Raw genomic sequence first — 60,948 nt, 5'->3', positions numbered from 1 at the left:
ATTGATGACACTCTCCCATGTACAGAGGAACCATTGATGACACTCTCCCATGTACAGAGGAACCATTGATGACACTCTCCCATGTACAGAGGAACCATTGATGACACTCTCCCATGTACAGAGGAACCATTGATGACACTCTCCCATGTACAGAGGAACCATTGATGACACTCTCCCATGTACAGAGGAACCATTGATGACACTCTCCCATGTACAGAGGAACCATTGATGACACTCTCCCGTGTACATATGAACCATTGATGACACTCTCCCATGTACAGAGGAACCATTGATGACACTCTCCATGTACAGAGGAACCATTGATGACACTCTCCCATGTACAGAGGAACCATTGATGACACTCTCCCATGTACAGAGGAACCATTGATGACACTCTCCCATGTACAGATGAACCATTGATGACACTCTCCCATGTACAGAGGAACCATTGATGACACTCTCCCATGTACAGAGGAACCATTGATGACACTCTCCCATGTACAGAGGAACCATTGATGACACTCTCCCATGTACAGAGGAACCATTGATGACACTCCCCCATGTACAGAGGAACCATTGATGACACTCTCCCATGTACAGAGGAACCATTGATGACACTCTCCCATGTACAGAGGAACCATTGATGACACTCTCCCATGTACAGAGGAACCATTGATGACACTCTCCCATGTACAGAGGAACCATTGATGACACTCTCCCATGTACAGAGGAACCATTGATGACACTCTCCCATGTACAGAGGAACCATTGATGACACTCTCCCATGTACAGAGGAACCATTGATGACACTCTCCCATGTACAGAGGAACCATTGATGACACTCTCCCATGTACAGAGGAACCATTGATGACACTCTCCCATGTACAGATGAACCATTGATGACACTCTCCCATGTACAGAGGAACCATTGATGACACTCTCCCATGTACAGAGGAACCATTGATGACACTCTCCCATGTACAGATGAACCATTGATGACACTCTCCCATGTACAGAGGAACCATTGATGACACTCTCCCATGTACAGAGGAACCATTGATGACACTCTCCCATGTACAGAGGAACCATTGATGACACTCTCCCATGTACAGAGGAACCATTGATGACACTCTCCATGTACAGAGGAACCATTGATGACACTCTCCCATGTACAGAGGAACCATTGATGACACTCTTCCATGTACAGAGGAACCATTGATGACACTCTCCCATGTACAGAGGAACCATTGATGACACTCTCCCATGCACAGATGAACCATTGATGACACTCTCCCATGTACAGAGGAACCATTGATGACACTCTCCCGTGTACATATGAACCATTGATGACACTCTCCCATGTACAGAGGAACCATTGATGACACTCTCCCATGTACAGAGGAACCATTGATGACACTCTCCCATGTACAGAGGAACCATTGATGACACTCTCCCATGTACAGAGGAACCATTGATGACACTCTCCCATGTACAGAGGAACCATTGATGACATTCTCCCATGTACAGATGAACCATTGATGACACTCTCCCATGTACAGAGGAACCATTGATGACACTCTCCCATGTACAGATGAACCATTGATGACACTCTCCCATGTACAGAGGAACCATTGATGACACTCTCCCATGTACATCAGGTAAAATACAACGGAATTCTAGATATCACGAACAGGAACAGAAGAATCATTGCAGTGAAGACAACGAACAATACAATTAATAAAAATGTAAAATTTGAGAAAGAACATGGCTAGCAGGATACAGGCACACTCCGATCACCAAAAGTCCACAAGCAGGGCTTATCAGCCATAAAACCTTAAAATGATTTCAATAAATAACTACATAGAACGAAAAATAGATAAATAAATAAATATGGTAGGGAATGAAGTGTTCAATTCTTCAAGCAAAAGAAGTGTACATGCATATACATACACCTCCTTTTGACAATCCAATGCCTTAAAACTGTATGTATATTGATTTTTTGGACTGATTAAAATTGTAAAATTAAGAGCAATACCAAAGCTTTACTGAGATTGTATAACTAGACTTGATATCAGGCATCGACAGCCTTCCTCCTAATTTAAGAGGGTTATAACACAATACAGCACATCACAACTCAATACAACGCACCACAACACAACTCATTAGAATACAGCACATCACAGCACAATACAACGCAACACAACACAACTTAACACAATACAAAATAACACAGCACAACGCAAGACAGCACAACGCAATACAACACAACAGAACGCAACACAACGCAACACAACACAACACAACGCATCACAGCACAGCACAACGCAACACAACACAACACAACACAACGCAACACAGCACAACGCAACACAACACAACACAACGCATCACAGCACAACGCAACACAACGCAACACAGCACAGCACAACACAACACAACGCAACACAGCACAACACAACACAACACAACGCAACACAGCACAACGCAACACAACACAATGCAACACAGCACAACACAACACAACACAACGCAATGCAACACAACACAGCATAACGCTACGCAACACAATACACCACACCATAAATCAATACAACGCAACACAACACAAAACAACACAGCACAACACAGTACAACACAACACAACGCAACACAATACACCACACCATAAATCAATACAACACAGCACAACACAACACAACACAACACAACGCAATGCAACGCAACACAATACAAAACAACACAACACAATACAATACGATGAACTTTATTTCACGTCTGATATTTAAAACATTGAACATGAGCTATTAAAAGGTTGATATAACTTGATAAGTATTCATATATAGTCGCCTCCGGTTCTATGGGCTCTCATTAGTCTCTCCGGTTCTATGGGCTCTCATTAGTCGCCTCCGGTTCTATGGGTTATCATTACTCGCCTCCGGTTCTATGGGTTCTCATTAGTCGCCTCCGGTTCTATGGGCTTTCATTAGTCGCCTCCGGTTCTATGGGCTCTCATTAGTCGCCTCCGGTTCTATGGGTTATCATTACTCGCCTCCGGTTCTATGGGTTATCATTACTCGCCTCCGGTTCTATGGGTTATCATTACTCGCCTCCGGTTATATGGGTTCTCATTAGTCGCCTCCGGTTCTATGGGTTATCATTACTCGCCTCCGGTTATATGGGTTCTCATTAGTCACCTCAAACCAGTCGCTCCATTACTAATATATACAAAATAGTGTAGTTGGGTGGGAGTCGCTTCCAGACTATTACAATGTTGCTTCCTAAAACGAATATCCGCCCGTATGTAATATACAGTGTCACACAATCTGATAAAAATGCATTTTGTAGGTATATATACAGCTGATAAAGTCTGACCCCGAATCTGTAGAAATCACCGTGAACTTTACCTTGATCAAGGTCCATCCCAGTGGTGCAAGGACACTTTTATACCTACCTGACTACCTCTAACTAAAATAACCAGGGACATTTATAATGTTATTTGTGGCAATAGCATGTGTATTAATTCTGAAATGTATTGTTGTATTTATTTTTATTAAATAAATGAGGAACTTAAACATAAATTAAACAATATGAGATGATTTGATCTTTAAATGTTCCTTTATCAATAAAAGACGGAAAGTTGACAGCACTTATAAAACAAAGCTGAGCGACTCAGATAGTGGGTCCCTTAATATGATAGCGACACACACTGATTTACAGCCGGATCACAGGACTAATACTATCACATGCATGCACATGTTTCATCCAACACAAGCACACATACATCTATATACAGATTTTAAAACTTCACGGATTCAAACTGAAGCTATTACATCTTAGGTGACGGGATACTATCATCACGTCGTCATGGGAAATGGAGCAAATTAAATCAAAATACACGTGAAAAGGTGAGTTTTTTTTAATCAAAGCTGTTATGATATAAGTCTACAATTATCAAAGCTGTTATGAGTCTACAATTATCAAAACTGTTATAAGTCTACAATTATCAAAACTGTTATGATATTAGCATACAATTATCAAAACTATTATGATAAAAATTGACAATTATCAAAACTCACAGAAGCGAGAACAATACATTTAGTATGACAATTGTGCCTTATTGAATAGATAGTAATATAGTTAACAGTTATATACATACTCACGTGATGAATATTACCGGGAAGTCAGATAAGATAAGTGTGTCATTGTAATGCTGAATAACACATTTCTTTTGTTTAAAAACAGAGAATGTCGATATGTAAACGAAACAGTTATTTAAAGTTAAAAACGATAAAAATAGAGCAAACTACATTTTGGCATTACATCGAGACCCCTGACAACGTTTTAGGGAGTATAACATACATCGAGACCCATGACAACGTTTTAGGGAGTATAAAATACATCGAGACCCCTGACAACGTTTTAGGGAGTATAAAATACATCGAGACCCATGACAACGTTTTAGGGAGTATAAAATACATCGAGACCCATGACAACGTTTTAGGGAGTATAAAATACATCGAGACCCCTGACAACGTTTTAGGGAGTATAAAATACATCGAGACCCCTGACAACGTTTTAGTGAGTATAAAATACATCGAGACCCCTGACAACGTTTTAGAGAGTATAAAATACATCGAGACCCCTGACAACGTTTTAGTGAGTATAAAATACATCGAGACCCCTGACAACGTTTTAGTGAGTATAAAATACATCGAGACCCCTGACAACGTTTTAGGGAGTATAAAATACATCGAGACCCCTGACAACGTTTTAGGGAGTATAAAATACATCGAGACCCCTGACAACGTTTTAGTGAGTATAAAATACATCGAGACCCCTGACAACGTTTTAGTGAGTATAAAATACATCGAGACCCATGACAACGTTTTAGGGAGTATAAAATACATCGAGACCCCTGAAAACGTTTCAGGGAGTATAAAATACATGTACATCGAGACCCCTAACAACGTTTTAGGGAGTATAAAATACATCGAGACCCCTGACAACGTTTTAGGGAGTATAAAATACATCGGGACCCTTGACAACGTTTTAGTGAGTATAAAATACATCGAGACCCCTGACAACGTTTTAGTGAGTATAAAATACATCGAGACCCCTGAAAACGTTTTAGGGAGTATAAAATACATCGAGACCCCTGAAAACGTTTTAGGGAGTATAAAATACATCGAGACCCCTGACAACGTTTTAGGGAGTATAAAATACATCGAGACCCCTGACAACGTTTCAGGGAGTATAAAATACATCGAGACCCCTGACAACGTTTTAGTTAGTATAAAATACATCGAGACCCCTGACAACGTTTTAGTGAGTATAAAATACATCGAGACCCCTGACAACGTTTTAGTGAGTATAAAATACATCGAGACCCATGACAACGTTTTAGTGAGTATAAAATACATCGAGACCCCTGACAACGTTTTAGGGAGTATAAAATACATCGAGACCCCTGACAACGTTTTAGGGAGTATAAAATACATCGAGACCCCTCACAACGTTTTAGTGAGTATAAAATACATCGAGACCCATGACAACGTTTTAGTGAGTATAAAATACATCGAGACCCCTGACAACGTTTTAGTGAGTATAAAATACATCGAGACCCCTGACAACGTTTTAGGGAGTATAAAATCATCGAGACCCCTGACAACGTTTTAGGGAGTATAAAATACATCGAGACCCCTGACAACGTTTTAGGGAGTATAAAATACATCGATACCCTTGTCTACGTTCACGGAGTATAAAATACATCGGGACCCTTGACAACGTTTTAGGGAGTATAAAATACATCGGGACCCCTGACAACGTTTTAGGGAGTATAAAATACATCGAGACCCCTGACAACGTTTTAGGGAGTATACAATACATCGAGACCCCTGACAACGTTTTAGAGAGTATAAAATACATCGAGACCCATGACAACGTTTTAGTGAGTATAAAATACATCGAGACCCATGACAACGTTTTAGGGAGTATAAAATACATCGAGACCCCTGACAACGTTTTAGGGAGTATAAAATACATCGAGACCCCTGACAACGTTTTAGGGAGTATAAAATACATCGATACCCTTGTCTACGTTCACGGAGTATAAAATACATCGGGACCCTTGACAACGTTTTAGGGAGTATAAAATACATCGGGACCCTTGACAACGTTTTAGGGAGTATAAAATACATCGGGACCCTTGACAACGTTCACGGAGTATAAAATACATCGATCTAATTTAAATCAATGAATAAATCTGTTCTATATTCAGTTGTGTCAATATCACACAATTTCGATTCGTGAGAATAAGTAAAGTTTTTTTTTTTTTTATTTTTTTTTTTAACCTTGTCTATGTAAGACAGGCGTTTTCACCGGTGTATTTTACGATACCAGGAAATTTGTGTTTGTTTGCTGGAGTTTTCGCCCCGTGAACAGCTAGTGTCATTTTGAGGCAGGAATTTTTTATTGTAGTAGTTGGTGACTACCTCACTGAGAAACGGACGGAAATCCCGTCGCGTGTCATTCAGTGCAACTGGGTTAAATGTCTCGCCTAAGAACACAACCAAAACAGCACAGGGAAAAGTGCTAGGAAAAGACAATGCATTGAATTGTGACGTCACTTACATATTGTATATATGACGAATATCATTATGCCATTATACTCGCACTTTTGGTCTAACACACGTGTTATCTTGGATTAACAGGTGGGTAATGTGACATGGCATTATAACAAGGTCGCTGATATGAACCTGGTAAAATTACCTCGGTCTAATCAGCGTATCTTAATCACTACACGTCCCCTGGATTAGATAGAATAAGTTACAACACCCATCATAGTGGTACAATGACTAGAGGTTATAACACCCATCATAGTGGTACAATGACTATAGGTTATAACACCCATCATAGTGGTACAATGACTATAGGTTATAACACCCATCATAGTGGTACAATGACTAGAGGTTTACACCACTAGTGAGTTATAACACCCATCATAGTGGTACAATGACTATAGGTTATAACACCCATCATAGTGGTACAATGACTAGAGGTTATAACACCCATCATAGTGGTACAATGACTAGAGGTTTACACCACTAGTGAGTTATAACACCCATCATAGTGGTACAATGACTATAGGTTATAACACCCATCATAGTGGTACAATGACTATAGGTTATAACACCCATCATAGTGGTACAATGACTAGAGGTTATAACACCCGTCATAGTGGTACAATGACTATAGGTTATAACACCCATCATAGTGGTACAATGACTAGAGGTTATAACACCCATCATAGTGGTACAATGACTAGAGGTTTACACCACTCGTGAGTTATAACACCCATCATAGTGGTACAATGACTAGAGGTTATAACACCCATCATAGTGGTACAATGACTATAGGTTATAACACCCATCATAGTGGTACAATGACTAGAGGTTATAACACCCATCATAGTGGTACAATGACTAGAGGTTTACACCACTCGTGAGTTATAACACCCATCATAGTGGTACAATGACTATAGGTTATAACACCCATCATAGTGGTACAATGACTATAGGTTATAACACCCATCATAGTGGTACAATGACTAGAGGTTATAACACCCATCATAGTGGTACAATGACTATAGGTTATAACACCCATCATAGTGGTACAATGACTAGAGGTTATAACACCCGTCATAGTGGTACAATGACTAGAGGTTATAACACCCATCATAGTGGTACAATGACTATAGGTTATAACACCCATCATAGTGGTACAATGACTAAAGGTTATAACACCCATCATAGTGGTACAATGACTATAGGTTATAACACCCATCATAGTGGTACAATGACTATAGGTTATAACACCCATCATAGTGGTACAATGACTATAGGTTATAACACCCATCATAGTGGTACAATGACTATAGGTTATAACACCCATCATAGTGGTACAATGACTAGAGGTTTACACCACTAGAGGTTATAACACCCATCATAGTGGTACAATGACTATAGGTTTACACCACTAGAGGTTATAACACCCATCATAGTGGTACAATGACTAGAGGTTATAACACCCATCATAGTGGTACAATGACTAGAGGTTATAACACCCATCATAGTGGTACAATGACTATAGGTTATAACACCCATCATAGTGGTACAATGACTAGAGGTTATAACACCCATCATAGTGGTACAATGACTATAGGTTATAACACCCATCATAGTGGTACAATGACTATAGGGTTATAACACCCATCATAGGGTACAATGACTATAGGTTATAACACCCATCATAGTGGTTACAATGACTAGAGGGTTATAACCCCATCATGTGTACAATGACTAGAGGTTATAACACCCATCATAGTGTACAATGACTAAAGGTTATAACACCCATCATAGTGGTACAATGACTAGAGGTTATAACACCAATCATAGTGGTACAATGACTAGAGGTTATAACACCCATCATAGTGGTACAATGACTAGAGGTTATAACACCCATCATAGTGGTACAATGACATAAGGTTATAACACCCATCATAGTGGTACAATGACTATAGGTTATAACACCCATCATAGTGGTACAATGACTATAGGTTTACACTACTAGAGGTTATAACACCCATCATAGTGGTACAATGACTAGAGGTTATAACACCCATCATAGTGGTACAATGACTAGAGGTTATAACACCCATCATAGTGGTACAATGACATGAGGTTATAACACCCATCATAGTGGTACAATGATGACTAGAGGTTATAACACCCATCATAGTGGTACCGTGACTAGAGGTTATAACACCCATTATAGTGGTACAATGACTAGAGGTTATAACACCCATCATAGTGGTACAATGACTAGAGGTTATAACACCCATCATAGTGGTACAATGACTAGAGGTTATAACACCCATCATAGTGGTACAATGACTAGAGGTTATAACACCCATCATAGTGGTACCGTGACTAGAGGTTATAACACCCATCATAGTGGTACAATGACTAGAGGTTATAACACCCATCATAGTGGTACCGTGACTAGAGGTTATAACACCCATCATAGTGGTACAATGACTATAGGTTTACACGCGAAATTCAAATTATCTACGCTTAGGGTAAGAACAGTTACTATCAGTTCAAAGGTCAATTTCAAAATCCAATCAACCTTTTCGTACGTGAAACGAAACCGGATACAACTGGTAGTTCGTGTCTAATAGTTTGCATCATCTCCCACACAACGTAATGTTTTTCTGTCGTGATTATTAAAAGCGACGTCCTCTGGTGTTTTAGGTAAGTAAGCTTTATTGGATAAAAATCAGTCGAAGTCTCATGAGAGGAACTTAAAAAAATAATACATTCAAATGCCCAGCATTGCCGACTTCCTTACGACATTTAGGATGATCACCATGATATCGATACACGATTTTAAAATATAATAATACAATCCACAGAAAGTCAACATCTTTTGGAAAGGTTTATAAAACTAAGATACATGTATAACAATACAGAGCATAAAAATTGATATTTTTTGGAAAGTTTGTATATCTAAAGTCGACGAATCATAATATATCCTTCTTTTTATAAGTGGTTATATCCTGTTTTAACATTCACATGGGGACTGGGAAACGTTGTATACGAGAATTATAAAGTATCTAAAATACATATAGACACCGGTTCAGAGTATGTACGTTTATTTTTCCTTCCTTTATCATCAGCAAAATTCTAAATCTTCCAAATTGTTCAAATTACGGGGCTAATGTCAGGTTGTACATACAGCAGAACCAAAATAAACTGACCATACAGCTATTTTGTTCTTCTAGGACTCGTCAGTGGTGTTAGGGACATCATACAGCTATTTCGTCCTTCTAGGACTCGTCAGTGGTGTTAGGGACATCATACAGCTATTTCGTCCTTCTAGGACTCGTCAGTGGTGTTAGGGACATCATACAGCTATTTCGTCCTTCTAGGACTCGTCAGTGGTGTTAGGGACATCATACAGCTATTTCGTCCTTCTAGGACTCGTCAGTGGTGTTAGGGACATCATACAGCTGTTTGGTCCTTCTAGGACTCGTCAGTGGTGTTAGGGACATCATACAGCTGTTTGGTCCTTCTAGGACTCGTCAGTGATGTTAGGGACATCATACAGCTGTTTGGTCCTTATAGGACTCGTCAGTGGAGTTAGGGACATCATACAGCTGTTTGGTCCTTCTAGGACTCGTCAGTGGTGCTAGGGACATCATACAGCTGTTTGGTCCTTCTAGGACTCGTCAGTGGAGTAAGGGACATCATACAGCTGTTTGGTCCTTCTAGGACTCGCCAGTGGAGCTAGGGACATCATACAGCTGTTTGGTCCTTCTAGGACTCGTCAGTGGAGTTAGGGACATCATACAGCTGTTTGGTCATTCTAGGACTTGTCAGTGATGTTAGGGACATCATACAGCTGTTTGGTACTTATAGGACTCGTCAGTAAAGTTAGGGACATCATACATCTGTTTGGTCCTTCAAGGACTCGTCAGTGGTGCTAGGGACATCATACAGTTGTTTCGTCCTTCTTGGACTCGTCAGTGATGTTAGGGACATCATACAGCTGTTTGGTCCTTCTAGGACTCGTCAGTGGTGTTAGGGACATCACACAGCTGTTTGGTCCTTCTAGGACTCGTCAGTGATGTTAGGGATATCATACAGCTGTTTGGTCCTTCTAGGACTCGTCAGTGGTGTTAGGGACATCATACAGCTGTTTGGTCCTTCTAGGACTCGTCAGTGTTGTTAGGGACATCATACAGCTGTTTGATCCTTCTAGGACTCGTCAGTGATGTTAGGGACATCATACACCTGTTTGATCCTTCTAGTACTCGTCAGTGATGCCAGGGACATCATACATTTGTTTTGTCCTTCTAGTACTCGTCAGTGTTGTTAGGGACATCATACAGCTGTTTGGTCCTTCTAGGACTCGTCAGTGGTGTTAGGGACATCATACAACTGTTTGGTCCTTCTAGTACCCGTCAGTGATGTTAGGGACATCATCAAGCTGTTTGGTCCTTCTAGTACCCGTCAGTGATGTTAGGGACATCATACAGCTGTTTGGTCCTTCTAGTACCCGTCAGTGATGTTAGGGACATCATACAGCTGTTTGGTCCTTCTAGTACCCGTCAGTGATGTTAGGGACATCATACAGCTGTTTGGTCCTTCTAGTACCCGTCAGTGATGTTAGGGACATCATACAGCTGTTTGGTCCTTCTAGTACTCGTCAGTGATGTTAGGGACATCATACAGCTATTTGGTCCTTCTAGTACCCGTCAGTGATGTTAGGGACATCATACAGCTGTTTGGTCCTTCTAGTACCCGTCAGTGATGTTAGGGACATCATACAGCTATTTGGTCCTTCTAGTACCCGTCAGTGATGTTAGGGACATCATACAGCTGTTTGGTCCTTCTAGTACCCGTCAGTGATGTTAGGGACATCACACAGCTGTTTGGTCCTTCTAGTACTCGTCAGTCTTGTTAGGGACATCATACAGCTGTTTGGTCCTTCTAAGACTCGTCAGTAGTGTTAGGGACATCATACAGCTGTTTAGTCCTTCTAGTACTCGTCAGTGTTGTTAGGGACATCATACAGCTGTTTGGTCCTTCTAGTACCCGTCAGTGATGTTAGGGACATCATACAGCTATTTGGTCCTTCTAGTACCCGTCAGTGTTGTTAGGGACATCATACAGCTGTTTGGTCCTTCTAGTACCCGTCAGTGATGTGAGGGACATCATACAGCTGTTTGGTCCTTCTAGTACCCGTCAGTGATGTGAGGGACATCATACAGCTGTTTGGTCCTTCTAGTACCCGTCAGTGATGTTAGGGACATCATACAGCTGTTTGGTCCCACTACGACTCGTCAGTGATGTTAGGGACAGCATACAGCTGTTTGGTCCTTCTAGTACCCGTCAGTGATGTTAGGGACATCATACAGCTGTTTGGTCCTTCTAGTACCCGTCAGTGATGTTAGGGACATCATACAGCTGTTTGGTCCCACTACGACTCGTCAGTGATGTTAGGGACATCATACAGCTGTTTCGTCCTTCTTGTACCCGTCAGTGATGTGAGGGACATCATACAGCTGTTTGGTCCTTCTAGTACCCGTCAGTGATGTGAGGGACATCATACAGCTGTTTGGTCCTTCTAGTACCCGTCAGTGATGTTAGGGACATCATACAGCTGTTTGGTCCCACTACGACTCGTCAGTGATGTTAGGGACATCATACAGTTGTTTCGTCCTTCTTGTACCCGTCAGTGATGTTAGGGACATCATACAGCTGTTTGGTCCTTCTAGGACTCGTCAGTGATGTTAGGGACAGCATACAGCTGTTTGGTCCTTCTAGTACCCGTCAGTGATGTTAGGGACATCATACAGCTGTTTGGTCCTTCTAGTACCCGTCAGTGATGTTAGGGACATCATACAGCTGTTTGGTCCTTCTAGGACTCGTCAGTGATGTTAGGGACATCATACAGCTGTTTGGTCCCACTACGACTCGTCAGTGATGTTAGGGACATCATACAGCTGTTTCGTCCTTCTAGTACCCGTCAGTGATGTTAGGGACATCATACAGCTGTTTGGTCCTTCTAGGACTCGTCAGTGATGTTAGGGACATCATACAGCTGTTTCGTCCTTCTAGTACCCGTCAGTGATGTTAGGGACAAAGACCCTGACTCGTATCAATATAATACTTTCCAATATTGGATTTTTAAAGAACGTTTAGTGCATAGTACATTGTAATTACAGTTGTACATTATAATTATAGTAGTACATTGTAGTTATAGTAGTACATTGTAATTACAGTAATACATTGTAACTACAGTTGTACATTATAATTATAGTAGTACATTGTAATTATAGTAGTACATTGTAATTACAGTAATACATTGTAACTACAGTTGTACATTATAATTACAGTAATACATTGTAATTACAGTAATACATTGTAATTACAGTAGTAAATTGTAATTACAGAAATACATTGTAATTACGGTAGTATATTGTAATTATAGTAGAACATTGTAATAACAGTAGTACATTGTAATTACGGTAGTACATTGTAATTACGGTAGTACATTGTAATTATAGTAGTACATTGTAATTATAGTAGTACATTGTAATTATAGTAGTAGATTGTAATTACAGTAATACATTGTAATTATAGTAGTACATTGTAATTATAGTAGTACATTGTAGTTATTGTAGTAGATTGTAATTACAGTAGTACATTGTAATTACAGTAATACAATGTAGTTATAGTAGTACATTGTAATTACAGTAGTACATTGTAATTGCAATTGTACATTGTAATTACAGTAATACATTTCAATTACAGTAGTACATTGTAATTACGGTAGTACATTGTAATTACGGTAGTACATTGCAATTACAATAGTGCATTATAACTACAGTAATACATTTCAATTACAGTAATACATTATAATTATAATAGTACATTGTAATAATAGTAGTACATTGTAATTACAGTAGTACATTGTAATTACAGTAGTACATTGTAATTGCAATTGTACATTGTAATTACAGTAATACATTTCAATTACAGTAGTACATTGTAATTATAGTAGTACATTGTAATTACAGTAGTACATTGTAATTACAGTAATACATTATAATTATAATAGTACATTGTAATAATAGTAATACATTGTAATTACAGTAGTACATTGTAATTATAGTAGTACATTGTAATTACAGTAGTACATTGTAATTACAGTAGTACATTGTAATTACAGTAATAAATTGAAATTATAGTTGTACATTATAATTACAGTAGTACATTGTAATTACAGTAGTACATTGTAATTACAGTAATACATTCTTAATAAAGTAGTGCATTGCAGTTATAGTAGTGCATTGGATTTATAGTAGTACATTGTAGTTATAGTAGTGCATTGTAATTACAGTAGTACATTGCAATTACAATAGTACATTATAATTACAGTAATATATTTCAATTACAGTAATACATTATAGTTATAGTAGTACATTATAATTAAAGTAGTACATTGTAATTAAAGTAGTACATTGTAATTACAGTAGTACATTGTAATTACAGTAATACATTATACTTACCATAGTACATTGTACAGTAGTATATTACATGACCTCGCGCTAGGTCCTCTATTTAGGAAATACCGATTGAGGCCTTGATTTCTCTCTCATTGATAAAACATAATATATTACCATAGCGACCATGTGATATAAAACAACGCCAGTCCAAATCACACGTTTGATATTTCAAGAGATATTCCCTATTTCAGTTAAGATTGTATAACGGATGTTCTTGTTTCTATATATTTCAGACTTCATTATCGAGTGACTAGACCCAGATAAGACAGAAAAAGAATCAGAATGCTTTCTCGACGGATAGGAAGATGTTTAGTCGTGCTTCTAACAGTGTATTTAACAGTAACAGTATACATCGCCTGTACCATGCTCACCTCTACATCAACAAGCGTAGCAGACTTAGATTACGGTTCCTCGGAGTTAGACGACAAATATATGTCTAAACATAAGAAAAATCTAGTTGACAAGAAATATCAACTTTTCAGAATTCGGAATCCTAAATTTAGCCCAAATGATTACGGCAATGTAAAACAACAAGAAATTCCTACCACGAAATGGACATCCGTTATACATAGAATTACACCGGAAGTGGTCAGCTATTTATCAGTTACAAAGAACGTAAACGTCTACAGCAATCTGGAAGAATGGAAAGAGAAAATGGATTCACTACGTCATAAACACGTCGGAAATGGCAACAGCACAAATTTACATCATTTCCAAAAGTTCAAACAATTAATGGTTAATTTTAAAGATGACAACACCAAGAAACTGCTCAATAAAAGCAACACAGAGATAGATTTGCGTAGAGGATCACGTGATTCTAATGCAATACTTCCGACATATCACGTCAACCTAGTGTCACTTCCGGGGGAAATACGCGTCTACTCGGCATATTTAGACGAAAGAAAACCTACTAGATTCATCAGAATAGTTTTGATAGGTAAAAGAGCAGAAACTAACAAAGACATAGTTTGTAAATTTTTACTTCGAGACCTGTCCAATAACACGGTAGTGTCTCGCGTGACTTTGTACGAGACTTGTGAAAGCCACATGAAATATTTTTCCTCGTTTATTGGTTCATGCGAAGTTCCCAGTATTGATGTTTTGCTTGACCAAGTCGTGTTATCTGTGAGTAATACAGATATTTTTATGAACGTCATTGACAACGATAAAAAAGGCAAAATAGAACCGCAAGATCTCGCTATCTGTGTCCCCCCGCTATTTGGTGACGTGGATATCTTGAGATTAACAGAATTTATAGAACTATCAAGAATACTTGGAGCTCAACATTTTGTGTTTTATCCCAAATTTATTTCCTCTGAGGTATCTACACTGCTGGATTATTACCGGAGATTGGGTTTAGCGACCGTCATGGTATGGAATCTGACGGCACCTGTTAATGCTATATGGTACCATGGTCAGTCAGCCTCGGTCTGGGATTGTCTTTATAGAACAATGTTCACATTTAAACATGTAGCTTTCTTGGACTTTGATGAGTTTATTGTACCGAGAAATCAAAATACTATTCCAGATTTTTTATCTTATTTACACGAAGAGCAGGGCGTAGATGATGAAACAATATCTGCTTATAAATTCAAAAGTGCATTCTTTGATTCAAAGTTCAACAGTGATGATGTAGTCGAGTTGTCAGAACTCCGACAACTAACGACATTAAATAATACCGTGAGGACCCGGAAGTTCAGTAACATTAGAACCAAACTAATCGTGAACCCGGTCAATGTGTTTGAACTGGGAATCCACCATGTCAGTAAACCAAACGAGGAACATTATCAGTGTCACAATGTCAGCCCCAAACTGGCATTCATCCACCATTATCGTCATTGTAAATCAGACTATGGGATGAACTGTAAATTAACGGTGAAAGACACTTCCGTAACAACGTACAAGACTTCTCTTGTTCGTCGTGTGAAACAGCGTCTTTTTGATGTTAGTCTATACAACTCAACTGATGTTACACTACACAAATAAAATGATGTTAGGTTACAACTGATGTTAGGGTACACATCAACTGATGTTAGGTTATGTATCAACTGATGTTAGGTTACATATCAACTGATGTTAGGTTACAACTGATGTTAGGTTACATATCAACTGATGTTAGGTTATATATCAACTGATGTTAGGTTATATATCAACTGATGTTAGGTTACATATCAACTGATGTTAGGTTACATATCAACTGATGTTAGGTTATATATCAACTGATGTTAGGTTACACATCAACTGATGTTAGGTTACATATCAACTGATGTTAGGTTACAACTGATGTTAGGTTACATATCAACTGATGTTAGGTTACAACTGATGTTAGGTTATATATCAACTGATGTTAGGTTATATATCAACTGATGTTAGGTTATATATCAACTGATGTTAGGTTACATATCAACTGATGTTAGGTTACAACTGATGTTAGGTTATATATCAACTGATGTTAGGTTATATATCAACTGATGTTAGGTTACATATCAACTCATGTTAGGTTATATATCAACTGATGTTAGGGTACACATCAACTGATGTTAGGTTATATATCAACTGATGTTAGGTTACAACTGATGTTAGGTTACAACTGATGTTAGGTTATATATCAACTGATGTTAGGTTATATATCAACTGATGTTAGGTTATATATCAACTGATGTTAGGTTACATATCAACTGATGTTAGGTTATATATCAACTGATGTTAGGTTATATATCAACTGATGTTAGGTTACATATCAACTGATGTTAGGTTATATATCAACTGATGTTAGGTTATATATCAACTGATGTTAGGTTACATATCAACTGATGTTAGGTTACATATCAACTGATGTTAGGTTATATATCAACTGATGTTAGGTTATATATTAACTGATGTTAGGTTATATATCAACTGATGTTAGGTTACAACTGATGTTAGGTTACAACTGATGTTAGGTTACACATCAACTGATGTTAGGTTATATATCAACTGATGTTAGGTTATATATCAACTGATGTTAGGTTATATATCAACTGATGTTAGGTTACATATCAACTGATGTTAGGTTACAACTGATGTTAGGTTATATATCAACTGATGTTAGGTTGTATATCAACTGATGTTAGGTTACAACTGATGTTAGGTTACATATCAACTGATGTTAGGTTACAACTGATGTTAGGTTACATATCAACTGATGTTAGGTTATATATCAACTGATGTTAGGTTGTATATCAACTGATGTTAGGTTGTATATCAACTGATGTTAGGTTATATATCAACTGATGTTAGGTTACATATCAACTGATGTTAGGTTACATATCAACTGATGTTAGGTTATATATCAACTGATGTTAGGTTATATATCAACTGATGTTAGGTTATATATCAACTGATGTTAGGTTACAACTGATGTTAGGTTATATATCAACTGATGTTAGGTTATATATCAACTGATGTTAGGTTACACATCAACTGATGTTAGGTTATATATCAACTGATGTTAGGTTATATATCAACTGATGTTAGGTTATATATCAACTGATGTTAGGTTATATATCAACTGATGTTAGGTTACATATCAACTGATGTTAGGTTATATATCAACTGATGTTAGGTTATATATCAACTGATGTTAGGTTACAACTGATGTTAGGTTATATATCAACTGATGTTAGGTTATATATCAACTGATGTTAGGTTACAACTGATGTTAGGTTATATATCAACTGATGTTAGGTTACAACTGATGTTAGGTTACACATCAACTGATGTTAGGTTACAACTGATGTTAGGTTACATATCAACTGATGTTAGGTTATATATCAACTGATGTTAGGTTACATATCAACTGATGTTAGGTTATATATCAACTGATGTTAGGTTATATATCAACTGATGTTAGGTTATATATCAACTGATGTTAGGTTACATATCAACTGATGTTAGGTTATATATCAACTGATGTTAGGTTACAACTGATGTTAGGTTATATATCAACTGATGTTAGGTTATATATCAACTGATGTTAGGTTACATATCAACTGATGTTAGGTTATATATCAACTGATGTTAGGTTACACATCAACTGATGTTAGGTTATATATCAACTGATGTTAGGTTATATATCAACTGATGTTAGGTTATATATCAACTGATGTTAGGTTATATATCAACTGATGTTAGGTTATATATCAACTGATGTTAGGTTACATATCAACTGATGTTAGGTTATATATCAACTGATGTTAGGTTACAACTGATGTTAGGTTATATATCAACTGATGTTAGGTTGTATATCAACTGATGTTAGGTTATATATCAACTGATGTTAGGTTATATATCAACTGATGTTAGGTTACAACTGATGTTAGGTTATATATCAACTGATGTTAGGTTGTATATCAACTGATGTTAGGTTACAACTGATGTTAGGTTATATATCAACTGATGTTAGGTTGTATATCAACTGATGTTAGGTTACAACTGATGTTAGGTTATATATCAACTGATGTTAGGTTACACATCAACTGATGTTAGGTTATATATCAACTGATGTTAGGTTATATATCAACTGATGTTAGGTTATATATCAACTGATGTTAGGTTATATATCAACTGATGTTAGGTTATATATCAACTGATGTTAGGTTACACATCAACTGATGTTAGGTTATATATCAACTGATGTTAGGTTATATATCAACTGATGTTAGGTTATATATCAACTGATGTTAGGTTACAACTGATGTTAGGTTATATATCAACTGATGTTAGGTTATATATCAACTGATGTTAGGTTACAACTGATGTTAGGTTATATATCAACTGATGTTAGGTTACACATCAACTGATGTTAGGTTATATATCAACTGATGTTAGGTTATATATCAACTGATGTTAGGTTACAACTGATGTTAGGTTATATATCAACTGATGTTAGGTTATATATCAACTGATGTTAGGTTACAACTGATGTTAGGTTACAACTGATGTTAGGTTACATATCAACTGATGTTAGGTTACACATCAACTGATGTTAGGTTACAACTGATGTTAGGTTACAACTGATGTTAGGTTACATATCAACTGATGTTAGGTTATATATCAACTGATGTTAGGTTACAACTGATGTTAGGTTATATATCAACTGATGTTAGGTTATATATCAACTGATGTTAGGTTACAACTGATGTTAGGTTATATATCAACTGATGTTAGGTTACACATCAACTGATGTTAGGTTATATATCAACTGATGTTAGGTTATATATCAACTGATGTTAGGTTACATATCAACTGATGTTAGGTTATATATCAACTGATGTTAGGTTACAACTGATGTTAGGTTACACATCAACTGATGTTAGGTTACAACTGATGTTAGGTTACAACTGATGTTAGGTTATATATCAACTGATGTTAGGTTATATATCAACTGATGTTAGGTTACAACTGATGTTAGGTTACATATCAACTGATGTTAGGTTACATATCAACTGATGTTAGGTTATATATCAACTGATGTTAGGTTACAACTGATGTTAGGTTATATATCAACTGATGTTAGGTTATATATCAACTGATGTTAGGTTACATATCAACTGATGTTAGGTTATATATCAACTGATGTTAGGTTATATATCAACTGATGTTAGGTTATATATCAACTGATGTTAGGTTATATATCAACTGATGTTAGGTTATACATCAACTGATGTTAGGTTACACATCAACTGATGTTAGGTTACATATCAACTGATGTTAGGTTATATATCAACTGATGTTAGGTTATATATCAACTGATGTTAGGTTATATATCAACTGATGTTAGGTTACAACTGATGTTAGGTTACATATCAACTGATGTTAGGTTATATATCAACTGATGTTAGGTTATATATCAACTGATGTTAGGTTATATATCAACTGATGTTAGGTTATATATCAACTGATGTTAGGTTATATATCAACTGATGTTAGGTTACAACTGATGTTAGGTTATATATCAACTGATGTTAGGTTATATATCAACTGATGTTAGGTTATATATGAACTGATGTTAGGTTATATATCAACTGATGTTAGGTTACAACTGATGTTAGGTTACACATCAACTGATGTTAGGTTATATATCAACTGATGTTAGGTTATATATCAACTGATGTTAGGTTATATATCAACTGATGTTAGGTTACAACTGATGTTAGGTTATATATCAACTGATGTTAGGTTATATATCAACTGATGTTAGGTTACATATCAACTGATGTTAGGTTATATATCAACTGATGTTAGGTTATATATCAACTGATGTTAGGTTATATATCAACTGATGTTAGGTTATATATCAACTGATGTTAGGTTATACATCAACTGATGTTAGGTTACACATCAACTGATGTTAGGTTACATATCAACTGATGTTAGGTTATATATCAACTGATGTTAGGTTATATATCAACTGATGTTAGGTTATATATCAACTGATGTTAGGTTACAACTGATGTTAGGTTACATATCAACTGATGTTAGGTTATATATCAACTGATGTTAGGTTATATATCAACTGATGTTAGGTTATATATCAACTGATGTTAGGTTATATATCAACTGATGTTAGGTTATATATCAACTGATGTTAGGTTACAACTGATGTTAGGTTATATATCAACTGATGTTAGGTTATATATCAACTGATGTTAGGTTATATATGAACTGATGTTAGGTTATATATCAACTGATGTTAGGTTACAACTGATGTTAGGTTACACATCAACTGATGTTAGGTTATATATCAACTGATGTTAGGTTATATATCAACTGATGTTAGGTTACAACTGATGTTAGGTTACATATCAACTGATGTTAGGTTATATATCAACTGATGTTAGGTTATATATCAACTGATGTTAGGTTATATATCAACTGATGTTAGGTTACAACTGATGTTAGGTTATATATCAACTGATGTTAGGTTACACATCAACTGATGTTAGGTTACAACTGATGTTAGGTTATATATCAACTGATGTTAGGGTACACATCAACTGATGTTAGGTTATATATCAACTGATGTTAGGTTATATATCAACTGATGTTAGGTTATATATCAACTGATGTTAGGTTATATATCAACTGATGTTAGGTTATATATCAACTGATGTTAGGGTACACATCAACTGATGTTAGGTTATATATCAACTGATGTTAGGTTATATATCAACTGATGTTAGGTTATATATCAACTGATGTTAGGTTATATATCAACTGATGTTAGGTTATATATCAACTGATGTTAGGTTATATATCAACTGATGTTAGGTTATATATCAACTGATGTTAGGTTATATATCAACTGATGTTAGGTTACACATCAACTGATGTTAGGTTATATATCAACTGATGTTAGGTTACAACTGATGTTAGGTTATATATCAACTGATGTTAGGTTGTATATCAACTGATGTTAGGTTGTATATCAACTGATGTTAGGTTACATATCAACTGATGTTAGGTTATATATCAACTGATGTTAGGTTACAACTGATGTTAGGTTACATATCAACTGATGTTAGGTTATATATCAACTGATGTTAGGTTGTATATCAACTGATGTTAGGTTGTATATCAACTGATGTTAGGTTATATATCAACTGATGTTAGGTTACATATCAACTGATGTTAGGTTACATATCAACTGATGTTAGGTTATATATCAACTGATGTTAGGTTATATATCAACTGATGTTAGGTTATATATCAACTGATGTTAGGTTACATATCAACTGATGTTAGGTTACAACTGATGTTAGGTTATATATCAACTGATGTTAGGTTATATATCAACTGATGTTAGGTTACAACTGATGTTAGGTTATATATCAACTGATGTTAGGTTACAACTGATGTTAGGTTATATATCAACTGATGTTAGGTTACACATCAACTGATGCTAGGTTACACAACTCAACTGTTTACTGAATGCAATCCATTATTAATGTTATGTTATATGCAAATGAAATTTGAAATTTCGACCGTCATTTAATTAAATATTTTTTTGTTTAATATATGTAATAGTTATTACTTTGAGTGTAAAAGCCAGAATTCAAAACTCACCCATTACTTACGTGGTACTTCAATGTAAAATCAAAACAAGAAGTTAATTGGGTCATTAACACGTGCTGTAAATCAGTGTCACCATTAAGTCTACTTTGGATTCAGTAGCTCATCGTCTAAGAAAACCTCGACGCGGCGTCTCTCGCATTTCTTGCTGACGATTTTCCAAAGATACAGATATTCTATCAAAGTCTTACTTCACTGGAACATGAAATTTCTTCTGCGATTTAAAATATCACACAGGGCTTTAGCCAGAGACTTGTATATCAGGTACGTCTCTGGCTTTAGCACAGAATTTAGCACAGTGTCTTTCTGAAAGAACATAATGCAGCTTCTGAACATTACTAAAATGATTAAATCAGCATCAATATTTAATGCTTTACCAAAAAACAGTCTCGCGTATATCCTCATAGATTGGACATAATGTCACTACATTTACCTCATCCTCGATATTATCACTACAAAAACGATTCTTTAATCCAAGGGGAGGTTTTCATATCTACAAGTTCTCAATCGTAAAGGAGCGACTCCAAAGCGAGATTTAGCGAGGGCACTACGGTGTGACCTGGGAAGGCTCACTTTTAAGATATTCTTCACAAGCAAATGAGACTTTAGTTTGACTATGAGTCCGGAGTTTGTTACTTCCCGTCCCATGCTGTGCACGAGGGTTGCGCAATACCTGCGCAGTCAATGGTCTTTATTTACTGGGCCATCAGTGCGGCACTAATTTGAAGGCACTGTTTTTTCAATATCTTCCGACATCGAGGATGCCATTCAGGTTAAGGAGATGTACTTTCTCTGTAACACGGAATGTCATTCAGGTTAAGGAGATGTACTTTCTCTGTAACACGGAATGTCATTCAGGTTAAGGAGATGTACTTTCTCTGTAACACGGAATGTCATTCAGGTTAAGGAGATGTACTTTCTCTGTAACACGGAATGTCATTCATGTTAAGGAGATGTACTTTCTCTGTAACACGGAATGTCATTCAGGTTAAGGAGATGTACTTTCTCTGTAACACGGAATGTCATTCAGGTTAAGGAGATGTACTTTCTCTGTAACACGGAATGTCATTCAGGTTAAGGAGATGTACTTTCTCTGTAACACGGAATGTCATTCAGGTTAAGGAGATGTACTTTCCCTGTAACACGGAATGTCATTCAGGTTAAGGAGATGTACTTTCTCTGTAACACGGAATGTCATTCAGGTTAAGGAGATGTACTTTCTCTGTAACACGGAATGTCATTCAGGTTAAGGAGATGTACTTTCCCTGTAACACGGAATGTCATTCAGGTTAAGGAGATGTACTTTCCCTGTAACACGGAATGTCATTCAGGTTAAGGAGATGTACTTTCTCTGTAACACGGAATGTCATTCATGTTAAGGAGATGTACTTTCTCTGTAACACGGAATGTCATTCAGGTTAAGGAGATGTACTTTCTCTGTAACACGGAATGTCATTCAGGTTAAGGAGATGTACTTCTCCTGTAACACGGAATGTCATTCATGTTAAGGAGATGTACTTTCTCTGTAACACGGAATGTCATTCATGTTAAGGAGATGTACTTTCTCTGTAACACGGAATGTCATTCAGGTTAAGGAGATGTACTTTCCCTGTAACACGGAATGTCATTCATGTTAAGGAGATGTACTTTCTCTGTAACACGGAATGTCATTCAGGTTAAGGAGATGTACTTTCTCTGTAACACGGAATGTCATTCAGGTTAAGGAGATGTACTTTCTCTGTAACACGGAATGTCATTCAGGTTAAGGAGATGTACTTTCTCTGTAACACGGAATGTCATTCAGGTTAAGGAGATGTACTTTCTCTGTAACACGGAATGTCATTCAGGTTAAGGAGATGTACTTTCTCTGTAACACGGAATGTCATTCATGTTAAGGAGATGTACTTTCTCTGTAACACGGAATGTCATTCATGTTAAGGAGATGTACTTTCTCTGTAACACGGAATGTCATTCAGGTTAAGGAGATGTACTTTCCTTGTAACACGGAATGTCATTCAGGTTAAGGAGATGTACTTTCCCTGTAACACGGAATGTCATTCAGGTTAAGGAGATGTACTTTCCTGTAACACGGAATGTCATTCAGGTTAAGGAGATGTACTTTCCCTGTAACACGGAATGTCATTCAGGTTAAGGAGATGTACTTTCTCTGTAACACGGAATGTCATTCAGGTTAAGGAGATGTACTTTCTCTGTAACACGGAATGTCATTCATGTTAAGGAGATGTACTTTCCCTGTAACACGGAATGTCATTCAGGTTAAGGAGATGTACTTTCTCTGTAACACGGAATGTCATTCAGTTTAAGGAGATGTACTTTCCTTGTAACACGGAATGTCATTCATGTTAAGGAGATGTACTTTCTCTGTAACACGGAATGTCATTCAGGTTAAGGAGATGTACTTTCTCTGTAACACGGAATGTCATTCAGGTTAAGGAGATGTACTTTCTCTGTAACACGGAATGTCATTCAGTTTAAGGAGATGTACTTTCCCTGTAACACAGAATGTCATTCAGGTTAAGGAGATGTACTTTCTCTGTAACACGGAATGTCATTCAGGTTAAGGAGATGTACTTTCTCTGTAACCCGGAATGTCATTCAGTTTAAGGAGATGTACTTTCCCTGTAACACGGAATGTCATTCAGGTTAAGGAGATGTACTTTCTCTGTAACACGGAATGTCATTCATGTTAAGGAGATGTACTTTCTCTGTAACCCGGAATGTCATTCAGGTTAAGGAGATGTACTTTCCCTGTAACACGGAATGTCATTCAGGATAAGGAGATGTACTTTCTCTGTAACACGGAATGTCATTCAGGTTAAGGAGATGTACTTTCTCTGTAACACGGAATGTCATTCATGTTAAGGAGATGTACTTTCCCTGTAACACGGAATGTCATTCATGTTAAGGAGATGTACTTTCTCTGTAACACGGAATGTCATTCAGGTTAAGGAGATGTACTTTCTCTGTAACACGGAATGTCATTCAGGTTAAGGAGATGTACTTTCTCTGTAACACGGAATGTCATTCAGGTTAAGGAGATGTACTTTCTCTGTAACACGGAATGTCATTCATGTTAAGGAGATGTACTTTCCCTGTAACACGGAATGTCATTCAGGTTAAGGAGATGTACTTTCTCTGTAACACGGAATGTCATTCATGTTAAGGAGATGTACTTTCCCTGTAACACGGAATGTCATTCAGGTTAAGGAGATGTACTTTCTCTGTAACACGGAATGTCATTCAGGTTAAGGAGATGTACTTTCTCTGTAACACGGAATGTCATTCAGGTTAAGGAGATGTACTTTCCCTGTAACACGGAATGTCATTCAGGTTAAGGAGATGTACTTTCTCTGTAACACGGAATGTCATTCAGGTTAAGGAGATGTACTTTCTCTGTAACACGGAATGTCATTCAGGTTAAGGAGATGTACTTTCTCTGTAACACGGAATGTCATTCAGTTAAGGAGATGTACTTTCCCTGTAACACGGAATGTCATTCAGGTTAAGGAGATGTACTTTCCCTGTAACACGGAATGTCATTCATGTTAAGGAGATGTACTTTCTCTGTAACCCGGAATGTCATTCAGGTTAAGGAGATGTACTTTCCCTGTAACACGGAATGTCATTCAGGATAAGGAGATGGACTTTTCCTGTAAAACGGAATGTCATTCAGGTTAAGGAGATGTACTTTCTCTGTAACACGGAATGTCATTCAGGTTAAGGAGATGTACTTTCCCTGTAACACGGAATGTCATTCAGGTTAAGGAGATGTACTTTCTCTGTAACACGGAATGTCATTCATGTTAAGGAGATGTACTTTCTCTGTAACACGGAATGTCATTCAGGTTAAGGAGATGTACTTTCTCTGTAACACGGAATGTCATTCAGGTTAAGGAGATGTACTTTCTCTGTAACACGGAATGTCATTCATGTTAAGGAGATGTACTTTCCCTGTAACACGGAATGTCATTCAGGTTAAGGAGATGTACTTTCTCTGTAACACGGAATGTCATTCATGTTAAGGAGATGTACTTTCCCTGTAACACGGAATGTCATTCAGGTTAAGGAGATGTACTTTCTCTGTAACACGGAATGTCATTCAGGTTAAGGAGATGTACTTTCTCTGTAACACGGAATGTCATTCAGGTTAAGGAGATGTACTTTCCCTGTAACACGGAATGTCATTCAGGTTAAGGAGATGTACTTTCTCTGTAACACGGAATGTCATTCATGTTAAGGAGATGTACTTTCCCTGTAACACGGAATGTCATTCAGGTTAAGGAGATGTACTTTCTCTGTAACACGGAATGTCATTCATGTTAAGGAGATGTACTTTCCCTGTAACACGGAATGTCATTCAGGTTAAGGAGATGTACTTTCTCTGTAACACGGAATGTCATTCAGGTTAAGGAGATGTACTTTCTCTGTAACACGGAATGTCATTCATGTTAAGGAGATGTACTTTCCCTGTAACACGGAATGTCATTCAGGTTAAGGAGATGTACTTTCTCTGTAACACGGAATGTCATTCATGTTAAGGAGATGTACTTTCTCTGTAACACGGAATGTCATTCAGGTTAAGGAGATGTACTTTCTCTGTAACACGGAATGTCATTCAGGTTAAGGAGATGTACTTTCTCTGTAACACGGAATGTCATTCAGGTTAAGGAGATGTACTTTCCCTGTAACACGGAATGTCATTCAGGTTAAGGAGATGTACTTTCTCTGTAACACGGAATGTCATTCAGGTTAAGGAGATGTACTTTCTCTGTAACACGGAATGTCATTCAGGTTAAGGAGATGTACTTTCTCTGTAACACGGAATGTCATTCAGGTTAAGGAGATGTACTTTCTCTGTAACACGGAATGTCATTCAGGTTAAGGAGATGTACTTTCCCTGTAACACAGAATATCATTCAGGTTAAGGAGATGTACTTTCCCTGTAACACGGAATGTCATTCAGGTTAAGGAGATGTACTTTCCCTGTAACACGGAATGTCATTCAGGTTAAGGAGATGTACTTTCTCTGTAACACGGAATGTCATTCAGGTTAAGGAGATGTACTTTCTCTGTAACACGGAATGTCATTCAGGTTAAGGAGATGTACTTTCCCTGTAACACGGAATGTCATTCAGGTTAAGGAGATGTACTTTCCCTGTAACACGGAATGTCATTCAGGTTAAGGAGATGTACTTTCCCTGTAACACGGAATGTCATTCAGGTTAAGGAGATGTACTTTCTCTGTAACACGGAATGTCATTCAGGTTAAGGAGATGTACTTTCCCTGTAACACGGAATGTCATTCAGGTTAAGGAGATGTACTTTCCCTGTAACACGGAATGTCATTCATGTTAAGGAGATGTACTTTCTCTGTAACCCGGAATGTCATTCAGGTTAAGGAGATGGACTTTCCCTGTAAAACGGAATGTCATTCAGGATAAGGAGATGGACTTTCTCCGTAACACGGAATGTCATTCAGGATAAGGAGATGTACTTTCTCTGTAACACGGAATGTCATTCATGTTAAGGAGATGTACTTTCCCTGTAACACGGAATGTCATTCATGTTAAGAGATTGTACTTTCTCTGTAACACGGAATGTCATTCATGTTAAGGAGATGTACTTTCTCTGTAACACGGAATGTCATTCAGGATAAGGAGATGTACTTTCTCTGTAACACGGAATGTCATTCAGGATAAGGAGATGTACTTTCTCTGTAACACGGAATGTCATTCATGTTAAGGAGATGTACTTTCCCTGTAACACGGAATGTCATTCAGGATAAGGAGATGTACTTTCTCTGTAACACGGAATGTCATTCATGTTAAGGAGATGTACTTTCCCTGTAACACGGAATGTCATTCAGGTTAAGGAGATGTACTTTCTCTGTAACACGGAATGTCATTCAGGTTAAGGAGATGTACTTTCTCTGTAACACGGAATGTCATTCAGGTTAAGGAGATGTACTTTCCCTGTAACACGGAATGTCATTCAGGTTAAGGAGATGTACTTTCCCTGTAACACGGAATGTCATTCAGGTTAAGGAGATGTACTTTCTCTGTAACACGGAATGTCATTCAGGTTAAGGAGATGTACTTTCCCTGTAACACGGAATGTCATTCAGGTTAAGGAGATGTACTTTCTCTGTAACACGGAATGTCATTCAGGTTAAGGAGATGTACTTTCCCTGTAACACGGAATGTCATTCAGGTTAAGGAGATGTACTTTCTCTGTAACACGGAATGTCATTCAGGTTAAGGAGATGTACTTTCCCTGTAACACGGAATGTCATTCAGGTTAAGGAGATGTACTTTCCCTGTAACACGGAATGTCATTCAGGTTAAGGAGATGTACTTTCTCTGTAACACGGAATGTCATTCATGTTAAGGAGATGTACTTTCTCTGTAACCCGGAATGTCATTCAGGTAAAGGAGATGGACTTTCCCTGTAAAACGGAATGTCATTCAGGATAAGGAGATGGACTTTCTCCGTAACACGGAATGTCATTCAGGATAAGGAGATGTACTTTCTCTGTAACACGGAATGTCATTCATGTTAAGGAGATGTACTTTCCCTGTAACACGGAATGTCATTCATGTTAAAGAGTTGGACTTTCTCTGTAACACGGAATGTCATTCATGTTAAGGAGATGTACTTTCTCTGTAACACGGAATGTCATTCAGGATAAGGAGATGTACTTTCTCTGTAACACGGAATGTCATTCAGGATAAGGAGATGTACTTTCTCTGTAACACGGAATGTCATTCATGTTAAGGAGATGTACTTTCCCTGTAACACGGAATGTCATTCAGGATAAGGAGATGTACTTTCTCTGTAACACGGAATGTCATTCATGTTAAGGAGATGTACTTTCCCTGTAACACGGAATGTCATTCAGGTTAAGGAGATGTACTTTCTCTGTAACACGGAATGTCATTCAGGTTAAGGAGATGTACTTTCTCTGTAACACGGAATGTCATTCAGGTTAAGGAGATGTACTTTCCCTGTAACACGGAATGTCATTCAGGTTAAGGAGATGTACTTTCTCTGTAACACGGAATGTCATTCATGTTAAGGAGATGTACTTTCCCTGTAACACGGAATGTCATTCATGTTAAGGAGATGTACTTTCTCTGTAACACGGAATGTCATTCATGTTAAGGAGATGTACTTTCCCTGTAACACGGAATGTCATTCAGGTTAAGGAGATGTACTTTCTCTGTAACACGGAATGTCATTCAGGTTAAGGAGATGTACTTTCTCTGTAACACGGAATGTCATTCATGTTAAGGAGATGTACTTTCCCTGTAACACGGAATGTCATTCAGGTTAAGGAGATGTACTTTCTCTGTAACACGGAATGTCATTCATGTTAAGGAGATGTACTTTCTCTGTAACACGGAATGTCATTCAGGTTAAGGAGATGTACTTTCTCTGTAACACGGAATGTCATTCAGGTTAAGGAGATGTACTTTCTCTGTAACACGGAATGTCATTCAGGTTAAGGAGATGTACTTTCCCTGTAACACGGAATGTCATTCAGGTTAAGGAGATGTACTTTCTCTGTAACACGGAATGTCATTCAGGTTAAGGAGATGTACTTTCTCTGTAACACGGAATGTCATTCAGGTTAAGGAGATGTACTTTCTCTGTAACACGGAATGTCATTCAGGTTAAGGAGATGTACTTTCCCTGTAACACGGAATGTCATTCAGGTTAAGGAGATGTACTTTCCCTGTAACACGGAATGTCATTCAGGTTAAGGAGATGTACTTTCTCTGTAACACGGAATGTCATTCATGTTAAGGAGATGTACTTTCTCTGTAACACGGAATGTCATTCAGGTTAAGGAGATGGACTTTCCCTGTAACACGGAATGTCATTCAGGTTAAGGAGATGTACTTTCCCTGTAACACGGAATGTCATTCAGGTTAAGGAGATGTACTTTCTCTGTAACACGGAATGTCATTCATGTTAAGGAGATGTACTTTCCCTGTAACACGGAATGTCATTCATGTTAAAGAGTTGGACTTTCTCTGTAACACGGAATGTCATTCATGTTAAGGAGATGTACTTTCTCTGTAACACGGAATGTCATTCAGGATAAGGAGATGTACTTTCTCTGTAACACGGAATGTCATTCAGGATAAGGAGATGTACTTTCTCTGTAACACGGAATGTCATTCATGTTAAGGAGATGTACTTTCCCTGTAACACGGAATGTCATTCAGGTTAAGGAGATGTACTTTCTCTGTAACACGGAATGTCATTCATGTTAAGGAGATGTACTTTCCCTGTAACCCGGAATGTCATTCAGGTTAAGGAGATGTACTTTCTCTGTAACACGGAATGTCATTCATGTTAAGGAGATGTACTTTCCCTGTAACACGGAATGTCATTCAGGTTAAGGAGATGTACTTTCTCTGTAACACGGAATGTCACTCAGGATAAGGAGATGTACTTTCTCTGTAACACGGAATGTCATTCATGTTAAGGAGATGTACTTTCCCTGTAACACGGAATGTCATTCAGGATAAGGAGATGTACTTTCTCTGTAACACGGAATGTCATTCATGTTAAGGAGATGTACTTTCTCTGTAACACGGAATGTCATTCAGGATAAGGAGATGTACTTTCTCTGTAACACGGAATGTCATTCAGGATAAGGAGATGTACTTTCTCTGTAACACGGAATGTCATTCAGGATAAGGAGATGTACTATCCCTGTAACACGGAATGTCATTCAGGTTAAGGAGATGTACTTTCTCTGTAACACGGAATGTCATTCAGGTTAAGGAGATGTACTTTCTCTGTAACACGGAATGTCATTCAGGTTAAGGAGATGTACTTTCTCTGTAACACGGAATGTCATTCAGGTTAAGGAGATGTACTTTCCCTGTAACACGGAATGTCATTCAGGTTAAGGAGATGTACTTTCCCTGTAACACGGAATGTCATTCAGGTTAAGGAGATGTACTTTCTCTGTAACACGGAATGTCATTCATGTTAAGGAGATGTACTTTCTCTGTAACCCGGAATGTCATTCAGGTAAAGGAGATGGACTTTCCCTGTAAAACGGAATGTCATTCAGGATTAAGGAGATGTACTTTCCCTGTAACACGGAATGTCATTCAGGATAAGGAGATGTACTTTCTCTGTAACACGGAATGTCATTCATGTTAAGGAGATGTACTTTCCCTGTAACAAGGAATGTCATTCATGTTAAAGAGTTGGACTTTCTCTGTAACACGGAATGTCATTCATGTTAAGGAGATGTACTTTCTCTGTAACACGGAATGTCATTCAGGATAAGGAGATGTACTTTCTCTGTAACACGGAATGTCATTCAGGTTAAGGAGATGTACTTTCTCTGTAACACGGAATGTCATTCATGTTAAGGAGATGTACTTTCCCTGTAACACGGAATGTCATTCAGGTTAAGGAGATGTACTTTCTCTGTAACACGGAATGTCATTCATGTTAAGGAGATGTACTTTCCCTGTAACACGGAATGTCATTCAGGTTAAGGAGATGTACTTTCTCTGTAACACGGAATGTCATTCAGGATAAGGAGATGTACTTTCTCTGTAACACGGAATGTCATTCAGGATAAGGAGATGTACTTTCCCTGTAACACGGAATGTCATTCAGGTTAAGGAGATGTACTTTCTCTGTAACACGGAATGTCATTCATGTTAAGGAGATGTACTTTCCCTGTAACACGGAATGTCATTCAGGTTAAGGAGATGTACTTTCTCTGTAACACGGAATGTCATTCAGGATAAGGAGATGTACTTTCCCTGTAACACGGAATGTCATTCAGGTTAAGGAGATGTACTTTCTTTGTAACACGGAATGTCATTCATGTTAAGGAGATGTACTTTCCCTGTAACCCGGAATGTCATTCAGGTTAAGGAGATGTACTTTCTCTGTAACACGGAATGTCATTCAGGATAAGGAGATGTACTATCCCTGTAACCCGGAATGTCATTCAGGATAAGGAGATGTACTTTCTCTGTAACACGGAATGTCATTCAGGTTAAGGAGATGTACTTTCTCTGTAACACGGAATGTCATTCAGGTTAAGGAGATGTACTTTCTCTGTAACACGGAATGTCATTCAGGTTAAGGAGATGTACTTTCTCTGTAACACGGAATGTCATTCAGGTTAAGGAGATGTACTTTCCCTGTAACCCGGAATGTCATTCAGGTTAAGGAGATGTACTTTCTCTATAACACGGAATGTCATTCATGTTAAGGAGATGTACTTTCTCTGTAACACGGAATGTCATTCATGTTAAGGAGATGTACTTTCTCTGTAACACGGAATGTCATTCAGGTTAAGGAGATGTACTTTCTCTGTAACACGGAATGTCATTCAGGATAAGGAGATGTACTTTCTCTCTAACACGGAATGTCATTCAGGTTAAGGAGATGTACTTTCTCTGTAACACGGAATGTCATTCAGGTTAAAGAGATGTACTTTCCCTGTAACACGGAATGTCATTCAGGTTAAGGAGATGTACTTTCTCTGTAACACGGAATGTCATTCATGTTAAGGAGATGTACTTTCCCTGTATCACGGAATGTCATTCAGGATAAGGAGATGTACTTTCCCTGTAACACGGAATGTCATTCAGGTTAAAGAGTTGGACTTTCTCTGTAACACAGAATGTCATTCAGGTTAAGGAGATGTACTTTCTCTGTAACACGGAATGTCATTCAGGTTAAGGAGATGTACTTTCTCTGTAACACGGAATTCCAGTTTTTACACATACGGTTAATATAGTCGTTTATTCGGGTATTAGTCGCGTTACTGAGGCGGGTCGGTATTTTATGGGGGGGGGGGGGGGGGGGGGTCAATATCTTATATGACACCGGTACCAATACGTCACTTCACTGCTTTACCTGAAGCCGGTCACCAGGCTTACTCGGCAGCTACTGCGGCGTTAGGTTATAAATATCGATACTTAGGAAACAACGGTCTGCTCGATTTAATACACGAATAGTCCCGAATACCCAAAATGGCAGCTCCGTAGCTTATTGTCGACCATACCATCGAGTCATACACTCTTGTGAAAACGTTAAAAAGAAGCCCACTAGCAGCTTTGAATTTCGAAATAAGAAGTCCCAACGCACGACTAGCCGACTGGGCTACACATTTTGCAGTTTCGCTATAGTTCAAAGTTTCCGTTAACACCAAATCCTAGCCGGGGGCCTGAAGTTCGTTCTGAGTTCAGAGTTCCCTAAGTAAAACGGAACTGGTTCTGAGTTACGGTGTACTGTATATGACCATATAATTTAGAATTCCGGAAAATATTTGATTTGTTTATTAGTATACACCCGATTCCGGATAGTCCGGAATCCAACACTGTAACTTAGAGAGGAGAAGAAATAAAAAACAGAGGCTGCGGTACAGCATGGACAGAAATCGAAGTATCGTTATTTTCCCCCAACAAACCCTCACATGCTGGCAAAGCGAGAACACGATACATGGTGGAGAATCGAATCCAACGACCTACTTGGTGAGATTTCACGATGAACTATAACTGGGCATAACTGTATTATTCACGTAAACATTTCCATGAAGGCCTGAGATGACCCAGTTTCAGTTGGCGCCATACACATTGTAGATTTACGCCCTGCGTGACAAGTAAATAAGGACCATGCATGCTACAAACCCATTCCTTACAAGTGAGCCTAGATGCGATCAGAATATTCGTCATAGGCCTGGATGGCACACTTTTGAAGACGATTTTAGTCCATTTACAACCACAGATGTTCGGAAAGTACTTTTTCCGTCTACTGGGACGCACCCCAACCACAGAGCAACGCCAATACAAACATTTCTCCTGCAACGGTATTATCAATCTGTCCAATTCAAATTCCAAAATTTCACGGATACCCCAACGAGGACGCCAATAATTTTTTACTTGATTTTGAAGCCTATATGACCTTTCAGGGGTATCACAACTGTAGTAAATATTACGAAAATGGTGTCGGCTTTTTCATTGCACTTAGCAGGACCCGCTTATACCTGGTATCAGGGACTTGACACATTATGAAATTTGAGTTTAACTCGATGTACATTAAACCGGGTCCTTCGAATGCCTATGTGGAGACTCGCGCGTTTAACGACTTAAAGCTGTCTCCTGGGACTTGCATAGAGGATTTCTATTCCTCATTACTCAAAGTTGGAGGTAAGCTTGGCAAGTCGCCCATGGACATGTTAACAAAATTTATTTATGGCCTGCCAGCTATGCTTCAAATCTTTGCGAACTCGGTGAAACCTAGCACTCTCGAGGAAGCCTATCACAGCGCCCGACTTGGGGATTCATTTGGGTATCGCTCACAGTCCTTACCATTACCTGTAAATGCTGTGAAAACTTCGAAGTCACCAGAGCCTTATGTGTCGGACATGCAAGCCAAAATAGAAATGTTGGAGGCAAAGTTATCTAAACTAGAAATGACCTCATCAGGATTGTCTCACAGGGAACAGGTTCAACCTGAACCTAATGTTCAGAGGACTTATGACAAAACCATATGTTTTAAGTGTCGTGGCCAAGGCCATACTAAGCGAAACTGTTATTGGGCTGGAACACAAAACAGTCAACCAAATGTGGTCTGTCAACTGTGTCAACAGAGTGGACATATAGCAGCCGATTGCATCACTGTCTGTAATCAAACTAGGCCATGGCCACCTACTGGTGAAGGAGATGCTCAGCAGTACTCGGGAAACTCCCCCGGCCCCGACGCTCACCGACGCGGACGTCCAGGGAGGGGCAAGCCTCAGTAGCGCGTCATCGAGACAATGCTCCCAAGCGGTGGGATAAGACACGTGCCTACTGCCTAAGTACAGACGGTGCTGATGATTCTGAGGGGGGGGGGGGGGGGGAGAGACTGACTTAAATCTTAAATGTTAATTTTGAACCACAAGTCAATCATGTGAACAATGCTCCAATATCTGAATCCGACGGGGAATATCAGTACACAAATTCGCGACTGTGTGATACTTAAGCATTGAGCTTCTTTCATTTGGAAGTTATGGACTGATGAATGCCAACTGGACAAAGGCAAATTCACATGAAGCGAATTTAACTCCTACGATGAATAAACAAATTATTATTGTCAAAGACAGAACCACCTTTTCAACAGCCACCTTTCGTTATCGCCGACGTGACAATTATGACGTCACTATAGTAATGGCGTTATGGACTCGTAACCTTCAAGTGAGTTTGGTAAAGTTATATACTGAGGCTGCAGTGTAAATGTAAATATATACATGTACGACTCAGTTTCCAAAATGTAATAAGTCTAACTTATGATATTGTTCAGAATTAGCGAAACTGCCAACAAACTAAAAAAACTGTATACAGCAATTTGATGAATAAAGCTCCATGGAGTATGCGCATCTAACAGAAAATGTTTGTAACCTCCTCCGTAAGCCAGGTAAAATCATTTAAATATGCAAGTGTGCCCGTCAATTACTCCATACGTTAGATGCATTGTTGCGCTGTTCTACTCCCAGGAGCTACTGCCTCTCTCGGACGCTTAAATGTCGTATTATAGATTGCAGAACAATTCACTGTTATATATTCTATGAAACTTTCATTCAATCCTGTATGTAACGAGTTACTGATATGCTGTATGTACACGTGAAAATGTCCAATTGACAAATATCATATAAATGATAACAGGAATTGTAAACCTCTGAGAAACCAGAATTTTCCTGTATTAAACTTGCTTTCTTGTATCTATTTTTGGAAATCGGATGTCATGCCATAGCAGAAAATGGTGAAAAATCATATGTCGATGTGCTCGTTTTTGAGCTATTGTTGATCAAATATAGAATATCAATTTATGTAACCCCTTATCAATGAATTTTGAAGTAAAGACTTTAATAACGTCAACACTTATTTCCTTTAATTTTCAGGATAATGCCAACACGTATAAAGAGTTCGGTGTGGCTTCACGCGCCTAAAAAAGGGTTAAATCCAATTTCGTTAACTCCAAAACTTAAAAGTTTTCTTACGCCTACAAAAATTACACATAAACGTCAACGGGTAAGAAGTCCCTGGATCAAATGTAAAACACCAGAATCTTCCGATAACTGGGTAAATCTAGAATTATCTGGAAATAAATGAAATCGTGTGTCATATTAATTACAAATATTTGATATCGGAATGAAAGCCTGTGTACTGATATTCCCCGTCGGATTCAGATATTGGAGAAAGATTTTCCCCGTCGGAATTTTCCGTGCCATTTTAATTAGCCAATTACGGTACTTTATAGCTGTAATCCAAACGAATTGTTGATTACTAATAGTTTATTATAGTCAAGGTTTAATGCCAAAACTCTGTCCATCGTGTTTTGATCGCGATTTTTGGGTATTTTTGACAAAAATCATAGCAAATTCGTCGTTTGACACTAGGGCAGCCGGATAATATTGAGCATCAATCAAACACGGCAAGTTTATGAGATTAACGAATTACTGATATGTATAAATGAAATAGTGTAGAATTCCGTGGGTATCATCATATTTCCGATAGTATGTTAAAATGCCATGTATCACTATAAAACATACCCCAGCCATGTCCTTACGCCCTTCGGGTAGATACTTCCCGTCGGATTTGGAATAAATTTCTGTGTTTTCTGGGACTGGATATTCGTATTGCAAGGTAACATTGATATGATATTATCTCTCATTAGTAATATTTCAGGTATAATTCATTAATTTGTAATTACCTTGCCGTATTTTTACCTTGCAACACACACATGTATACACATGTCTGATGTTTACATTCATTGATTGCCAGTCCTCATATAGTGAATCTTTACTTTTATTCAAAGCTTACATGGTGAATAACTTGGTCTTTTTCTGACTTTTGCTTACATCAGTATTTAATTTTGGTACTTTGATCCCATTTTTTTAGGTGGTCAATATTGTTACCGTAGTCGTGTCACACGTTAACTGGACTTATACATATTCAGTGTTCTATGTTTCAATGTTCTATGTTCCATGTTCTGTGTTTATTTACTGAATCATTGGTCAAATTTTCTTTCTAAATCAACTATTCAATTGTGCATATTTGCAATTTGACGACAAAGTGTGACACTGCTACTAGTAGCTTACGTTATCGAGGTACGTGTCATTCTTGTGACTTCGATTTGTTAACTACAACTGATGTATTGAAATATTCCAAGCGTCATTATTCCATTTTGCCCATTTGAATACTTGGTTATACTATATATCTCTATAGCACATTTGTGGCTACTTTTTTTAGTATTGAAGGCATTGATTATTTTTTTGCAATTGCTATTTTTTTTACCTCTTGGATAAATCACAATATTCTATACCTGAACGCTGTTGATACTTAGCTACATAGTCGTTGCCGTACTGACCTTCTCATCCCTAACCATGGCTGAAATGACACAGGACGAGATCGAGAAGCTCCTAAGCCACATGAAGACTATGCATATGAAGCCTAAAGTTGATAACCTAGAGGACTTCCAAGCATGGATGGCAGATACTGCAGCTGCACAGCAAGAAGAGGAAGAGGAGTCCAAGCCCTATTATCTATTCAAGCGGAACGATGCAACATTTTCCGAAAATATCACCATTTTCTGGAGACAGCAAGAAAGACAAAGATGTTCCTTATGATGTATGGCGCAGTGAAGTCCAGTGTATCATTAAGGAGGGACACCCGTCTGCGACCATCGCACAAGCCATTAGAAGTTCCCTTAGAGGAAATGCCCTTAGAGAACGCTCTCACCTCGATCCCTCAGCATCAGTCAAAGATATACTTGAGAAAATGGACAGCGTTTTTGGTAATGTTCAGCAGGCTGAGATGTTGTTAGCCCAGTTCTACAGTGCCAGACAGCATGCTGATGAAGATGTTGCTGCCTGGAGTTGTCGCCTGGAAGATCTTTTGGCCAAGGCTGTGGAGAGCGTACAGGTACAAAAGTGGAACAGTAACTCCATGCTCTGCACCATGTTCTGGTGTGGTCTGAAGCCTGCCATTAAGGATGCTTCTGGATACAACTTGTACCTCCATGAAAGCCTTCATGGGTTTGACCAGCTGAGGATCGCTATGAGAAGAATTGAAGAAGACTGGAATAGCAGGAAATCTGACAAGGGAGGAAAGAAGGAGGTAACAATAGCCAAGGCAGCGACAGCAGCACCTGAAGTGGATCATCAGGAATTGAAGGGGATGATCCAGCAGTTAGCTACAGAGGTACAGGCACTGAAGGCTGATCGCTCTGGAAATCAACAACAACACAGCGGTTATAGGAGTGGTAGTGGACAGCAACCGGGGTAACAGAGACCAGAATCGACATCGGCAACAGATTTCAGACAGCAGGAACGAACAATCAGATGATGAGCCTACCTGTTACAGATGCGGCCAGAAAGGACACATCAAGCTGGGATGTCGAGCCAAGCTACCCGGTGGTTTAAACTCAAACAGGCCAGCGTCGCGGGGCAGACACTAGCCAGCCAGACTACCAGCCCCAGGAAACCTGTTGGATTGGTTGGAACAGCGAATGAGGCATCGGTGAAGATAAATGGACTAGTCACCAAAGTGCTGTTGGACACTGGATCCACTATTTCTACCATTTCACAGGAATTTTACGAGCAACACCTCAACCATATACCCATGCAGGAACTGAAGGAGGTACTTCACATTGAATGTGCGGACGGCCAGCTCCTACCTTACACAGGATTAGTGGAAGTACCAATAGAGTTTAGCGGTACTGGGATGAAGACTGATGATAGCACCATCCAGAAGGGTTTGTTTCTGATTGTTCCCCCTAGTCATTACAACACGAAGGTACCCGTCCTTATAGGAACGAACCTGGTAGGGATACTGATGGAGAGAACCGAACACTGGTATGGAAAGAGATTTTTGCAGGAAGGAAAGCTGACAACCCCGATGTACTTGTCCTTTCGATGTATGGTGCTACGTGAGAGGGAGCTAGCACGACACCATCACCGACTAGCCATAGTGCGGTCAGCAGAGACGAGGCCTATCACCATTCGTCCCAACTGCGAGGTGAACATCAGAGGACAGCTAGAGAAGAAACTAAGTTTCCCGAAGGTTTGTGCTCTGATACACCCGACTCCAGGATCATCGGTACCACACGACATGGATATTACAGCAGCTGTCATCTCCTACTGTCACGAGAACAGGGATGATATTACCGTCCATGTCAGCAACATCTCTACGCGGACAGCTATAATTCAGCCCAGGGCCTTGTTGTGCGAGTTGCAGCTAGTTGGAATTGAGGACAGCTCTGGGATTCATGAAGGAGAAGAGTCGGGGATGCTCTTGAGAAAATAGAGATTCACACAGATAGATTGTCCGAGGATGAAGGAACCAGTGGAAAAGCCCTACTAGAGCGCTATCGGTCTATTTTTTCAACCAGCGATGTGGATCTAGGGCATACTGACGTCATCAAGCACAGGATAGACCTCATTGATGACACCTTTTAGACAGCGTCATCGCCGCATACCACCATCGATGCTGGACGAGGTCAGAAGCCACTTACATCAGCTTCTAGCAGCAGGTGTCATTCGGCCGTCCCACTCACCATGGACAAGGAACGTCGTGCTCGTACGGAAGATGAACGGTAGTCTCCGACTTTGCGTTGACTATCGCCAGTTGAATCAACGAACAGTCAAGGACGCATATGCTCTTCCGAGGATCGACGAAACACTTGACTCTTTAGCAGGCAATACGTTTTTTTCTGTCTTAGATCTCAAATCTGGGTACCATCAGGTGGAGATCCACGAAGATCATAAAGAACGGACAACCTTCACAGTAGGACCACTCGGTTTCTACGAATACACGAGGATGCCATTCGGCCTGGCCAATGCACCCGCCACCTACCAGCGTCTGATGGAGGAGTGTCTTCATGGTTTACACACACAGATCTGTTTCGTCTACATCGATGCCATTATCGTCTTTGCGCCCTGTTTCGACGAACATTTGTCTCGGTTGGTTCAAGTCTTCGACCGTCTCAAAAGCCATGGCCTCAAGCTTTCTCCGGACAAGTGTTCTCTGTTTAAACCGAAAGTAACTGATGTAGGACACGTTGTATCAGAGGACGTGAGAAAATTTCTCGGTTTCGTGGGGTATTACCGACGATTCATCAGAAAATTCTCCAGAATTGCAAGACCTCTCACTATATTGATGCCAGCTCCAAAGAAGCCGAAAGGAAAGAAGACTAGTAAAATGTCTACTAAGGCTAGCGAGACAGTGGATGAACGGAAGTGGACTTGGGGTGACGAACAGGATCAGGCATTCAACAAGTTGAAGAAGTGTCTGACTCAACCGCCTATCCTTGGATACCCAGACTTCAAGAAACCATTCTTCCTACATACAGACGCTTCAGGGTTTGGACTTGGTGCGGTACTTTACCAAGAGCAGGACGGCATGAAGAGAGCAATCGCGTATGCTAGTCGAGGGTTATCACGGTCAGGACAGCGGTACCCAGCCCATAAGTTAGAGTTTCTGGCGTTGAAGTGGGCTGTCACAGAGAAATTCAGCGACTACCTCTACGGTCACCAGTTCACCGCGGTTACAGACAACAACCCATTGACATATGTGCTTACATCTGCAAAGCTGGACGCGACGTCACAACGATGGGTAGCAGCATTAGCAGCATATGACTTTACGATCATCTACCGTCCTGGCGTTAACAATATCGACGCAGACTCGATGTCTAGACTCCCCAATCTTGAAGCAGAGACTGAGACCAACCAGACCATTCCACGAGAAGTCATTAGAGCTCTCGGCTACGCGCTCCAACCAAACCCACTAGTGGAGAACGTGACAACATCAGCGAAGGTGGTAAACGACATCAACTGGAACCCTGAGAATACCGAAAGCCTAGATGTTGCTAAGGAGCAAAGGGAAGACTCAGACCTTTCATTATGGATCGTTTTTGTCGAAGCTGGAACTTTGACAAGCTTTCCATAGAAGATGGCTTATTATATCGGAAGTCCATGGTTGGAGGTCAAGAAAGGAACCAACTTGTTCTCCCAAAGGCACTGATTTCCACAGCTATCTCCATAGTACACGACAAGATGGGACATCTTGGCCGGGATCGAGTCCTGTCTCTACTACAAGATCGTTTCTTCTAGCCAGGCATGACCAAAGACACCGAGGAGTGGATAAAGGTGTGTAGAGCTTGTACTCTTAGGAAGACTTCCACCAGGAGTTGTGCGCCATTGGTGAATATACCATCAAACCAACCATTGGAGCTTGTTTGCATGGATTTTCTCTGCCTTGAGACATCAAAAGGAGGATACAGCAACATACTGGTAATAACGGACAATTTCACTAAATATGCCATCGCCGTGCCAACCAGAAACACAACTGCAAAGACAACAGCAGATGCCTTTTTCAACAACTTTGTTGTACACTACGGACTTCCCAACCGGATCCATACTGACCAGGGACCCAACTTTGAGAGTCAGCTTATCAAGGAACTATGCTCCGTGGCCGGCATCGCTAAGTCTCACACAACACCCTACCATCCGATGGGAAACGGGCTCTGCGAGAGATTCAATAGAACACTTCTGAATATGCTTGGCACATTGGAAAATGAGCAGAAGAAGAACTGGAAAGCACACTTATCTTCTTTGGTTCATGCTTATAACTTCACCCGCCAGTATTCCACGGGCCAGTCCCCGTACTACCTAATGTTCGGCAGGAACCTCCGTCTCCCGGTGGACCTTGCGTTTGGAATCGATATTGGTCACCAACACAAGGATCTCACGTCTTATGTCGTCGACTTGAGGAATCGACTGAAGCGAGCTTACGTCTCCAAGACCCAGTCTCGACAGAAGGACAGTATGATAAGAAGGTTCGTGGCGCTACAGTGAGCATCGGTTATCGTGTATTGGTAAAAATAGTAGCATTTGATGGCCGACACAAGATCTCTAACAAATGGGAAGCCGAACCATGCACGGTCATCGATCAACCTGACACAAACATCCCGGTATTTGTCGTCAGGAAGGAAAATGGAGAAGGAAGGAACAGAACCCTTCATAGGAATCTCCTTCTTCCGATTAATTACATCAGCGGGATAGAGGAGAAACTCATTCCAGTACCACGCCCAAGGAAAACGCGCCCGAGGAAAGAACCAGAGTCGCGTAAATCGAGTTCTTCCTCTAGCGAGGATGAGGAAGTTTTGGTGGGTAACGGTGTAATCACAGACACTCGACGAGGACACTGGCGTATCTGTTTCTGTCGACGATGACAACGAAACGGACTCAAGACAGAGTACAGATGATGAGGATGAGGGAGAAGCTGATGACAACGCCGAATCGGACCCGAATGGAGACGTCCATAACACCAATACTGATTCGAGCAATGGCGACAATACTACACTTGGAGAAGACGCCACGGACGGAGCTCAAGTTGTGCCGCCACCCCCACAACGACGGAGAGAATCGTGGATGCAATCTGGTGATTTTGTCTTCTCACAGCAGCCAACCGAGCCAGACTGGATTACCAGAGCCCGCTACCTTGAGAGACTCTACCACTCAGGCCTCTTAAAGGGTAGGGATGCGGAAGTGTCCAGTATTTTGATCAATATTGTATCAGGAAGCTCGAACATTTAAGTTTCTTTCAGTCTGATACTAGAATCTCAAGACAGATTTAAGTTAGCAGCATTTTTTCCTGTTCCATTGCATCAGTATTTTGGTTTGATAGGTTTTTATAGATATTTTTTTCTCAATGATAGTCTACTGGTATTCAATGTCGGGACGACATTTTTTAAACAGGGGGAGTATGTGGCAGGATCGATTTTAATATATTGTTAATTATATTGTCTCCGTAATTGTTTAGTCGAATAGTGATTAGTTCCCGTTTATTCTGTTCATCGTCTTAGCGTATATTCTAGTTATTGTGTCATATGTTGTATCATATAGTCATTGTTCAGTTTAGTCTTTGTCTTACGTCATAGTCCTATGTCTTATTTCATTGGTTATTCGATTTCGCGGTATTTCTTATGTTCCGGTCATTGTTTCATTATGTGACTGGTCAGAGAACGGAACAGACCGTTTGTGGCGTTGATACAAGCTTAAGAATATCGACGTCATGTAAGCACTCGCCCGTCCGTCATAATGTAACCAGACAAGTTCCTTTTGAAGAACTCTGTGCCATACACAGAGTTCAAAATCCCTATGTCTACTTGTCTGCAATAAATGGTCCTGAGAATTCACCAAGGTCTTGTGTGATATTTACATGCATAATCCGACCCTGTAACATGTACATAATTATCGCTGTGACATTTATAAATACAAGAGTCTAGTATCTCCTTGTAGCTATATGTACTGAACTTGTATGGAGACGTTTAGTTCTTCTTTCAATTAATTGGCTAATCTGATGATCTGAGATTATTCTCGAGACCTGAAAAGGTTTGAGTTTGGAACCCTCTTGTAGAGACGAAGGCGAAATCTCTAGGATGTGTATGATATCATACTACAATACAATACAATACAATACAATACAATACAATACAATACAATTATAATCCTAACATACGCTGCAAAGGCACCGAAATTAAATGACGAATTCGTATGCGTATTACATTTTCTTTAAATGTAAAATCTGTCAATAAAAATAAAAATCTTCATATGTAAGGTAATGATTTTAATATCTTAACTAGTCTGTAGATGTACAGGTAATAATTTTAATATCTTTACTAGTCTGTAGATGTATAATGATTCTAATATTGTTCGCCAAAATTCGCGTGAACACAATGTCCAGGATATTCAGCAGGTACGAATCTTAAACGAGATGTGGTAATCGGTAAATCTGGAACGGTTGTCTCCTCCAAGATCCAAATGATACGAGCTTCCAGCGTACATCGACAATTTCTACATTCTCTGTCCCTGTAATATACATGTATGTCAAAAAGTTATGGTGTACTCTGCAAAATATTTGCCAGTTATCCAGTACTATGGAGTGGTAAGGTATAGTGTCCTATACAGTGGTCAGGGAATACACCTGTACTGTAGAGGGTACCTGAGTTCACTGAATAGAAAGTGCTGAGTCAGGGTCACTGAGGCGTGACAAAATCATGCAACACAGGTAAGTGCTACCTGTGTGTGCGGCCATTTCAACCCCGGACCTGGACCTGGAAGGTTCACGGATGTCAGAGGCTGTGTGCCAGGGGAGAAATGCCTAAGCTGTGTGCTTGGTAATGAAATGTTACCAGGGCTGTGTGCCCAAAGTTATTATCCAAGTTAGAGATAGTTGAAGCCACTACATGTAAGCTGTGTGCTAGTTTGGGCAAAACTGTGCTACTTGGAGAAGCTGTGTGCTATGTCCACCTCAATGGAGTGTGGGAGTCCTGGAATGAAACAGGAGAGTGAGCTGTGTGCTCAGAAATGCTAAAGAGAGACGCCAACAGTACGTACATATTTATGTCATTAATGTAAGGTTGGTAAAAAATGTTTAGCATGCAAAATATAGGGTGTAATATTATAGGTCATTGTTGTAGAATAATTTCCTAACAGAATGTAAAGAAATAGGAAATAGAGAGAAAAGTAATAGGAGATAGTGAGAAAGAGAATTATTAAATGTCATTGTAACTAAAATACAAGTATAATACAAATGTGCAAGTGCTATAAACCCATGAACTTAGAACATTGACTCTGTAACCTTGTAGGTGACCTTGGGACAGGGAGCCATTAGCCATATAAAGGTCGATGTGCCAGACCATAGTGGGAGCAGCAGAATCCCTGTTTATTTATGTGAAACCAGAAAGGAGATATTTGTGCTGGACTAGTACAGTGCCTACGGAGGGTATACATTTATATACCTATTATGAAATAGTTAAACAACATCGGAGTGAAGAGAACTTTGGGAACCAACCACAGTGATGAACTCTATATATTTGGTGTCTGGAGAGACAATGGGTTTCAGAGACGGGTTTTGTTTTGTGTTGCACATTATTAATTAATTGTAGAGAATGAGTGGGAGTGTGAAAGGGTGTTTTGTATGGTGTAAATATTGTTTTCCTATGATTTTGTAAATATGTTCAAGTGAATACATATGTTAATGTAATTTATATTGTTGTCTCATCTGTTTGCAAATAATTAGGCTAAGCCTATGCTCACAATTCTTGACAATGTATAAAGATACTTGGATCATCGAAACAGATAAAGACAACATCAAGGCAAAATAATGAGGTATACATTTAGAAAGTAGACAAAGTATATTGTATATTTCCCGCGTTTTGTGATAGCTGTCGTTCAACTGATCATGACGCAGACTTTCTGACACTCAGTTCATGATGCTTAAACAAAAATTTGTGTCTATTCTTGATTTTAAGGCTAGAGGACAAAATTAAAAAAAAAAAAAACACGAATATAAACACTTACAAATTGAGATAAAGCAGAGCCTAGCACCATTCAATTCCATCAGAGAGAAATGATATACAATTGAGCCAAAACGGAATTAAATTGCATCATATATATAGCTGTTTTGTCCCTTTTTAGGACTCGTCATTGACGCCATTGAGAATTTCACTTCCTAAGAGGCGAATAAGGAAACAACAACAACAACAACAACAAAAAAAAAAATCCCCCAAAAAACAAAAAAAATAAATAATTAAAAAAACAAAAAAAAAAAAAAAAAAAATAAACACGAAAGAAGTAAAATAAAATGCCGAAAGATCTTAAAATTCATTTGTGTTTTCTTGCTGACTTTGTTTTCAGTTATTATTTTGTATTACTGTTTTTATCCATTTTTCCCGCCATTTTGTTTATGTACACACCTGCTAATCTCCGGACAGGTTCCCACGGAGATTATCTGGCTGATGTTCGATGTCAGGGGGGCAAGCTCAATCATCATAATCTGTCTGGAAAAAAGGAAACGTCGACTGATGTCAAATCCCTGTCCATATCCGGGTCAACATGATCAGTCCTTCGTTACAAGGGTGGCACAAAACATGGCCCAAGTACTTATCATCACTCACAGACACCACTAGAGGAAATGGACAAGCGCTGTCGCAAAGACACGCGTCACATAATCGACACCAAGGGGGATGGATAACTAATATTTTTTGTCGCAACATATTTTTTCACATCAATTAAAATGAAAGGATCCGGGTATTTGTTATATGTTATATAAAAGGTAGTCACTATTGTTAAACTATAGTAAAACACCTGTTATACAATAGGTAGTCACTATTGTTAAACTACAGTAAAACACCTGTTATACAATAGATAGTCACTAGTGTTAAACTATAATAAACACATGTTATACAATAGATAGTCACTAGTGTTAAACTATAATAAACACCTGTTATACAATAGATAGTCACTATTGTTAAACTATAATAAACACCTGTTATACAATAGGTAGTCACTATTGTTAAACTACAGTAAAACACCTGTTATACAATAGGTAGTCACTAGTGTTAAACTATAGTAAAACACCTGTTATACAATAGGTAGTCACTATTGTTAAACTATAATAAACACCTGTTATACAATAGGTAGTCACTAGTGTTAAACTATAGTAAAGCACCTGTTATACAATAGATAGTCACTATTGTTAAACTATAATAAACACCTGTTATACAATAGGTAGTCACTATTGTTAAACTATCATAAAACATCTGTTATACAATAGGTAGTCACTATTGTTAAACTATAATAAACACCTGTTATACAATAGATTGTCACTATTGTTAAACTATAATAAAACACCTGTTATACAATAGGTAGTCACTATTGTCTAGTTGAGTTTAGTAATACCCTATTGTTAGCCTTCCACCATGATGAGATACCGATACTTAATTCCGATGTTAGTGTTTGTTTGCTTGTTTTTGTTTAACGTCCCATTAACAGCCAGGGTCATTTAAGGACGTGCCAGGTTTTGGAGGTGGAGGAAAGCCGGAGTACCCGGAGAAAAACCACCGGCCTACGGTCAGTACTTGGCAACTGCCCCACGTAGGTTTCGAACTCGCAACCCAGTGGTGGAGGGCTAGTGTTAAAGTGTCGGGACACCTCAAACACTCGGCCACCGCGGCCCCTCTGATATTAGTGTCAATGGATGTCACTTCATACAGTATAACTGGTGACATATATTGGTATACAATATTTCAATAACCATATGCCATAAAATACAATATAATAAAATATCTGTATCTGCCTTATTGAAAACAATCATGAGAGCGTAGCATTGGTACACACAAGTCGGATTTGGAACATCATCTAGGTCTGGTGACTGGTAGAAGTTTATCCCAATTTTGCTATTGTAATCTTGCAGGGCGCTTTTTAGATTAAATTTGGAATAGATTGCAGACGGCATTCGTAAAATTATTGATATATGTTGTTATATGACTGTGATTTTAACCACTTAATGATTGGTCGAGATCTCCGACAGGTCTTGACTAAATGCAATCGGTTAGAAATAAGATGGAGTACAATAAGTTTGAAAATAAATGGTCCATATGGAATAGATTTTTTTCTCAAACTGAAAATACACCACTTATTTGTATAAGTATATATATATGCATTCAGTAAACGTATGAAAGTGAGTGTGAAAGCTGTATTAAATGTTGTAACCAATAAGGAAAAAAATAGTTTTAATATTATCAAATATTGATATAAATTTATTAGACATATCTTTATAAAAATGTTTTTTGAATCAATTAACCACTTGAAATATAAAAACAACCAAATCTATGTTGGGTATTGAATCATTAATGTGTTATAAAAATGGAGTAGTATATAGATAGTAATACTCTGATGAAGATATTAGCGGACTTCTAGACGAAATCCGCTCAACGTATGATAGGTGGATAACAACGATAGTGTTAACCAATCCGAGAATACCGACATGAATAAGAAGAAGACTAATTATACATTGTCTTAATTCTGTGACAATAGATCTTGGTGGACGAGTCAATGTCGAGTTTAAAGGTTTTGCTGTTTGAATGTCGGTCGGTGTTCTCTGTTTTTCTACAAGAAATATGGCTTCGTTACCCCAGTCCTAACATCAGTCATTGTTTCCCCAAACATGTCACCGACAAAAAGATAATCTTTGTTACTCACAAAGGAAATTGGGACACATTTACTTACGTTCGGCAGCAATCACAGCAGCTGCGGTAAATATGACGTTTAGATACTTGCTTCTCTGCTCCGGCACCAACTTGAGGTAGGCGACCCTTGTTGATGCCATACATTTCCAACATTCTTAATGACATAGAAGGCATCCTCACACTTCGGAGATAATCATGAGCCAATTTTTCATTGAGATAGGTTGACCTCATCTTTTCTGAGTATTGTGAATCTCGTAAACGTTCATTTCTTATTGATGCTGATTTTTCGCCTATCAAAGATTTCAAAAGAGTTTGAAAATCTGCTCGTGAGCCTTGACTAAATGGAAGTATGTCTTTGATTTGTGCATGAACCGGTAAATGATTCTCGCAGAAAATGGCGAAAGCCAATCCTAATTGAAGTGCTACACGTATATGAACAATCATTTCGGCGACTTTTTGGACTGTGTTGCTCCACGCGTTATATAAATACTTTGTATAGTAAGTGGGTGGCAAAATACATCAAACAACACAAAGAGCTCGCGAAAATATTGAAAATGTAGGTGGGTGGCCATACAGGTGGAATGTGCTGACCTATTGTACCGGGTAATATTTATGGTATAATACTTAGTTTGGGTGGAGAAGGCGAGAGGGACGGAGGTTATAATATGGACTACCAGAGGGTGTAGAATGTCGGTCAAAAGCTTTGCTGGGGTCCAAATCCTACACCTTTGTCACATACCTAATGACTGGTATATATATATCATCTCTTATCAGGTAAAAAATCAATAGTGATTGTGACCCGGGAAACAAGAATAGTACGGATTTTCCAATGGAATATGTATAGGCCGATTTTAACATAATATGTGTTACTCAGAAATATCAATAACACTGACTGGACTGACCGCTGTCCGAAGGGATATAGCAATTAATAGGGCAAACACTTGATAAGTTGATATACCTAGCTGATTTAATATTAGCAGTTTTATTTTATTTTCAGATGACCTACAGCCTAATACATTTTGCCTAAACTTTCTGTACAATGTAATTGTATATTTACGTCCTGGTAAAGGAGCAGATTAAAGTTTAACCACTGTCTTTGACTACATGGACGTCATTATTTAGCTGGTTGTTTGAGTGAAATGGCCGTCATTAATATCAATATTCTACATAAAGGTAGATAAAGCACTGGTACTTAATATGATCCATTCCTAATTCGGATGTGACGGATTTTTTTGCTAAAAGCTCAAAGCTCAGTAAAGAACTCGACTACATGGGACTGAGTATTCCAGGCCCGCCACACCCCCCTCCTACGACTGTTTCCCCTCTTTACAACCATCTGTCAGCATAATAATAATTAATAGAAGTAAATAAAACTACATATAGTTCATTTTTTTGTAATAAAATCATTAATTTCAGTAATAATGACGAAGTAACAACATCCGTATGTAGGTGTGTTGAAGCAGTAAAGACTACTTCATGTAAGCCAGTTTAACATGTTACCCCATTGACTCCATACAATTAATCTAGGATCGATACACTTCAGTATGATTTAACTATTATCATTTAAAAGCAATGTCAACAAAGCCACCGTACAATATGCCACAAGTACGCATTTATCATTTAGTGAGGTGGATTAGTGAATGAAGGGTTGTAACAATGCTAAAAATCAGAAGGATTAGTACCGGAAGTGTTTGTGAGGAGGAGTAGGAAAGTCGCAGGACATACCAGGATATACCTTATAACAGTCATACCAGACATCTAACAGTCATACCAGAGAGTTATGTGAAATATATACCGGTATGTCCACGCTTCCGCTTTGATTGTAATCGTCAACCCACCTTCAGTCTGTGATTCGTCCATAGATTTTAATCCTGTTTGGATGATTAAAAATACAGGATTTATTTAGGGTCCAAACGCCGTGACCAACCGACGTGGTAAAGCAAAGAGGGACTTTTAACGATCTACTGACAGGCGGACGGTAGGACAGAGTAAACGTGGTACAACAAAGAGGGACTTTTAACGATCTACTGACGGGCGGACGGTAGGACAGAGTAAACGTGGTACAACAAAGAGGGACTTTTAACGATCTACTGACGGGCGGACGGTAGGACAGAGTAGACGTGGTATAACAAAGAGGGACTTTTAACGATCTACTGACAGGCGGACGGTAGGACAGAGTAGACGTGGTACAACAAAGAGGGACTTTTAACGATCTACTGACGGGCGGACGGTAGGACAGAGTAGACGTGGTACAACAAAGAGGGACTTTTAACGATCTACTGACGGGCGGACGGTAGGACAATGTAGAGGTGGTATAACAAAGAGGGACTTTTAACGATCTACTGACGGGCGGACGGTAGGACAATGTAGAGGTGGTATAACAAAGAGGGACTTTTAACGATCTACTGACGGGCGGACGGTAGGACAGAGTAGACGTGGTATAACAAAGAGGGACTTTTAACGAGCTACTGACAGGCGGACGGTAGGACAATGTAGACGTGGTATAAAAAAGAGGGACTTTTAACGATCTACTGACAGGCGGACGGTAGGACAATGTAGAGGTGGTATAACAAAGAAGGACTTTTAACGATCTACTGACGGGCGGACGGTAGGACAATGTAGACGTGGTATAACAAAGAGGGACTTTTAACGAGCTACTGACGGGCGACGGTAGGACAATGTAGACGTGGTATAACAAAGAGGGACTTTTAACGATCTACTGACGGGCGGACGGTAGGACAGAGTAGACATGTTATAACAAAGAGGGACTTTTAACGAGCTACTGACGGGCGGACGGTAGGACAATGTAGACGTGGTATAACAAAGAGGGACTTTTAACGATCTACTGACGGGCGGACGGTAGGACAGAGTAGACATGTTATAACAAAGAGGGACTTTTAACGAGCTACTGACGGGCGGACGGTAGGACAATGTAGACGTGGTATAACAAAGAGGGACTTTTAACGATCTACTGACAGGCGGACGGTAGGACAATGTAGACGTGGTATAACAAAGAGGGACTTTTAACGATCTACTGACGGGCGGACGGTAGGACAGAGTAGACGTGGTATAACAAAGAGGGACTTTTAACGATCTACTGACGGGCGGACGGTAGGACAATGTAGAGGTGGTATAACAAAGAGGGACTTTTAACGATCTACTGACGGGCGGACGGTAGGACAGAGTAGACGTGGTATAACAAAGAGGGACTTTTAACGATCTACTGACAGGCGGACGGTAGGACAAAGCAGACGTGGTATAACAAAGAGGGACTTTTAACGATCTACTGACAGGCGGACGGTAGGACAGAGTAGACGTGGTATAACAAAGAGTGACTTTTAACGATCTACTGACGGGCGGACGGTAGGACAATGTAGACGTGGTATAACAAAGAGGGACTTTTAACGAGCTACTGACGGGCGGACGGTAGGACAATGTAGAAGTGGTATAACAAAGAGGGACTTTTAACGATCTACTGACAGGCGGACGGTAGGACAGAGTAGACGTGGTATAACAAAGAGGGACTTTTAACGATCTACTGACGGGCGGACGGTAGGACAATGTAGACGTGGTATAACAAAGAGGGACTTTAAACGATCTACTGACGGGCGGACGGTAGGACAGAGTAGACGTGGTATAACAAAGAGGGACTTTTAACGATCTACTGACGGGCGGACGGTAGGACAATGTAGACTTGGTATAACAAAGAGGGACTTTTAACGACCTACTGACGGGCGGACGGTAGGACAGAGTAGACGTGGTATAACAAAGAGGGACTTTTAACGAGCTACTGACAGGCGGACGGTAGGACAAAGCAGGAGTGGTATAACAAAGAGGGACTTTTAACGATCTACTGACAGGCGGACGGTAGGACAATGTAGAGGTGGTATAACAAAGAAGGACTTTTAACGATCTACTGACGGGCGGACGGTAGGACAATGTAGACGTGGTATAACAAAGAGGGACTTTTAACGAGCTACTGACGGGCGACGGTAGGACAATGTAGACTTGGTATAACAAAGAGGGACTTTTAACGATCTACTGACGGGCGGACGGTAGGACAGAGTAGACATGTTATAACAAAGAGGGACTTTTAACGAGCTACTGACGGGCGGACGGTAGGACAATGTAGACGTGGTATAACAAAGAGGGACTTTTAACGATCTACTGACGGGCGGACGGTAGGACAGAGTAGACATGTTATAACAAAGAGGGACTTTTAACGATCTACTGACGGGCGGACGGTAGGACAATGTAGACGTGGTATAACAAAGAGGGACTTTTAACGATCTACTGACAGGCGGACGGTAGGACAATGTAGACGTGGTATAACAAAGAGGGACTTTTAACGATCTACTGACGGGCGGACGGTAGGACAGAGTAGACGTGGTATAACAAAGAGGGACTTTTAACGATCTACTGACGGGCGGACGGTAGGACAATGTAGAGGTGGTATAACAAAGAGGGACTTTTAACGATCTACTGACGGGCGGACGGTAGGACAGAGTAGACGTGGTATAACAAAGAGGGACTTTTAACGATCTACTGACAGGCGGACGGTAGGACAAAGCAGACGTGGTATAACAAAGAGGGACTTTTAACGATCTACTGACAGGCGGACGGTAGGACAGAGTAGACGTGGTATAACAAAGAGTGACTTTTAACGATCTACTGACGGGCGGACGGTAGGACAATGTAGACGTGGTATAACAAAGAGGGACTTTTAACGAGCTACTGACGGGCGGACGGTAGGACAATGTAGAAGTGGTATAACAAAGAGGGACTTTTAACGATCTACTGACGGGCGGACGGTAGGACAGAGTAGACGTGGTATAACAAAGAGGGACTTTTAACGATCTACTGACGGGCGGACGGTAGGACAATGTAGACTTGGTATAACAAAGAGGGACTTTTAACGACCTACTGACGGGCGGACGGTAGGACAGAGTAGACGTGGTATAACAAAGAGGGACATTTAACGATCTACTGACAGGCGGACGGTAGGACAAAGCAGGAGTGGTATAACAAAGAGGGACTTTTAACGAACTACTAACAGGCGGACGGTAGGACAATGTAGACGTGGTATAACAAAGAGGGACTTTTAACGATCTACTGACAGGCGGACGGTAGGACAGAGTAGACGTGGTATAACAAAGAGGGACTTTTAACGACCTACTGACGGGCGGACGGTAGGACAGAGTAGACGTGGTATAACAAAGAGGGACATTTAACGATCTACTGACAGGCGGACGGTAGGACAAAGCAGGAGTGGTATAACAAAGAGGGACTTTTAACGATCTACTGACGGGTGGACGGTAGGACAATGTAGACGTGGTATAACAAAGAGGGACTTTTAACGATCTACTGACAGGCGGACGGTAGGACAATGTAGACGTGGTATAACAAAGAGGGACTTTTAACGATCTACTGACAGGCGGACGGTAGGACAGAGTAGACGTGGTATAACAAAGAGGGACTTTTAACGATCTACTGACAGGCGGACGGTAGGACAGAGTAGACGTGGTATAACAAAGGGTGACTTTTAACGATCTACTGACGGGCGGACGGTAGGACAATGTAGACGTGGTATAACAAAGAGGGACTTTTAACGAGCTACTGACGGGCGGACGGTAGGACAATGTAGAAGTGGTATAACAAAGAGGGACTTTTAACGATCTACTGACGGGCGGACGGTAGGACAATGTAGACGTGGTATAACAAGGAGGGATTTTTAACGATCTACTGACGGGCGGACGGTAGGACAATGTAGAAGTGGTATAACAAAGAGGGACTTTTAACGATCTACTGACGGGCGGACGGTAGGACAAAGTAGATGTGGTATAACAAAGAGGGACTTTTAACGAGCTACTGACGGGCGGACGGTAGGACAATGTAGAAGTGGTATAACAAAGAGGGACTTTTAACGATCTACTTACGGGCGGACGGTAGGACAAAGCAGTCGTGGTATAACAAAGAGGGACTTTTAACGATCTACTGACGGGCGGACGGTAGGACAGAGTAGACGTGGTATAACAAAGAGGGACTTTTAACGATCTACTGACGGGCGGACGGTAGGACAGAGTAGACGTGGTATAACAAAGAGGGACTTTTAACGATCTACTGACGGGCGGACGGTAGGACAATTTAGACGTGGTATAACAGAGAGGGACTTTTAACGATCTACTGACGGGCGGACGATAGGACAATGTAGAGGTGGTATAACAAAGAGGGACTTTTAACGATCTACTGACGGGCGGACGGTAGGACAATGTAGACGTTGTACAACAAAGAGGATTTTTTAACGATCTACTGACAGGCGGACGTTAGGACAATGTAGACGTGGTATAACAAAGAGGGACTTTTAACGATCTACTGACGGGCGGACGGTAGGACAGAGTAGACGTGGTATAACAAAGAGGGACTTTTAACGATCTACTGACGGGCGGACGGTAGGACAATGTAGAAGTGGTATAACAAAGAGGGACTTTTAACGATCTACTGACAGGCGGACGGTAGGACAATGTAGACGTTGTATAACAAAGAGGGAATTTAACGATCTACTGACGGGCGGACGGTAGGACAATGTAGACGTGGTATAACAAAGAGGGACTTTTAACGATCTACTGACGGGGGGACGGTAGGACAATGTAGACGTAGTACACTGAGACAAACACGAATATACCACAGCCTCCCAACACACACACTGAGACAAACACGAATACACAGCCTCCCAACACACGAGACAACACGATATACCACAGCCTCCCCACACACACTGAGACAAACACGAATACACCACAGCCTCCCACACACACACTGAGACAAACACGAATATACCACAGCCTCCCAACACACACACACTGAGACACACACGGATATACCACAGCCTCCCAATACAAACACACACTGAGACAACACGAATATACCACAGCCTCCCAACACACACACACTGAACAACACAACACCACAGCCTCCCAACACACACACACTGAGACAAACACGAATAACCACAGCCTCCCAACACACACACTGAGACAAACACGAATATACCACAGCCTCCCAACACACACACTGAGACAAACACGAATATACCACAGCCTCCCAACACACACACTGAGACAAACACGAATATACCACAGCCTCCCAACACACACACTGAGACAAACACGAATATACCACAGCCTCCCAACACACACACTGAGACAAACACGCCATTTCACGTAAAATCACATATACATAATGTATGACTTTTCACCCGAGCAGATCTTTAACACGGCTGCATGTTTGATACGAGTTGTGTCCCCTTAACCATGTATTTTCTATGTACATATTTTATCATTTCAAAGAATTAAGATTAGTTTAAACAATATTTTTATTCAGCGGAAACATCAATAAACATATACATATAATTCCAAATGAATAGGGATTTGACAGCAAGCTTACAGCTTATGTAAGTCATCTCCCTTGTGACTATTACCCGAGCTACATGTATATTGTTATTTTGATTTAGTATTCCGGTCCCAGAGAAATAGGAAGATTTGGTCTACCTCCTATGTGCTGTTTTTTCATCCGTCTCTTTTAAAAAAAAAACGTGGGGAAAAAAGAAAACACGAGAAGAAATGACATGAAATGATACACCACAGTACACCAATATCCTGTCTTAACATGAAGTAGTTAGAATTAATATTACAAAATTAAATAAAACCAATACGATCGTCTATATATAGTTATCGCATTTTTTTGCCATTGAAATATAAAAATTTCGCACTCGTAAAAACATTGATATTCTGTCATACTCGTGAAATGTATGCTATGTTCAACGACAAACCACACAATCAATTCTCTATATACGTGTATTTTCAAAAGAGCCAAGCATACTGAGTATAGGTAAGGTCCGGCCACGCTAGCTTTTACGGTCCTTTACAAGTACCCCAAGTTTGATCAAAATCCCTTAAGGAGCACTGATAATGATTTACTGAAAATTCTAATGGTGAGCTTGGCCCAACAACCCTGATACTCATACAGGTATTTGTCAGGGATAAGATGATCCTTCGTAAGAGTCTGAAGTTTGTTAAAAATCCTTCAAAGGAACCCACTAAAGGACCAGAGACGTATATACCATATATACATACCTGATATACAAGTCTCTGAAAGGACTTAAACGGATGTTAAAAAAAAGTAATGATTACCTTGATCTCGGCCGAACATATGGTCCTTTGGTCCTTTATAAATGGTAGAGGTTTGATCAAAATGCCTCAAGGAATGAAGCCGTTAGAGCGCTGACAACGGATTTTCTAAAAATAGTAACGGTGACCTAGATCTTGAATCAACAACCCTGATACTCATACTCGAACTTGTCCTAATGCTAGTTTTTTTTTGTAATTGTGTGATTTTTTTCTTACAGAATCCCTCAATGAAGGCACTTAGTTGTTAGAGCGCTGACAAGGATTTTCAAAAAATAGTCACGGCGACCTTGACCTTGACCCAATAACCCGAAACTCAGACTTGTCGGAGATATTTACGGTACTTGTAATTGTGTGATCTTTTTTTAATCAGCATTCTTGAAGGAATGAAGCCGTTAGAGTGCTGACAAATGCTGGCGTTACGTGCTGTACATACACACGGACCACGGACGAAGGGTGATTCTTGCAAAAAAAAGGTTCTCACAATGTACTAAGTATTTCAAGACTCTGTAATTGTGTAGCGAATAATTGCCTCTTTCCTCTGAGGTATAACTGTACATGTCTGCGGTCAATTTCGTGAGAAATTGCACTTCGCATTAAAAAAATCAATGGTATTAAGAAAAGAGAACAAAACGCCGTCACACTTTTGTCACGGTATATATATATCCGTGTATTTCAGAATAAAAACACAGAAAATGTCTTCAAAACTTATCAGATGAAAGAGCTAACAATTTTCTAATAGTGTAGGGAATTTCCAGAAAATCCATTAAAGTCATAAAAAGCTATTGGAAACTTGATAAAAAAATGATTACATAAAATACTTCTGTATGTGCAAAATAGTAAAGGTATTATTAGTCTCTGTACAATGTACGGAACCTCGGCGCACAGAATCTACCATACGAAATGAAGTTACGGAGTTTTGATGATAGAAATCTCTGTTATAGGTGCACGTGGTATATATATTATTATGCAGCTTCAAAGTCGAGCGGGTTTTAACTTTTCCTCTTGTAGTAAACAGTACCTGTTCTAAATATAGAAACAATCCTTTCCCTACATGATGAATTAATCATCATCTTGTACGAACATATATCTTTTTCGTTTATGCTGAGTTTTTGAATATTTGAGTGACACCTTCGGGTTCCTAAAAATACACCAACCGTGTGATCTATTTCATGCACGTGCTTATAAACACAGCTACTTGGCTACGAGATCGACAGGTAAGAATATCGACTAAGAACTAATAATGTTGCTGCGTTGTTTACAATATAACGTTGATAAAACCTGTATACAAACAGGCTAAGAATGCTCTCTTACAGCCAGCGATAGCGGAAATATATAACAAGCGCGTGATTTTCATGCTCTGTGATGTAAATTTCTGCAGTGTGTAACAGACAACATTAGATCTATAGAACAACATGTGCTCTCACACTAACAGTGAAAGTCCAAACAATCGCCTGACTCCTTTTCGCGTGGAATTATCTTCATGTGTGTTCCGAAGTCTACTTTGTTGCAGTCTAAGTGAGTGGATATAATGCCATAGCGATAATCATTGCATCGTAATACTAGATACATGCATGTAAGATGGATTTCGTGTATATAGCCGGATGCACGTGAGAGAACACAGAATGTTAAACTTTCCTCGGGGCCAGTGGTTCTAAATCTACATGCACACAATGTACAAGTTTATCAGGGGTGGGGTTCTGTCCAAAAAGGGTGAGATTAAATGCAGATCAAATTTTACTTTAAAAAATTAAAAGTGTCCATTTCCTCAGATAAGAACTTGCTATAGATTGAAAGAAGTCATTTTTTTATTGTTCTAAATTATGTCAAAAAGTAGGTTTTTTTGCCATTTTAAAACTCAATATTAATTGGTTTATAAACATATATTTCAAACTCTTCCTAAAAATAATTTCACATGAAAGTGAGATGAGAAGCATCTGTTTTTATAATATAACTGAAAAAAAACTAACTATAAGATAATTTCGTTCCTGGTATTTTTAGATTTAGATAGTCCTCTGAAAGAAGTACAGGGTGGAATTCCCTTCCGTGGATTTGTATGTGGGAAGTTCCAGCCGTCCACTGGATTAGTTTCCCTCCTGGACCCGACCATGGATGGTATACCCCCACCCGCTCCCTACGCTGACAAACCCAGTCGGAGAGATCGATATAGGAGGATCCGGACAAGGGCTACCAAGGAACCAGGATACGGAAACCATTCTGGGACAGATTACATCCGGACAGTGGGACCTTCACTTTCCTGTCCAAATAGTAAGTGAACAGTTATTATTAAGACAAAATTGACACAAAAAATGATAAATCAAATTTCTAAAAAAAAGCAGAAAAATGAACTGATTAAGAAATTTAAGAAAAGAAAAAAATCCATGATTTTATTTTTGATTCTGCTCTTTGTGTCAATTTTGTGTTAAGCATTGAAACTCTTTGCATGAAGTGATTAATTGTAAACACTGATAGTTGGAAAGTTTTTCAGTGAATTCAGTATTCCTGATGGGAGAAGGGGGTTGGGTGGGTGGGTGGGGGGGGTTATGAATTTTGAATTCTTGCCAGGTGTTTAGCAGCATATGTCCTCGAGTCAGTTTCAGTGTTAATACTTTGTTAGCATAGCATTGAACATAAAATGTTATGTTTGTACTGCTTTGTTTTTGTGTTTAATTACAGGTAATTAGGACAGAAATAATGAACACACTGATTCTGTCCTACATATCCCTCACTAAACCAAGGTAGTCGTCACTCAAAGTGAGGCGTGGGTTTATTACGGCAAAATGAAATTATATTTGTTTGAATTTCTAATAAAAAGAGATAGACATGGGTGTCCTTATTACAAGACACAGGGTTACATAAGGAAGGAAACCAATATGTCTCATGTCTCTCATCAGTATTTGTGAAGCAATTGAGAGTTTTGTTCAAATTCAGTCTCCGTGGTAACTTTTACAAATATTTAATGTGTAATAAAGCTTTTTGTATCTTGCTTTCTAGGAATGTAAAAAATGAATGATCAAAGTATCTAATTTTGTGTACAGTGCTGTCCTTAATCAGCACTATGTAACCTTGAAGTGGTTGAATATCTTAACCTTCTTACGCACATAAAACACATCCTACCGACCTCCCCCATCTCCCCGTATGTCATCATGTGTCCAGGTTTGGGGCCTAGGGACTAGGTATTGTACCATCAGGTGTCCATGTTAGGGGCCTAGGGACTAGTTATTGTACCATCAGGGCTCCAGGTTAGGGGCCTAGGGACAGGTGTCCAGGTTAGGGGCCTAGGGACAGGTGTCCAGATTAGGGGCCTAGGGACTAGGTATTGTATCATCAGGTGTCCAGGTTAGGGCCTAGTAACCAAGTATTGTACTGTCAGGTGTCCAGGTTAGGGGCCTAGGGACTAGGTATTGTATGATCAGGTGTCCAGGTTAGGGGCCTAGGGACTTGGTATTGTATGATCAGGTGTCCAGGTTAGGGGCCTAGGAACTAGGTATTGTATGATCAGGTGTCCAGGTTAGGGGCCTAGGGACTAGGTATTGTACCATAAGGTGTCCAGGTTTGGGGCCTAGGGACTTAAGGTATTGTATCATCAGGTGTCCAGGTTAGGGGCCTAGGGACTAGGTATTGTATGATCAGGTGTCCAGGTTAGGGGCCTAGTAACCAGGTATTGTATGATCAGGTGTCCAGGTTAGGGGCCTAGGGACTAGGTATTGTACCATAATGTGTCCAGGTTAGGGGCCTAGAGACTAGGTATTGTATCATCAGGTGTCCAGGTTAGGGGCCTATGGACTTGGTATTGTACTGTCAGGTGTCCAGATGAGGGGCCTAGTGACCATGTATTGAATACTGAAGTAACACTACCAACAGACACCCCTTCCATCACTGTGTCTTGAACTAGTCGTCTGAATAATTTGGACTAGTCTTAAACTGTGTTCCTGTAGAGAGCCAGGACAGCATTGTTCTGTCAGCGACAGCTTCCGAGCCCCAGGAATACCAAACCATGTTACCAGTTTATAGCCTGAACTGGAATCCTTTATTTCTTAAGTGTCTTCTCCAAATTATCTTCTAGTGTATACTCATCTTTTGTCAGCAATCTAATCTCCATTTAACCATATTTATAGCAAATTTCATACATTGGTCAAGTTGGAGCATACTTAAAAAAAATGTTGGTGTTTGATGGTGCCAAGGTCAGGGACAAAGTAACCATTGCTGTTAATAAAAAATCTTTTTCAGCACTAACAATTTTTAAACAGATTTTGATCATACTTCATATAATGGTGAAGAATTAACTGCAGGTTAATTCAGCAGGTATACACAAGGGGATTTGTACGGCTTGGGATGCCTTACTGAATATGTGACTAGATGGTTCACCACTGTGACAAACATCTAGCTGAGTCAGTAATATGTGACTAGATGCTTCACCACTGTGACAAA

At 39.4% G+C, this 60,948-nt stretch overlaps 2 protein-coding genes and 1 long non-coding RNA gene across 3 annotated transcripts; all 3 read left to right on the top strand.

The window, feature by feature from the left end:
- The first annotated feature begins 3,761 nt into the window (after positions 1-3,761).
- On the top strand, positions 3,762-16,279 carry LOC117343120 (beta-1,4-galactosyltransferase galt-1-like). The gene is made up of 2 exons (XM_033905433.1): positions 3,762-3,905; positions 14,368-16,279. The coding sequence occupies exon 2, from the start codon at positions 14,417-14,419 to the stop codon at positions 16,118-16,120; it is 1,704 nt and encodes a 567-aa protein (XP_033761324.1). The 5' UTR covers positions 3,762-3,905; positions 14,368-14,416; the 3' UTR covers positions 16,121-16,279.
- A 28,088-nt stretch (positions 16,280-44,367) lies between these two features.
- On the top strand, positions 44,368-45,348 carry LOC117343175. Its single transcript, XR_004535994.1, has 2 exons — positions 44,368-44,691; positions 44,951-45,348. It is a non-coding gene; the product is annotated as an uncharacterized LOC117343175 (long non-coding RNA).
- A 12,384-nt stretch (positions 45,349-57,732) lies between these two features.
- On the top strand, positions 57,733-58,813 carry LOC117343455. The gene is made up of 2 exons (XM_033905811.1): positions 57,733-58,035; positions 58,519-58,813. The coding sequence occupies exons 1-2, from the start codon at positions 57,933-57,935 to the stop codon at positions 58,791-58,793; spliced, it is 378 nt and encodes a 125-aa protein (XP_033761702.1). The 5' UTR covers positions 57,733-57,932; the 3' UTR covers positions 58,794-58,813.
- Positions 58,814-60,948: the final 2,135 nt, after the last annotated feature.

Source organism: Pecten maximus, chromosome 15 (assembly GCF_902652985.1).
Source record: "Pecten maximus chromosome 15, xPecMax1.1, whole genome shotgun sequence".
NCBI lineage: Eukaryota > Metazoa > Mollusca > Bivalvia > Pectinida > Pectinidae > Pecten > Pecten maximus.
Note: the sequence above shows the minus strand (reverse complement) of the source record. Positions and strands in the feature narration are given on the sequence as shown.

What these genes read in the sequence shown, in the direction of transcription:
- LOC117343120 (XM_033905433.1), top strand. Translation starts at nt 14,417, where the DNA reads ATGCTTTCTCGACGGATAGGAAGATGTTTAGTCGTGCTTCTAACAGTG.
- LOC117343455 (XM_033905811.1), top strand. Translation starts at nt 57,933, where the DNA reads ATGTGCTCTCACACTAACAGTGAAAGTCCAAACAATCGCCTGACTCCT. An exon ending in TCTACTTTGTTGCAGTCTAA is followed by an intron (nt 58,036 to 58,518) that starts GTGAGTGGATAT and finishes TGGTATTTTTAG; the next exon opens with ATTTAGATAGTCCTCTGAAA.